General features: G+C 30.1%; 4 protein-coding genes across 5 annotated transcripts; 1 reads left to right on the forward strand and 3 right to left on the reverse strand.

Moving 5' to 3' along the window:
• Positions 1 to 23,553: 23,553 nt before the first annotated feature.
• LOC112638071 lies at positions 23,554 to 27,136 on the reverse strand. The gene is made up of 2 exons (XM_025409101.1): positions 24,081 to 27,136; positions 23,554 to 23,884 (listed from the first exon to the last, which is right to left on the reverse strand). Exons 1-2 carry the CDS (start codon positions 27,134 to 27,136, stop codon positions 23,554 to 23,556), a joined length of 3,387 nt encoding a protein of 1,128 aa, XP_025264886.1.
• Positions 27,137 to 34,806: 7,670 nt separating this feature from the next.
• On the reverse strand, positions 34,807 to 37,379 carry LOC112638072. Its single transcript, XM_025409102.1, has 2 exons — positions 37,235 to 37,379; positions 34,807 to 35,747 (listed from the first exon to the last, which is right to left on the reverse strand). The coding sequence occupies exons 1-2, from the start codon at positions 37,377 to 37,379 to the stop codon at positions 34,807 to 34,809; spliced, it is 1,086 nt and encodes a 361-aa protein (XP_025264887.1).
• Positions 37,380 to 39,961: 2,582 nt separating this feature from the next.
• On the reverse strand, positions 39,962 to 41,401 carry LOC112638073. Its single transcript, XM_025409103.1, has one exon. The coding sequence runs from the start codon at positions 41,399 to 41,401 to the stop codon at positions 39,962 to 39,964; it is 1,440 nt and encodes a 479-aa protein (XP_025264888.1).
• Positions 41,402 to 47,664: 6,263 nt separating this feature from the next.
• LOC105257949 (myrosinase 1) lies at positions 47,665 to 50,865 on the forward strand. Of its 2 annotated transcripts, XM_025409098.1 has the most exons (7): positions 47,665 to 47,837; positions 47,991 to 48,124; positions 48,219 to 48,552; positions 48,654 to 48,996; positions 49,496 to 49,646; positions 50,239 to 50,483; positions 50,616 to 50,865. In XM_025409098.1, exons 1-7 carry the CDS (start codon positions 47,687 to 47,689, stop codon positions 50,770 to 50,772), a joined length of 1,515 nt encoding a protein of 504 aa, XP_025264883.1. In that variant the 5' UTR covers positions 47,665 to 47,686; the 3' UTR covers positions 50,773 to 50,865. The 2 variants fall into 2 exon arrangements, with proteins under 2 accessions (XP_025264883.1, XP_025264884.1); XM_025409099.1 differs by lacking the exons at positions 50,239 to 50,483; positions 50,616 to 50,865 and adding an exon at positions 49,841 to 50,081.
• The last annotated feature ends 21,224 nt before the right edge of the window (positions 50,866 to 72,089 follow it).

Here is a 72,089-nt window from a genome sequence, read left to right on the forward strand (position 1 = left end):
ATTAATTTTTTTCTACATGAAAATAGTGTATTAAGTATTAAAACGTAATACAATAAATTTTATAATAACATATTTATAAATGAAACGATACTTCAGCAAGCTAGTAAATATGAGAGAGACTTCCTATTTCATGTAATCGTATAATTCGAGATTCCATAGTATATGCCATGGAAGAGAAAGTCGTAGATACCGTGGGATAGTTTTCTACACAGCGACACAAATTGCAACGCTTTACGCCTGATGAAATCGCATAAAGTCAGCGCAGATCGATATCGTCTTAAGAAATACAGCACCCCGAACCGCTTTCCTTCGAATCCAATTAAGCTTAAAGGGCTTTCAACGTGTCCATTCCGGAAATTATGCCACGGTAATTTCTTTCAGCACTTAAGTCGCGCGTTTATCGTTTAATTTGTATAGTTAAATAGCCGCGTGCTACATATATATATATTTGTCTTTTTCTTTTGTGAATATGTTTGTTTCGTTAAAAATTATTTTTTTCTGTCCGCGACAGCAATTCTGCGCGTAACTTAAATTTTATATTTAATTTCATTATATGATTTATTATAGATATTATATCGTTTTTCTAATACTAATTGAAAGATTTCTATATACAAAATCTAATACTCGCACAGCGAGTTCTGTTAGTTTTTACGGAAACATTTATGTTATGTTTAATTTCGTGTTACCACTTTACTGAATCGAAAAGGAATTTAGATAGTGCTTTGGTCGAATAGTAGCTCGTTTACAAGTTCGACCGCAATCTCCGTAGCAGAAGAATAGGCGTAGTTAGATGTTGGTCGATCAATTGTGTCCCCGCGCAATTGTATCCTGCGCGTTCTCCAGTGTGCCATACGCAGCGAAACAATTAAAATTGCTTTTGTACCCTGTAACAGCCTCGCAAATTAGCTGTGGGAAGTCAAAGGGCGTCTCTCAGACGTGATGAAAGTAACGGCGCGCCAATTCGCAACGTGCTGACCTCGAACAAAACTGTAACCTACTACTGCTTGTGGTTTCTGGAAGTGCCGAGTTCACCCACTCGCACATACCGCTTATATCGCAGCAGTACTCAGACGCCTCTCTGCAACTACTATTATCTCTTCTAAACGATTTGTTCGATACGGACTAACGCGCTGATAGTCGTACAAGCGAGATTAGTTGCGGTCCAGCAACTTTGGATCGCGTAGTCTGGTGAGATTTTATGCATCAGCGATGTATGTACGTGCAAAGCGAAACGGATAGAAATGTAATATCTCTAAACTAGTCGCCTCGTTATGGCATGTGTGTAAATCATGTCGCGCGAGCATTTCGTTATATGCGTATTAAAATGTGTATATCTATTTAATAGATTTGTCTTGGCACTTGAACGAAAAAAGAATGAAAAAAGAAGATTTTGAGTTATGACGAACGGTGTAGAAAATAAAGTTTGCGCTTGTAGTTTGTGTAAATTCTGCAAATTTTTGATTATATATATATATATATATATATATGTACAGATTGTTTGATGAATAATCTCTCGTAGACATGTAGCAAAATAAAAATAATATAAATTCCTATAACATTTTTTTTATAATGAGAATTTTTTCTTGATCGAGATATATCTCTAAAGTTAAGATTTGAGAAGAATTTCTTTTAATTTTTATATCTGTAGATTTTTCTAATAATTATTTTTATGTTAAATAGAAGTCTATTTTTATAGTAAGTAAAGGTTTTAAAATAAGAGCATAATAGAAGATTTCTTGATGTTACGTTAGACAGTCAGGGGTGAATCACCTATAAATCATTTAACTTACACAACTTTACAAGTAGTAATTCTTTTATTTTTTTATTTTAAATATGTTTTTAAATTCTTTGAATTTTTTTCTAAAAAAGGATTGTTTAATTTCGTTCATTTCAAAATTAATTGTTTTTTTTTAGAAAAATACTAAATATTTGATAGAAAATAAATAATGATAACAAAATGACGATGGTAAAAAATGCGTTGTAGAAAAGAATTTTGTAGGAAATTGTGGGGTTACTTTTACCTGCTCTACATGCTCACGAGAAATTGCCTACCGAAACACTCTCATATATATGTATAAAAAGAAAAGTAACTATAGAAAACGGAAGTATGCGTCGAAAACGGTATTGGTGAGAAAACGTCGCGGTTAGTTCGCTTCTCTCCATAGCATTTCGCAACGAAGAACGAGTCGCGGGTAGACGTTTATTTCCATTCAGCCCGGTTGCCGCCGCGAAGAACCGACACAGAGGAAGTGAGGGTCGCATTTGTACGTTAAGCCGCATTTGCACGTTGCCAAGCTCCCCCAAACTACTCCGGACATTGTTTGCCGTTCTGGCGGAGCCGGAATGGAGAGTAAACGGGGGATACCTAGAAGCTGAGAGACACGTACACAACGAGCGGCGAACGGAGATGGAGAAAAGCGAAGGAAAGGGGAGCTCGCAATTCCCGGATCCACGAATTCGATCCGCTCCACAGAACAGAAGCAGCTTGCAAAACTTGCGAAACTGCTACGCGACACGAGAGGCTGTTATTATGCGACACCAACGCAAACTCTGGTAGTCGGATAGGAGAAGTACGCATGACTCGCTGGACACGTCAAGCAGATCTTGGACACTAGATACCTATTTTGGGCAGATATGTTGGCATTGTAACAGCGAGAAAAGACGGTCAGAGGATAAAAATACAAATTTATAACCCTTTTGTATGTATACATACATGTTAATCGAAAGAATCAATGGTTTTTTGAGCTTGATCAATTTATATATGCAAATTATGAAGGTAATGCGATGAAATTTTGAGCGAAACCTACTTCTTATAAGAATATTTGCAGCCTTTACCGAGAAATGTTAATAATGTAAAATGCCTCCACGAAGCAGACCTCGATGAGTTATTATGCATCGTAATAAAGTGGCCTAAATAAACTAGAAAGTGATGGTAAAACTATAAGAAATAATGTATTCTTTCCTCATCGACTTGGGTGATTAGAGCGAGCAAATATATTATTGCGCTCTACTAAACTTTCCGGGAAATTTAGTTTTCTCTTATTTTGCTTTTAACTCGCCTTGTAAAAGTATATATTAATTAATTAACAGGTTCTTTACTAACTTCAAAGCTTTTTATATTCTACCATCAAGACCAATCAAAGGCTAATATGTAACTTCCATACTTTATAACAATTTACAATAATTTCTAGAATGAAAAGCAATTTTATTATGTCTTATCCTGCAATTCTTATATTAATTAGATATTTTATTAATTATATATAAGCATTCTTTATTATTTAATATATTTTTAAGCAGTATAATTTTTCTAACAACAAATAATTCTCAATATTTTAACGAAATTAAATGATTATTTATTTAATCACATTCTTAATATATCATTTAATTTATAGTTTTCATATATTTTCTTCAATAAATTTTTCTCTTAATATATAATAGGACTTAATAGTGTTAAATAAAGTAAAATAAAATATCATAAGTAACTATTAAAATAATAGCTTGCTATTTACATCGTTGTGTGTATTTAAGAAGAAAATGTCCGAATTGACTCGATATAACTCAAGGTAATAATACATAAATTGATTTAACTTTATAGCCCTGACGACATAATAATGATGTGCATGTATATAGAGAGTGTATTAGAAGTTCCATATATTTTTCTAAATATAAAAGAGAATCTAAATTAATTAAATAAGAAAAACGGCATGGTTATGTGTAATGCTTCAATATTTAAGAATTTTATTTCTATTTTCAGAAAGATAAATAGATAATATAATAGTTTGAAATAAATTTTTTACATATTTGGTTTTAAAAATAGATAATATAATAACATTTATAACATAATATTTTTACTGCAATCTATTTCAAATGTATTTTACTTTAATAAAATTTATTTTAATATTTATTTATTAATTTATTTGAAAAAATGTTAAAAAGAATAAAAAGTATCAAATTACAAATATTTGATATAATGAAAATGATTTCAAATTTGTTTAATAGTTAATTGTTGAAAGAGCCTCATAATACTGTAAATTTACGGTGACACACTGTATATATTGACAATGTATATGTCAATATTATAGGCGCCGAATACATTAGAATGTCTGCCTTGGAGATAGACAGTGGTCTATACACCGCATATGACGATTCTGAATGACATTTACATTGGTCACTTTAATTAGAAAATAGCAACACAAACACTTATTTATATCATACTATTGTCCAGATAAGGGCGATAAGTAAAATATAAAGGCGATAAAGTAAAATGTAATATAATATAATATAATATAATATAAGGCGATAAAGTAAAATATAAATATAATGAAAAAGCTATTTATAGATAAATGCGATAAATCGATTTAATCTGACATGATTTAAATCTTATCAAATACTGATTGATACACATTGATACCAACAAGTAATGCGCAACAATAAATATCTTTATATTGATAAAATTGTTACTCTTAATCTAATTATTTTTAATAATTTAAAAATATTTATTTTAAAGAACGATGATCACATTGAAAAAACTTGAAAATACTTTACAACTGATTAGAAATCTTTATTTTCATATATATATTTCTTCTTAATATTATATAAAAATTCACACTTTTAAAAAAATATAAATATAAATTATAGTTGATGTTGCAAGATAAAATATATGCGATTTATATAAATAAAACTATTCATACATTTCTTACATAAATTTTACTTAAACAATTATACTTGTATTACCTCTTATATTATTTGTAATTATTTAAATGCTAAAATTCACAATTTTAATCGTTTTTTTATCAAATTACATATATATATATTATGTAGTTTGATAAAAAAACGATATATATATATAGGAAATGAATTATTTTCTGTTATATGTTCGGCGATCAGACCGATATATGTATATGTATTGTTTTAATGCATTCGTGTTTGTTAAACTATAAGTTTATAAAGCAAAAGTAAACATCTCTCACGTCAAACTTTTACAGGGAAAGCATCTTCGGTGTTCTAAGTCCCCGATCGATACTTCCCTTGAGGTGCTTCTCTCGCTGTTGCTACGGCTATTATTACGGTAGCAACAAAAACGGGATACATGGATGAAAGTTGATCGCTATCGGGTATTACTTCCGCATCCATATATTCATCATGTTCTTTTGCACGATGCATTATATATAGAAGATAGCCTTCACAAAAAAGAAATTCGTTTTTATATTCATCAGTTTTGTAAATTCATGCTTTACATTTGTGCTCTCAAGATACATACATAATAGGATAGATTGTGAGTATGAATTAATTATTATTATTTCTATTTCGTATATCGAAAAGAGTATTTTAAAATATGAATACGCTAAATGTACGCATTAGTTGCAATTTATTAATGATATTACAAATCGCTATAAGCGATGTTAACATCCTTTATCTTGAATATATTATTATTATATAATTCATGATATATATACACACACATACACACTTTACGCGGTGGACATTATAAGTTTACCCAAACATTAAAAATCAAATTTATATAACCCATTTATATAACACCATATATAATTATCTAACAAATCTTGTTATATTAAACCGCACATATACAGTAAGATTAACACAATAATATATATTATAATTTTCATATATATTTTTATAGAAAAAAAGAAAGAGTGGATTATTATTATATTCTTTTCCTTTCAACACACAGATATTACAAATTAATATATATTTATATATTGAGTTATTTATGTATATTATATCAAATCGTAGTAGTGATATTATTCGTTTTTAATATCCACTGTCTTTAGTGAGGGAATAAGTTCGATATTGAACGGAAACTCGCAACGCAATACTTCTATTCGCCCGACAGAAATAAATATACTTCCAATATTCTACCCTTTGTATCCGGCACGATTAAGAGCACCCATTTAATAACTGCACGATGAAAACTTGGAAAGATTGCCCTTCGAATTGTAAAGATTAATAATGATCGATATCCATCCAGATTCTCGAAGGAACTGGGATATGAGCGCGAAAAAGAGAAAAGAATGAACGTGGGTAAGACGAGTTACGACTCGACGGAGCCACTCAGAAAGTAATTTGCTCGATGCTCGAATGAACAGGAGGAATCGTGCGTTCACAGAAGGTGAGAAGCGAAAGGAAGGAGGAGGCGAGAAAAAGAGGATGGGAAGAATGAAAAACTGCAGGAAGAGGTTGAATTCCACGCGTAAATAGGGAGAAAGTCGGTGACGACTGCTGCAAAGAGAGAAAATGCAAAATAGCTCTGTAGGATGTACCAATAAAAGCGCACTGCCGCATACTTCCACCCCCTCATCTTATTGTAACTCCTTCATTTCCAAATAAATGAAGAACGCGCCCTCAATTGAATGCATCGCTGCGAAAACATAAACAGTCGGCACTGCGATAGGAGTACGAGAAGGAAAGGCGCTTGAAAAGATTTTTCCTTTTCTTGTAACATCACCATATAAAATGAAAAATAGGCGAAAATGTTCTATTAGATACAGCCAAAGCTATTAGTAAGCTTATAAATATTTATCTCTCCTATTTCATGCTCATACACATGTTCCGCATTCATATTTAATATTTCCTTTCCATCATTAAGCTTTTCGCTCAGATAGAAAAAAAAAATTTTGAAGTTACATTTAATTATATGGTTAAAAGTTAAATTGCACTTTAAAATGTAAAATATTAATATATACATAATTAATCAAATAAAATTAATTTAAAATTCGTTCTTACAATTAGTCTATATGTGCGCGCGCGCGCGTGATGTATGATGTGTATATATATGTAAAAAACAAAGCTCAAACAATTTTTGTCAATGTAATTTTGTTGCGAGTATCATATATGCTTCTAAGTTTTGCGTTACATTCTGTTCCACGCCTGCATGATTTTCACAATGAATATTAATTATCAAAATTCTCACGGAACTTCAGTAGAATCCGCCTCACTGCACAGACACAACATGCGTTGACACGGCGGCGCGTGGAATAATCACGTAAATGTCATTATGCTAGAGAAACTTTGCGTCTAGAATAATAAGGGAGTATAAATGCAAATGAAAATTATGAAAATGAGTCATTAAGCATGCATCATTCTCATACGAAGTTGAATCATATTGAGAATTCTCATGATCCGCAGTATTGCGGATTCCTTTTTTAATAATATTTTAAATAATTACCACACACATTTGAAAAAGAGTAGACAGCACAATTGCTATCCGCGAAACGACTCTGAAAATCATCTCGTTAGAAACACCTGCATATTATCCATTTCAATTTTCGTTTTCGTATAGTCTCCCTCTTTTTTTTCACGCAATCAAGCTGCTGTTAACGCGCGAGCATTATGGGCGTATAATCGTAGAAAATCGTCGAGTTTGAGAGGTTCTGTCAAGTGTTCAGCAAATACGACCACGCGTTTGCAGCTATCTTAGGGGAAAATTTGATTACTCGTCTCTCGTGTCGGCTGGTGAACTAGATTGACGTAAATCTCTCTTTTATCCTTTTGCTCGTGTCTCTTATTCGCAGCACGACAACTTATGAAAAATTCACGAGATCTTATGACAGCTTTATCAGTTAGTGAAGCATACCTTAGCATTCACCGCTGAGAATTTCTGTAAGATTGTTATTTTGGACTTTGTTTCTCGATAATATAAATTATATATATATATTCCCGCAAGGAATTAAACATAATTTATTGGAAAGTTGTATAATTATTTTATGAGATAACACTCTCTCTCTCTCTCTCTCTCTCTCTCTCTCTCTCTCTCTGTTTCTGTAAAATTGTTATCAAAGCAATTAATTTACATTAAATATTAAATTAAAAGTGATTCAATGTGTTGCCGTTATAGTTATGTTATTATTATCTTTCAGAGTGCTGAATTGGTTTATTTGTTTCAAAGTAGCAGTTTGCATTACATTGTATTGTATAAAGTTGGTATCGCAGAAACAGCACATATTACTAATATTAAGCGTGTAGTTATAAGTTCGTCATAAAGCGTTAACTCTTGACGATATCGCGTCGAATAGTTTATACTGCAATGACATACTGGTAGCTATGAAAGTATATACTACGATGCAACATGTAGGCACGTATATATACTCGCCGATGGAGCAGTAAATATTCTTTCTCATGCATTATGTAAACGCAGAGTATCTTGTTTCCTGCGTTACTGCGCGCCCAAGAGACCTCGATTCTTTATGAGTGCTTTTTCTTTTGTTTATATAGCGGGCTCGGTACACCCCCGCTACAACGATACATCGACGCGGTGCATGTGTGCGAACTGTTGTTAGTGCATCTGTAAAGCCCTCATGATGGAATATAAGAAATTTCACTTCGAGAACGCAAACCTAGTGGCATCGATATTATCTTGTCTGGTCGTCAAAAGTGTATTCTAAACAGAAATTTTCGTAAAAACGTAGTAAAAATAAAACAATAAAATTATTTATTTACTTTCTTTTCAACAATTCTTATTCAATATCGATAAGAGATGGAAGAAAAAAAAGAAGATTTTTATAAAAAATATTATTGCACTGTCATTTATAATTAGTAAACTTAAATTAATTAATTAACTTGTTTTTAAATATTTAACAGAAATGACAATATGATATTGATGTTTTCAAATCTGTTTCCGATATGCAGACAGTAAATACAAATTCATTGAAACAACATGAAACATTGAATCGAGGCATAAAAGAATCGATAAAGCGAATATTCATATTCACTAGCAAGGTGCATTCTAACTCATTCTCAAAATGAAAATTACAAAAATAAAAATTTACGAATTTAATCGATTTTTTTCTTATGTAACAATGCAACGTTATTTATGAATAACGAACTAGATAAATATTTCTGAATGCAAAGGTTTACATTTTTAATTTCGAATATATTTTTTATAATCTTGTTTCCGCCTTCTTTTCCGCTGAGATCTTCGTCGTTTCTCTTATGCGTAACATCAAACGCAACTTCTTGCTATTTGGTATTCGAATTGCACCTCCGGCACCTTAGTCAAAATTTCTTGCACGTATATCGCCAGATATTCATCTCGCTGATATTCAGCATCAAATATCATCCATGCCTTTTATGCAAAACATCAAATTTCATTGAAAGGGAAACTAGGCTGACTGAACGCGGGAAGAAACATGTCCGATCACGTGCACTGCCTTCAAAAAATGTAAACAGAAAATATTATTCTCATACTTTCCGATATTATATGTGTCATGCTGCAAGTATTTTTATACATTTCTTCTAAACACGCATATTTCGAATGCAATCACATTTATTAATAACAATTTTTTATAATTAATGCAAAAGTATAATTTTCTTGCATTCCTCCTATTCAGTTTTCGAGTAATTTACGATCAATATCAACAGTGTATTATAAATCTTTCTATAATATATTTTTTATTTGCATAAATTGTAACATATACTATTGTAAACGTATTCAAATTTTTGAACAATGCAAATGCCAATGCAAACTTTAATATGCATATAATATATCGCGTGCGATGCTGAGCATGAAAAAAATCCTCGCATAAACATATATAACTTTCATTGTGATCTGTTACATTAACGTACAATGTTTCTGCATATCATCGTTACAAGGATAATGCGTGCATGCACAACATGTGTGTTGCGTGTGTGAGGCTTAATCAATATACAAAACGTACACATACAATATAAAATATTACAAAATAATCACTTTCCATTTCTTACTTGATTAGCTTGTTAATTTTCAATTCTTATTTAGAATGCATAACGAGATATCAGAATAAGTTTTAAATTATAGAAAGAATTATTTTTCAATTGTAACATTGATGAGATTTTACCAAAGTAAGCTTCAAGAAAATATTTAAATCTCATTTATCTCTTTATTTTCAAATATTTATTTTTATTTTCTATATTTAACTTTATATTATTAAAATTTTTTAAAAATTTATTATCAAAAAGTTTATTTTATTAAAATCTTTTAATCAATAATTATATAATTAATGTAAAAATATAAAAACTCGGAAAATAAATTGCACACGATTATATTTTTTTTTAATTCAAGTTGATTGAAAATATCTACATCATAAAAGAATATGATCAGAAAATTACAGAATTTTTAAATGATTATGTATAAAGTGCTTATGTGTATAAAAAGTTGCTTAGTAATTAAAAAGTGCAAATTTTATGTAAATTTAAATAAACAACATATTGTTCCATTGCACCAAAGTACATTTTTACTAATTTTTACTAATGTATTTTAAGTCTTGTACTTGCTATAAATAAAGGAAGCGTTTTTTTTCTTATTTAAGTGTATTCAGTTATAAATCATCTATGCAACTCCGGGTTTTCTCGTTGCATCAACGAGAAATATCTTTGTGAGATATACATAAGAGGATGTGAACATGGAAGCGCACTTAACGGATAGCGATTATATATTTTCTTTACATAGATATTGTAACATATTTAACATACATATATATTTTTATTTATTATGATATTAATATGATATTTTTATTTATTATGAATCAATATTTACGATAAAAAGTGAATAATATACAAATTTCATTACAATCAATTTACCACACCTTACATGAATCATAAACGCTCAATAGATTTTGGTTCAACTTATTTGCGCTTTTCGATATACATATATATATATATATATATATATATATATATATGTATATATACAATATACAGAGAGAATATATTATAAAACATTCTTTTTTCCATTAATCGTTCGTCACATACGAAATTTCATCAGACGTAATGGACGTAAAATTTACTTCTGCCACAGACGCAGTCATGGAAATACAATGCGTACCAAACGGATGTTCGTTGTGTCAGATTCCGGAAAGTGTGGAAGTGCGAGATCCGAAAAATCCATCAGCAAGCAAATGGACAAAAGCAGACAAGTATTGGTGACTTCAATGATATTATTCTGAAGGTGCACGATCGGTTACACAAAAAGCCGATAATGATATGTCATATAAATACTAGTCAATATTAATAAAAAAATATAACTTAAGTAAATTATATACTACTTTATTTTATTATCACAAGATATTTAATATTTATCTTATAAATGTCATGTAATATCTAAATGTCAATTTTATTCTATAATACAAGTCAGATTGCAATGTGATTTACAAATAACTCGTTTCGCTCTTGAAATATAATATTGATATAAAAATAAATACAAAAATCTTTGTTTAAATAATGTAAAAATGGTACCCGAAATGTTCAGAATATTTTCCAGCATATTTTCTAACAAGAGCTGTTTTTTAAATCGTAATTACGCATTTTTTTAATCGCAATTATATAATATAATTTTAATTTATGAAAAGAAATTATGTTTTACATTTATATTTTTAAACATTTATTACGACAATAAGTTGTAAACTATATTAATTTAATTTTAAATTTAATTTCTTTTTTTTATTTTATAATTAAAATTTTAAACACGTAATTTTTATTGAAGTTTTCGGTGTTAAAAAAAAGTATTGTTGTGCTAGTTGCTTCAACTGTCAAATATTATGCGATGATATTACTAAAGGAAAGAGAATAAAAGGGGAGAAAGATTTAGCAAGAGGGGATAGTTTTAATTTGTGGGCAAGAGTAACGGCAACTGCCGTCTTATTGGAAACTTATATTGGGTTTCTCTACTACTATGATCAAGGCTAGACTTCACAGTAGCCACAGTTCTGGGCAAGAACGATCGATCGTTCCCTTTGTCCCGTACGAAAGATCCGCTGAGATCCTTATTACGTTGGGACATGCTTCCTTGTTGCTCATGATAGCTCGCAATAACGTAGAAAAATAAAGCATTGGCATTTCTTCTGATACAATCTCTTATACTTTGAAAAGGCAAAAAAGTTTTCCACTCTTATTGCCATTAGACTTTTCTTACTTGTTCTTTGTTTTAGAAAAAAAACAGTATATCTTTGAAAAAGGTGCATTTTAATTATTTCCATGATATTTTAATTTAAAATCTTGATATACGGCTTCATTAATACAATTAAATAGCAGGATATCTGTTAGAATAACAAATATCCTGCTATTTAGGAACATATGAATCAATAGATGTAATAATAGAATACGAAAAAATTCACTCATGAAATTAATGATTCATGTAGAATAATTGCCGACTTAATTTTCGTCACGTGACGCGCTTCAAATGTTATATATTTCTGCTCCATCAGTCTTCTTCTCGCATAATAATTATCATTTAAAAGAAGGAGGATACGCTAGGACTACGTGCTCGTCGTATTACAGGAATAAGCAAACTGCATTTACATACATTTGGAGAAGTTTCTACCGTAATTCCATCATCTCCGCGAGCAATTTTACACAATTCAGCATCCTTGAAAGTGCGTCGAGAATTTATGTTTCATAATGAGCCGGCAAAGGATACCCTCGGTTAACAATGGTGAAATGCCCTCAATTTTTTTTTTTTTTTTTTTTTTTGGTAAAAATGTCTTTCTTGGGCCTCAAAATGAAGGGTCAACCAGGTCCTAGGTCTCAAAAATTTTTTTGGGCCTTATAGGGCCCAAAAACATCGTTTTTTGCGTTTTATTTTTTTTCTCGCGTTCTAATCATCGGAAAAATCTGAAAAAATTCATGAGTATATATCTTTTGATTACTTTTTTGTGAAATTTTTTTGGAAAAAATTGGAGTCCAACATAATCTCGAAAAAAATTATTTAATATTTTAAACGCGATTTTGACCAGCTTCCAGTTTTGGAACGGTCAGAATTCTTTTTTTCTCTTGTAGAACGGAAAAAAATACGTCGAAAATGTATTTTTTCAGATTTTTTCTAGTGGTGCGCCATGTCGAAAAATAATAAAAACCAATAAATCGTCGATTTTTCGACGTTAAGGCATCATTCCCCAAACAGTTATTTGTTTTTATCATTTTCTGATCATCGAAAAAAGTTTAAAAAATTCATGAGTACTCTAGAAGTTATACTATTTAAATAGAATTTTTTTGAAAACGATTTAGGGTCAACATAATCTCGAAAAAAAAAAATTTAATGTTTCTAACGCAATTTTGACTATGTTCCGGTATTGAAACACGGAAAAAACTCACGATACATGTATATATATTTGTTTCTATTCATAAATAGTTTTCTTAGTAAGTGATAACATATGCTGACATAAATAGGAACGAAATATTAGTTATGCTGACTTTGACAGACATGTGCAGACATCAGCACAATTCCAAGAGAATATTAGAATTGTACTAGGACTTACGTTGACCTAAGGGTCCTGTTATTAGTGTAATGTTGTTTGAATGTCAACCACAAACCGCGCTCCACTCACTATTGGTAATCGGTACTTAATAGTTTCATCGGTACTCAATCATTTCAATGCTTGCGCGCGTTTCACTATGCAAGTTGTTTGCGTTTTGGAAGTAGAAAGCTTTCTTATTCCCTTTTACTTCCTCCTATTCACTTGTAATTCAGAAATGTGAATACACCTTACAATAGTATAGCTACACGTATAACAGTAATGGAGATCATATCTATACAGGGTGTCCCTGAGCATGTGCTCACTCATTTGTAAAAAGATAGAGCGCAGTAAATTAAATAAAGAAATTCTGTTATATGTAACGATTTTTGTAATAACAATCGAAATATTAATTATTGAAATCGGACGAATGAGAGAAGCGCTCGAACGCTCGAACTATAGCACGGCCCACCGTGTCAGACATTGCCTGCCAGCACGCAGCGGGAGGAGGGACAGCGCGCCGTGGTTACCGCTATCGCCATTCTCACGTTTCATTGCATCGCGTCAAGACTCGCATCTCGCGTCTCATTTCTGGCATTGTTTGGCGCGCTGTCCCTCCTCCCGCCGCGTGCCGGCAGGCAATGTCTGACACGGTGGGCCGTGCTATAGCTCGAGCGCTCGAGCGCTTCTCTCATTCGTCCGATTTCAATAATTAATATTTCGATTGTTATTACAAAAATCGTTACATATAATAGGATTTCTTTATTTAATTTACTGCGCTCTACCTTTTTACAAATGAGTGAGCACATGCTCAGGGACACCCTGTATATTTACATCAAATGTAGATTCATAATAATCCCCATTACTGTTATACGTGTAGCTATACAAGTGAAAGGTGTATTGACATCCCCGTCTCGATCCCATATATTCCCTCTTATTTAACTTTGTTCCATTTATCGTAGAACGGGCTAAGTTTATGCCTATTTTACATAGACATATATAATGGACAGAGCATCACGATAGACAGGCAATCGCCCGCTGTAGAGAGAGAGGTACTACATGGGAGGCCTATGTCTGTCTCTTTTGCTAGTATCTCATTGATAACGTTGGTTCCCGCCCATCGAGGCGGGAAATTTACCAATAAGATACTAGCAAAAGAGACAGACATAGGCCTCCCATGTAGTACCTCTCTCTCCACAGCGGGCGATTGCCTGTCTATCGTGATGCTCTGTCCATTATATATGTCTATGTAAAATAGGCATAAACTTAGCCCGTTCTACGATAAATGGAACAAAGTTAAATAAGAGGGAATATATGGGATCGAGACGGGGATGTCAATACACCTTTCACTTGTATAGCTACACGTATAACAGTAATGGGGATTATTATGAATCTACATTTGATGTAAATATATAGATATGATCTCCATTACTGTTATACGTGTAGCTATACTATTGTAAGGTGTATTCACATTTATGAATTACAAGTGAATAGGAGGAAGTAAAAGGGAATAAGAAAGCTTTCTACTTCCAAAACGCAAACAACTTGCATAGTAAAACGCGCGCAAGCATTGAAATGATTGAGTACCGATGAAACTATTAAGTACCGATTACCAATAGTGAGTGGAACGCGGTTTGTGGTTGACATTCAAACAACATTACACTAATGACAGGACCCTTAGGTCAACGTAAGTCCTAGTACAATTCTAATATTCTCTTGGAATTGTGCTGATGTCTGCACATGTCTGTCAAAGTCAGCATAACTAATATTTCGTTCCTATTTATGTCAGCATATGTTATCACTTACTAAGAAAACTATTTATGAATAGAAACAAATATATATACATATATCGTGAGTTTTTTCCGTGTTTCAATACCGGAACATAGTCAAAATTGCGTTAGAAACATTAAATTTTTTTTTTTTCGAGATTATGTTGACCCTAAATCGTTTTCAAAAAAATTCTATTCAAATAGTATAACTTCTAGAGTACTCATGAATTTTTTAAACTTTTTTCGATGATCAGAAAATGATAAAAACAAATAACTGTTTGGGGAATGATGCCTTAACGTCGAAATATCGACGATTTATTGGTTTTTATTATTTTTCGACATGGCGCACCACTAGAAAAAATCTGAAAAAATACATTTTCGACGTATTTTTTTCCGTTCTACAAGAGAAAAAAAGAATTCTGACCGTTCCAAAACTGGAAGCTGGTCAAAATCGCGTTTAAAATATTAAATAATTTTTTTCGAGATTATGTTGGACTCCAATTTTTTCCAAAAAAATTTCACAAAAAAGTAATCAAAAGATATATACTCATGAATTTTTTCAGATTTTTCCGATGATTAGAACGCGAGAAAAAAAATAAAACGCAAAAAACGATGTTTTTGGGCCCTATAAGGCCCAAAAAAATTTTTGGGACCTAGGACCTTGACCTTTCATTTTGAGGCTCAAGAAAGACATTTTTACCAAAAAAAAAAAAAAAAAAAAATTGAGGTCATTTCACCATTGTTAACCGAGGGTACCCTTTGCGATTAACATTAGGGAAGTCACTGGCCCGATTTATTATTTAACGGGCTCTTTATCGAAAAGCCGCGATCTTTTGCTCTCGGCGTGTTTTTGACACTCGAAAATATTCGTTGGTTATCATAGCGATTCGTTTTCATGCAAACTTGTTTTTACTGAAACTCGATAATACCGCAACAAGCTTTTCAATTAGATTCTTCGCTTCAAAGAGTACATTCGATTCACTTTTTCACCGCCATCGATCGATATAACGCTCTAGCCATGGTTGCCTCCCGAGAGATCATTCCGTCGAGATTGTGGACGATTCGGGAGGTACCTTCGATCGTACCGGGAACAATGCTTAAGTGGCTGTTATCGCGTTTGAGCACAAGCCACAGGGCGTTCCTGACCCATTTTGGGGAAGATCTGCGGGATGCAATAATGTCGTCTCCTCCACGAGAGCACGTACCTCGGCGCAATGTAATGAGAATTGCATTGTGCATTATCGTAAACGTAGCTGCTTCCTGAGTGTCCCCTAGGTAATTATCCAGCAGTTGGAGAGAGCCGGACAAGCCGGTGTTCTTCGAGCACGAGCATTGAGAGTATCTTATATAGAGAGTATCTTATATCTAATTTTACCCATTATCGGATAGATCGAGGCGCACGTATCTTCTCGAACGTTTAGCAATGCATGTATTTATTCGCGTTATTTATTGTTATAATTGTACCAAGTGCAAACTATACGTAATGTAGCACAGTAAGCTCTGACTTACATAGCAAGTTTACTCACCTAGACATAACAGCATGTGATATATGTATATAGGAGAACTTAAATTAACTGCGCGGAGAGAGAGACTGACTGGTGCAGAGAGAGCATTGCCCAAAATTGAGGGTTATTTTTAACGCTGATTACCACACGATATTTGCCGAGGGCTGAAGCTGCCTACGTTGTAATACCCCCGTGGGAAATCTATTTCATTTCGTGCACGAATTATATCGCAAAACAAGCAAATACGTCTTATCGTTTCGTTAACTGCAAACAGCGCTTTTTTTCATTACAAACGCAGAACGCTCTCGGATTAAATCGAATTAAATTATGCAGAAACTGAAAAATGGTAGAGTAAATATTGCGCACAATTTGCTTGAAATAAATAAAAGATTTTATTTAACGTTAAATCAAAATAAAAAAAATGTGTGCATGATAAAATCAGAGTGTAAAGCGCAAATTAAATAAAATATAAATCAATTCACGCGCGAGAGAATCTCACGTTTGATACTCTATTCATCGTTTTCCCCCCGGACAAACTTTACCGCTTTTCTTTCGTCCGAACTTTCTCTCGCTTCTAAAGGGGAAGGTGGGAGATTCCGCGTTGGTGGTTACGGGACGGGACGAAGTACGAAACGAGTTCGAAGCTCGTTAACATGAGAAAGCACGCGGGATTGGCAAAAATGTCGTTTCTTCCGACCAAGAGAACAACGAGAAAATTACGTCCAGCCATTTAACTGCGACGTTTGCTTTCAACGGCTCGCCGCCGCGCCGCCGACAACAAAAGGCGAGCGGAATAAGCAGGCCTTTTATTCTTCTCGTAGATTTATGAATATTTGCGGAATAAAAGTATACCCGGGAGCGATATATATCGCTTTGTAAAATGGCCACCGACGTCGCGTCGCGTCGCATCGCCCGATGCAATGGTTGCAGCGTCGCTATTCGCGCCGCATGCCATGCATCGAAGCGTACGAGCAACGATAGCCCAAGTCTACTATGGCCCGCAGACTATACACCGTCGTAGAAATTGGATGCAGGGATATAAATCCAGTCCATCCCCGTGCCATTCTTCCCCTTTACATCGAAACATTTCTGAAATTGGGCCCATGCACATACATAGAGTGAGAAAACTAACGTTCTCTTTCACATCTGCCGAAAACCCAACTGCGTTATATAAATTCGAAAATATTCGACAATATTTTCTTATTTACTCGTGTTTGCCAGTATCAAAAATTCTGCCATCAACAAGTTAATAGACACTAGTAACGGCATATTTATAATATATCGAGCTTGTTTATTAAAGTGTGTTGATAAATGATTTCATATATATCTTGCATTTTTATTAAGCTCAGAAATATGCATCGAATTGTTCCCAGGAGACGAGTCATATTTTTTTACAGAGGATTGGAAATTATAATGTGTATAATGAACAATTCGAGTTGAAAATGTTTCCTTAATGATAGCACGTAACATATTTGCAAATTTCGGGGGAGTTCGCATGTCTCTCGTATCCACAATGTTCGCGGTATTTGAAATTTGCCCGCCATTACCGCCGGCTACCTTCCGCGAACTTTCAAATAACATTCCTAAACGTGAGTACATAATACTAGTGTAAATGCTCTCGCATACGGCGCGATATTACTGTAATAGCCAACTGAAATTCCAAGCGAGCGGGCGGTAGTCGGGCATAGGCGGCTTTAGGAACTTTATCGATACCTGTCGTCCAGAGACGGCAGTGAAATACGTGAAACATTAAATTTTAATGCTTTTGGATCCGTATCAACAGCTTCGGGACGAAAGTCACTTTAATCTAGTTCAGTGCACGTTGAATGGCGTTAGCGGACATTCCGCTATGTGAAATCAATGATTTGTGACAGGGAGACTTTTCGTTTCTCGCTTTATATGATTTATACGCGCGAGCATCTTTCGCACATAGAAAGATATTATTATTTGCACGCGAGTGAGATTTTATTTTTCAATATTTCTTCAAACAAATTCTGTCGCTCTCTTAACGCGTAATAAAATTCTATCGGAATCGAAATTCCATCGGATCCAAAATTTATAAGTAATTTCATAGTTCCTTATAATATTTTATGCACATATATATATAGGCATTCAGTGGAGTTATTTAAAATTTCCGCAAGTTAAGTTATCCTTGATGTTCCAAGAATAAGAACAAGTCAGAGTAAAAATTGCCGAAATAATATCGAAGGATCCGTATAAAACTAGGTCGTATAAATATACTCTTTCAAAGTGTTGTAATATCGAGGTCGGATGTTCTGTTCTCCGTCTGTCTTTTGAGGCAATCCTATTCAAGGGTACATGGAAAAGTTCTCTTTGTGCAGCATGAAATCTTCCTACTTCATCACACGAGAAGGATGGATTATAAGACCATCCACCACCATTTTCACGAATAAGTGAATGGTCACAAAATGTTTTTTTTTTCTTTTAAAAATTGTTTTAAGGATTTTTAAACATTCAAAATGAAAGCGACATTAAATGTAAATATGTATATCATTTTAGAAAAAAAAGACATTATTTTTTTATTACTAATTATTTTGATTAAATAATACCATGCTTTTGTAACTGAAAAATACGGGAGATGTTTTGTTTTGATGTGATATTTCCTCTTTTTCTGCAAAATATATTTTGTATACAATAATATGAAGCATGAATAATAAGATATATCTGATTTTGTGATACGTAAATTTCTACTTATAATAACGCAAAGTATCCGACGAGTTTTACTATCGCATTTTATTCCTCTTTGATTTTATCTTCCCTTTTGAATATAATAGAAATGTCAATTTTGCATTTAATTGCACGATTTAATTTAAAATCATATTATCGCTCTTTGCGGCACATTTTTAAAGTGATTCTCCCGAGAAGAGATAAATTTGAGAAAGACTAATTCTAGGATGAGAGACGAAAGTGCAGAGATGTATCGCGAGAATAAAATTATCTGCTCTGCAAAATACGAAATAATACTGTTCATTTCGGGTAAGACGAATCGTCATTTATTAACAGCGTCGCATTCTTAAGTGCCTCAAGTAACTCAATGCTGGTACGTAGAAGTTCACGAAATAAACTTACTCGTCTTATCCACTGCTGTCGTTTTAGTCGTTCTAAAACTAGAAATATGTCTTCCTCTGTGGCATCTTGTGATATTCCTTTGCGCGCGCCGCGTGAGAAACTGCGATATTGAACGCTTTTTATTTTATTTCATGTGTCACAATTGAACAATTTGAAGCAATAACATATTAAATCGTATAAAAAAAATTGCAACAAAATTTTACTTTAACAATATTTTTTATTATTATCACAGTTATTGTCATTATTATAATTGTTTATTATCATTGTAATAGCTAATTCCTTTTCTTTCAATACATATTAAATAATATATTAGTATTTATTTTTATAATAATATATAAATAAATTTGAAAGTTTTTGTATAGACTATAATATTTTATTTTATATATGTGATATAATTTTTTTATTACGTATTATTGATAGTTTATGTGAAATGTAAAGTTTATTAAGCCACTAATGATACGAAAGAAAGCTCGATTAAATCATATTTTGATATCAATTATCGATGATATGATGCAAAAAGCATGTATTTTTAAATCTTATCAAGTCCGTAGGAAACAATTAATATTTCCCTACATTGCATTGAACGAGCGTGCGTAATTTACATTCGTATTTTAGTTTATTTATACGATATCTAAGTTTAAGTCTATCTAAGGTTAAGTGATTGGGTAGATTAATCAATCGAGTGTGCGGTCGGAAGTGACCTCTCGTTGATAGAGTACAGATCGGTACCTAAATATGATCGTCGATGCACTATACGCGCTACTGGTTTACAAGAGATACCGCAACCCCCGGAACCAACGTTGTTAAATCGAGGAAGCAATTTTACGAAAATCACGATTTGGTTGATTCGTGCGTCACGCGGACCGCCGTGTAATCCGTGGTTATTCGGTACGCTCGGTCTTTTCGCGTAATCCGTGCAATTATACCAGATCTCTCGGCGAATACCGAAAATTCCTCGCGGCTGGAAATGAGAGAGCACACAATGGAAAAGTTTAAGTGGCAAACCAACGGCTCGTTAGCCGGCGCGGAATGCGCAAACAGAAAGTACCGTTTTTATTGAAAACGCTGGTTACGATAATTGGATGTAAGCATCATACGTCGTATAACTTTATCCATACCTGACTGAAAAGTATTTAAATGGGAATAGGAAATGTGTAAAACTCCTAACACACGTACGTAGTGAGTGCCCCTCTACGTACATAACGACGAAAATAAAATCTCGTTTGTCAGAATTAGACGGCAAACACTCGAGCAAATTCTCGGAATAAGTATAATATTTATAAGCGTTCTTTTTTAAATCAGATTATATTTTTTTCCGGAGACAGAAATCATATTTTAGATGTGTACGTACATCTCTCTCGCAAAGGCAAATTCTCTTCAAAGATAATATTACGAAGGGGGGGAAGTTAAAATTATATACAAGGAAAATAGTATTCTGCATATCTACTTTGGTACCGGCCGCAGCTGTGTTATTATTAATGTTTCGAAACAAGAGCAACTACGGAATGTCTCGTCGGGAAGATATTGATATTATCTGTATAATTGAAACTTGGTTCGGAAAGATATAATTATTTCATTCCCTTCGGCATGGATCGAGTTTCGTAACGCGGAGCTCCGTGTAATTCAGCTTTCTTGTGGTAGCCGTGTTCAAGAAGTTCCGGCAACAAGTTACAACCTTCAACTTCTAGTCCGGTAACTTTAAGGGTGAAGAACTCGAGACGCGCAATGTGTCAGACGCCATAGGCGTCTGCTTGATTCATGGTTGACTTCCTGCGGCGTGTAGGAATTGCCTGCTGCTAATCTAAGAAACTGATCATCGCGCATGCAAGCGTCGTGTAATTAACCGCGGCAGAGCTCTTCCGAGGCATACAATGTGCATGTATGCGAGGGGTAGAATGAATGGTAGGCTAGCCAAACTAGTGATTAAAAACGTCGCGATGCAAAATTAAGGATCCATTGAATATTCGTTAGACATCTCGAAATATTAATCGCTGATATTAATTGCTTAATCTGATTCTGGTGCCTACATCATTGATATAGTCTAAAAAAACGAATGAAAAGAAAAAGAAGGAGGAATAATGATTAAGAGTATTGGAGAGAAAAGGATGACAACGTGTCACCGCGATGTCTGTACAAGAACACACGGAAGAAGCGATGGACGGTAGACGCTCGTCAGAGGGTGCATGCCGCCTCCGCGTTATGGCGAAAGGGCGGAAAGACGGAGGGATATAGAGAGGGCTCGCCCGGGCACGACATGGTCGCCCCCTTTATCAAAGACCTTGGCACTTTGCCACGTCGCAACGCATAATGAAGCAGCACGTTGGGCTTCGGTTATACTGGCGCCAGAGCTCGTGTTTTGCCTCCCGGAGAATAGTTTATTGTACCGCGCAGCAGCGTCTCCTTTTGCGCCGGCGGTCCTGTTAGCCTTGTCATGTATGATATTCACATTGGTATTAAGACCCTTAATATGCTTAACGGTCGGATGGACCTTCTTTTGACGCGGACCGTGTAAACGAAGCAATCTCCGTATCGAACGGACTAGATACATGCTATTTAACTCTTTGACGTTATGCGCTAAATAATTATCACGCTAAAGATTTTCTTGTGAAATTCTCCTACTTTAATATCGCACTAGATGTTCCATAATTAGCACGCTTAGCGCGATAAATTATTCACTGAAATTGAATGCTCAATAAAGCTCTCGTAAATGGTGACCGTTTTTTATTAATATCTAAGATTATACGTATATTTAAGTTAAAAGTAAATTTCCATTAGAATTGATAAATAATAGATTTTGCGTGATATATAAATCTTACAAACGATTAAAGTTCCAATTTTTTATTATTTATAACAAAAACTACTAATGCTTTAATATTGAAATAATTATATTTATTTTAACTTGATCTACAATGTATGAGTTGCTCAGATATCAAATAATACAAGTCCGAAAAAGCTTGAGAAATGGACTTGTACGTTCGCTTTTGTCGTAAATACACATAAAAATGGTTTAATTATCTGATCGATCATGAAAATAGAATTCATGGACTTGCATTATTTAGCATCTGACTAACTTTTATATAATTTTTTATTTTGGCAATCTAGTATTTTATTTTTGCGTTACTCGGTAAAAAAACGATCGGTTTTATGATTTTTAAATAATAAGTACTTGATCAATATTTATCTGGATGTAATCATCCTTAAAAAATAACGACGCGATCAATATTTATATTGATATTGGAATATTTTGCATATTGGAAATATAACGTTCTGTGAAATTCAATATCGTGAAACATTTCCTATTGATTTAGATTGACGGAAGTGACATTTGCAATTATTGTAGGTGTTTTGTCGGGGCTTGAATGCCCTCCACGTATATGCCGACGGGAAGAGTGCTTCGTAGCCACGTGGTCGAGGAAAAAAGTTGCGTTCCTCTCGTTTAAAAATATGTATATTTCAGAACTCACAAATACGTACAGTAGCTTGCTCAGAATGCCTTTCTTATTACTAATTATTGCACAAGATATTGCGTGCCTATGTGTGATAAAGGTATAACGTGGTTCAAGGGCCGAGAGCAGAGAGAGGACAAGAAAGGCTCACACGCCAAGGCCAGCTAGAGGTGCCCTCTCGTGAAGTACAGAAGCGCCGCTAGGCGAAACGAGAGCGGAAAGCGAACGTTAGCGCGAATGCTCCCGCGGGACACTTAAGTGTACTAAACATCCTCCCCCCCTTGAAAGGACTTGCTTTCAATTGCATTGAACAAGACTAGATGCCTAACATTACGGGCTATAAAATCAAGACTGATTACCGCAAGCGTTCTGCTTGTTACAATGAGCGAACAAAAGAGTAAATTTATTGCACTATGCGCGAATAAATTGAAGATTTAATTAGACATTGAGAGTAATTTTACAGACTAAACTAAAACTTACGTTAAAGAAAGACTTAGCCTAAATATAAAAACAAAAAGGCTTAAGAGTCTATTGGTAGTATTGCTATTTTAGACAGTGGTCTAACTAATGAACCCTTTGAAGTTTTAATGACGGCGGACCTTGCATTGCCGCTAGAGTCCTTGTGTATTTGCACCACACGTCCGAGCATCCAGTACAAAGGTGCCAGACCTTGCTGCTTTAAAAGCACTAGTTGATCTTCCTTTAATTGTGGGCCCTTGTTGGCCTTCCACTTATGACGCTCCTGTAGGGAATGCAGATATTCAGAGCTCCATCTGCGCCAAAAATGCTGCCGGAGTTGCTCGACGCGTTGCCATCGCAGTAAGCGATTTTCGTTGACATCACATAAATCGCTAGAAGGGAAACCGTTCAAGAGAGTGCCAACCAAATAGTGCCCGGGGGTAAGGTAGGTTAGATCATTCGGATCCGAACTTAATTGCGTGAGGGGCCTCGAGTTTAGAATTGCTTCGATCTCGCATAAAACGGTTTGTACCTCCTCGAAGGTTAAATGCCCTCCCAATGATTCGATAAAGGTGATGTTTGGCTGACTTTACAGCCGCCTCCCATAGTCCGCCAATGTGCGGAGCATTAGGTGGAATGAAGTTCCAGGTGGTCTTTTGATCGCGTAAAAAATTATTGATGTCAGTTTGTGCGCTATCGCGACCGAGTGACTCATAGAATTCGTGTAACTGTTTTTGAGCGCCTACGAAATTCGTCCCATTGTCAGAATATATGACAGCGGGTTTGCCTCTGCGTGAAACGAAACGTTTGAGTGCCGCGATGAAGGCCTCTGAAGTGAGATCACTCACAAGCTCAATATGAATTACCTTCGTGGCAAAACAAACGAAAACTGCTACGTAAGCCTTGCTGATTCGAGCGTTACGTCGTTTACCTTCACGTATTAATAACGGTCCGGCATAGTCAATTCCGCAATGATGAAATGGCCTGGAAACCGTTATTCGCCCGGCCGGCAATGCGCCCATTATCGCTTCTGAGATAGTCGGTTTGTTTTTAAAACACGTGACGCAATTTTGCAAGATTTTGCGAGTGACCGATCGCAGGGATAGGGGCCAAAAGCGTTGCCTTACGGCAGTCATGGTTGCTTGTAGGCCAGCATGAGCATTGCGCTCGTGCTCTCGTAGTATAATGAGTCTCGTTAAAATGTGATTTCGCGATAGCAAAATTGGGTGACATGTGTCGAAAGATAGCTCGGCGTTTCTTAGCCTACCGCCCACGCGAATTAGACCGTTGGTATCGATAAAAGGGGACAACGATAGCAGATTGCTAGTTGTTCTGATAGCCTCACCCTTGCTTAAGGCTCGGTATTCCTCGGGGAAGTCCGTTTTCTGTGCCGTTTTGCACATCACATTTAAGGCAAAGGAAATTTCTTCGCAAGTTACGAAAGACGTGAATGGATCGGATCTTCTAGCCTTGGAAAATCTTAGGCAATATGCCAGGATACGACAAATTTTATTTAGGTTAGAATGCTTCCTTAATAAACCCTCTACAACGGAGTTTTCAATGGTAGCGACGGCTACCGTTGTTCGAATTGATTCGGGAATGTCGTTACTCAAAATAGTAAATTCACCGTTTGGCCAAAGGCTCTCGCGTGTCATCAAAAAGGCTGGGCCATTCCACCACATCGCAGAATCTTCAAGTTCGCGCGGATGTAGACCTCGAGACAAAATGTCTGCTGGATTGTCAGCCGATGAAACATGACGCCACGAATTAAGGTTTGTAAGACGCTGGATTTCGCCGACTCTATTAGCAACAAAAATTGCCCATTTCCGGGATGGCGAAGATATCCAGTTTAAGGCTATTGTAGAATCGGACCAGAGAAAGATTTTCATGTTAGTTATTGGAAATGAATCATTGATTTTATCAATTAGTTGCGCTAATAGAAGAGCAGCCGATAATTCCAATCGGGGCAACGAGAGTGCCTTAAGCGGAGCAACGCGAGACTTTGAGGCGAGCAACTTGCACCCAAATTCTTCCGGACCTATCTGTGTACGCACGTAGACGCATGCTCCGTATGCCCGTTGACTCGCGTCGCAAAAACCGTGTATCTGAGTTGCTTGCGACTCTGAATTAAATTTTATACAACGCGGAATTTTTAACCGATTGAAATCTTCGAACTGAGACTTGAGCTTGTTCCAGCGCGTGTTGATATCTGGGGGGACCGATTCGTCCCAGTGTATGCCCAATTGCCACAGATCTTGCAACAGAAGTTTTGACAAGACTACGGCCGGACCTAGTAAACCCAGGGGGTCAAATAAACGCGAAACTTCGGATAGGATAACGCGCTTCGATAAATTCTTATGCTCCGCGTCAGGAATGTAAGAAAAGTGAAGCTCGTCCAAGGATTGATTCCAATGCATGCCTAAAATTCGCGAACTCGCTTCGTGATTGATTATAACCGTGTTATCAGTTTGATCATGTATATTTTTTAGCAATTCTGGAGAATTTGATGCCCATTTACTAAGTTCGAAGCATCCTAATCGCAACAAGTTAATGGTCTCGTCTCGCGCCTTGACTGTCTCGCTTAGAGTATCGGCTCCCGAGAGCAAATCGTCAACATAAAGGTCGCGCTCTACGCATACGGAGCCCATTGGGTATTTATCGCGATTCGATTCAGCAAGATGCTTAAGACATCTTGTTGCTAGATATGACGCGGGGGTGGTCCCATATGTAACGGTGGCAAGCTCGAATGTTTGTACTTCTGAAGCCTGGTCCTCCCGCCACAAAATTCGTTGGTAGCACGCATGGGAAGGATCTATAAGAATTTGGCGATACATTTTAATAATATCGGCTACAAAAACATAACGAAAGGTTCGGAAACGCAGTAAAATCGAAATCAAGTCTTGCTGGACTACCGGGCCCGTCATGAGAATGTCATTTAAAGAAACGCCGGTACTGCTTTTACTGGACGCGTCAAAAACTACGCGGATACCGGAAGCTGGTGATGCGCTCTTGAATACGCAATGGTGAGGAAAATAGAAAGATTCGCTTAAGCCATCTACCGATTCGTGTATTTGTTTCATATGTCCAAGTGCGAGATATTCACGTAAAAAGTGTGCGTATTGAGCTTTAAGATCCGGATAACGCTTAAATCTTTTCTCGAGATTATAGAACCGTTTCAATGCAGAATCTTTTGAATTTCCGAGTTTGCCGTTCGCTTGATCCTTGAAAGGAAGTTTGACAATGTATCTACCCTGATCATTGCGTGTAAAATTGTTTAAGAAACTCTCTTCGCAACGAGATTCTTCGTCGGTGTAATGTCTTGGATTGCTAACAGTTTCTAGCTGCCAAAAACGAGTTAATTGCGCATGCAACTGCGAATTGCTTATTGTCGCGTGAAAGGCTCGAATGCATTGCGATTTGTGTGAAGAAGGAGTTAATCGTCCCGCCAGAATCCATCCAAATCTTGTTTTTTGCAAGATCGGATGGTTGGCTGAAGCCTTTATTTGACCGATACATAATATTGACCAGAAGATTTCCGCGCCTATAAGGATATCCACGTCAGCTGATACGTTGAATTTAGGGTCAGCTAATTTGATGTTTCTCGGAATTTCGAAATCCTTTTGCTTGAGTGTGTACGCGGGCATTTTGTCTGTTATTCTATCGGTAACTATACAATCTAATGTAGCGGTAAATGAATCTACTCGCGATTTGATTTGTACCTGCGCTATTTGTGATGCTTTAGTAGATGCGTCATTGATGCCGGTGATCGAAATATTTAACGACCGTGGCTGAATGCCGAGTTTATTTAAATAGCTCCGCGACACAGATTAATAGACAGATAGCCAATGACCCGGATAAAGACTAGACCGGCACTTTCTCACTGATTTCAGCGCCATATCGTAATAGTGGCCAATGCAGTAACTACTAACTACGTTCTCAGGATGAAACAGAGAGATGAGTTAGTCTGACAAAGACTAACAATCCATCGCTCTGACTTTGTCTCACCAACGATGAGTCTCGTGGACCCGTGCGGCGGCAAGCATGAGGTATCACCTTTCGCGTTTTTATACTCGGCAAGCGGCAAATCACAAACGATAATAAAAGTATGTGTACTTTTGTATACCAGTTTATTCGAGACTGTGAAACGGTTCGCATCAGCCAGCAAAAATTTTGTAGATTGATTAGTTAGAAGTTGAGTAAGTAGTAATTAATTAATATTATATATTTCTATTTACATATATACGCGTGCGTGCGTCCGTGTGTATGTGCGTGCGTACGTGCATGTGTGTGAAGAATCTCTATGTATATTATTATTCAAACTTAAAATAAGAACATTCATATATTATAACTACTCAATCAACAATTTAATTGTAATGTACGTGCAAATGCATCATGCCTTGTACGTAGAACATTATATAGATGTTACAAATATCTTAGCCAGATTACAAAATCCATTCAAATTAACAAAGAAGCGCAACGAGTTGATAAGTGGATAATTTGAATTCGTCGGTTATTTTGCGTAATTTTACTTCGACATTTCTGACTCTTTTATTATTATTTATTTTGCTTCGCGTCTTTCCGTTACTTATTTCTAATGACTGTTAATTTGATCTTATATTTATTTTATTTTTATGTTCATTACTTTATTCCGTGATTTGACATTGAAAAGGATCCGAATTGGATCGAAACGCAGTGTTTGTCACTTAAATTAAATAAACGTTTTATTAGGTTTATTATATTAATATAATCGTTTTTATTTTCGCATCTTTTCACCTTTGCGCTGGTCCTTTAAGCCTTTTATGAAATTTGATTGATTTTATTACGGACCTTTATTCTATTATAATAATTTTGATGTAAAAATCATTGCATTTGACAATTTAGCAATTAGTTTCTTGTAAACGTTTTATAAAATGATTAAAATTCTCTCTTAGCCAGATTGTAAAACATTTTATTTTTAACTTGAGAATGTGAATGCACTTTATAAAATGTCTAGATCTTTTATAAAACGACGGATTTTGTAATCTGGCTACGACATATTATTTTTATTTATTAGTGTTTGCTGCGATATATGTACATATAAAACATTAAATATTTATTTGATTTTTTTATAACAGAATGGACAAAGAACAAACAAAAAGAAAGTTAGAAGCGATAATGGAAAGAGAAGAAAAATTAAAAAAAAGAAGAAGAGAATTAGAAAAAATATTGGAAGAAAATAATACTGATGAGGAAACAGATAACGATGAAAAGTATTTATTGTTCTATGACACATGTAATATGTATATATATATATATATATACAGAGTAGACCATTTTAATCAATACACGCAAATATCTCGAAAAGGAGAAGTTTAAAAAAAAAATATTTCAGATAAAAGTATTTGACTCGAAGGAGGACATAAAATAGTGGCAAATATTTGACCATGAATAATTGTTTGAAGGTCACATTATGGTCATCTTTAATTTTTTAAACGGAACCCACTATTTTTTATTACTTATTATTATAGCTTATCTCGAGAGCTTTTCAAAACACTATAATAAAGTATTTCTTCTTGTATTGAGTTCTTTTCGAATTATGAGGCTTGAAATTATTTCTTAATTTTACATAAACCATAAAATATCTAATAAAATATTCATTTTTCGATTATCTAATCTTAATACTTTTATGTACAAAATAATGAAAGGAATCAATTGGTGTAAAGAAAACACATAGTTGTTTCGAAGAAAAAATATGTAATTTGCAATTAACAGTAAATATTATATTTTTTCTTAAAAACAACTATATTTTTTCTGAACACTAATTGATTCTTATCATTGATGAAAATGGTCTACCCTATATATTTAAAATATTATTTGTACATTAAAGTTACACATGCACACAAAAATATATTTATTATATTTATTTTTTCAGCTTTTTTTCTGCTGATGATATGAACGATGATGATGAAAAACAGCAGAACAAAGAAGGAGAAAAACAGCACGAGGATGATGCAGGGGAACAGCAGCAGGATTCATCATCCCACATGCAGCGTCGGGCTGGTGTAAGGCGCGCCGAACGTGATGAAAAGTATATTTATTAAATTTCGGATTTATATATGTATATATATCAATTTATGAGAATGTATTTGTTATTTTACGCGTGCGTGCGTGTGTATGTGTGTGTTTAAATATATAAAATAATTATATCTCTCTATTTATCAAGCTATAATATATTTCTCTCTTATGTTTTATAGATATAAATGGTCTGCTCGCAGAGAGAGAGGAAGAATGCAGAGCAGAGGAGGAGGAGGTTTTAGAAGAGGAAGCAGATTTTTTAGAAGAGGAGGAGGAGGAAGAGGAAGAGGAAGAGGCCGCGGAAATATAATTTTTAATTATAATTTTTAATTTTTTAAATAATAATATAATATTTATTTTTTTTAATTCTTTTTTTAAATTTTCTATAAATTTTTTTTATTTTTTTCTATTAAAGTAAAGATGTAAAAATAGTATTATAAAAATAGTATTATAATTTAATAAATTTATTAAAATTTAATAAAAGTCTAATTTTATTTTGTAGTCTAATTTGTAGTATAGTTAGAAAACACTGATTATTTTAGTTATTTTATTTCATTATTTTATTGCACTTTAAAATCTTCATACTATTATTTTATTTAAATATGTTTTATATATGAACATGTAAGACATATTGCTTACTTTCTAAAATCACATTTTCATATTTGTAAAAATAACATTGTATTATATTAAATATATTACAATACATATTAAAATATATTACAATACATATTAAAATAAAATAATAATATAAAGTTGTATAGAGTGATTCTGAACAAACGTTTATCTTTAAAATATTAAATTCTTGAATGAATTCTAAAATGATTTTTCCTCTTGAAAAATTTTGCCCACAGTTTAGTTTTTAAATGTTTTATGAAAAAAAATAGTTAATTAATTACGGAACGAGTACGAGAAGTAGGTAGGGACGTCGCGATATAAACGATTTCGTGGGGCGCTCGCCGCGATCAGCTGATTGCTACACTCATGAATTGATGTAGATTCGACCAACATTTCTCATTGGGATATAATCACTTATATCGCGCCGTCCCTGCCTACTTTTCGTACTCATTCCGTTATTAATTCGAACTATTTTCCTTTATAGTTTAAAAACTAAGCTCCGGACAAAATTTTGCAATAGGAAAAATCGTCTTAGAAATCATTCATGAATTTGATATTTTAAAGACAACAAACGTTTGTTTCGAATCATCCTGTATATATATATGTAATTTTATACACAATAATCTTGGTGTCAATTGTTAGCTACTCATAGAGCATTTCCAGGAGACGCCACGTGGAGGCCAATTGACACATAACTCGAAATTCTTAAAAATATAAACATAATATTTGCTAATAAAAAATATAAAAATGTTAATATCTTGCATTTAAAATTAATATATAAAAAAAGTAAAAAATTATGTTTTAATTCTAAAAAATTCCGAGTTAACTGTCTCCCAATTTATTCGATCTGCCATAAGGCCACGAATTTTTACATATTTTATACTCGTTCCGCATAAAATGCCGCGAGTAAATGTTTGGATCAGTGCAAAAGTTCGTGCCCGATTTGTAAATAAAAATCAAACAGTTGTTATTGTTATAAAACCGCCTTTATTAATCAATAATATATTCGCCACCGTTCTCGACAATCATTTTCCAACGTTTAACCAATGTATGAATACCACGTTTGAAAAAATCACGTGGTTTTGCGTCAAAGAACGCGGTGATGTGATTTTTGATAGCCTCCACAGAATCAAAATTCTTGCCATTTAAATCGTTTTGTAATGACCGAAACAAATGGTAATCGGAGGGTGCGATGTCCGGAGAATATGGTGGATGCAATAAGATTTCCCATTTTAATTGTTTCAATTTGTCCAGAGTCATTTTCGATGTGTGTCTGGCGTTGTCATGATGGAAAATAACGCCTTTACGATTAACCAAGCTCGGGCGTTTTTCTTTCATTGCTGCGTCTAATTTGGTTAGTTGTTGGCAGTACTTGATTGAATCAATCGTTTGACCAACAGGAAGCAGCTCAAAATATATAACACCTTGGCAATCCCACCAAACAGAGAGCAAGACCTTCTTTGGATGCAACTCAGCTTTAGCAATTGAATCTGCCGGTTTATTTGCTTCCTTCCAAGTACGCTTGCGTTTGACGTTGGTATACAACACCCATTTTTCATTACCAGTCACCAAACGATCCAAAAAAACCTCTTTTTCCAATCGTCCGAGCAAAGAAACGGCTGTGGAGATGCGGTCCAACTTGTTTTTTTCGGACAACGAATGCGGTATCCAAGTGTCGAGCTTTAAAGTGAGTCCCATCTTCTTTAAACGCCGAAACACGGTTGATCGATCAATGTTTAAGACCTCAGCAATCTCTTCCATCGAAATGCGTGTGTTGTTTGCTATTAATGCGCGCAGAACATCGTCATCGATGTCGGAAGGACGCCCAGAACGAGGTTCGTCTCCGAGTCTCAAAATCACCACGACGAAATTTAGCAAACCACTTCTTCACCGTTCGAAGTGCTGGTGCACGGTTCAAATAAACCTCCTGAATATTTTTTGTCGCAGCGCCAACAGTTATTCCTTTCCGAAACTCGTAAAGCATCACATGTCGAAAATGCAACTTTTCCTTGTCCATCTTCAATGATTTTTTCACGACTTAAATTTAACCAAACCAAGCAATTTCTAATGCTCAAATGACACCTATGACTGTTATTTTTCCAATAATATATATTATGCATATGTAAACAACAACAGAGCTGCTAGGAAACTTCAACAGTGCCATATGTACCAATCGGGCACGAACTTTTGCACTGATCCTAAAATAGTCAGATCGTACCGCTCGAAGAGCCGCGATCGTTTTACTCGTTCCGCATAAAATGCCGCGAGTAAATATAAAATAGTCAGATCGTACCGCTCGAAGAGCCGCGATCGTTTTACTCGTTCCGCATAAAATGCCGCGAGTAAATGTAAAATAGTCAGATCGTACCGCTCGAAGAGCCGCGATCGTTTTACTCGTTCCGCATTAAATGCCGCGAGTAAATGAAAAATAGTCAGATCGTACCGCTCGAAGAGCCGCGATCGTTTTACTCGTTCCGCATAAAATGCCGCGAGTAAATGTAAAATAGTCAGATCGTACCGCTCGAAGAGCCGCGATCGTTTTACTCGTTCCGCATAAAATGCCGCGAGTAAATGTAAAATAGTCAGATCGTACCGCTCGAAGAGCCGCGATCGTTTTACTCGTTCCGCATTAAATGCCGCGAGTAAATGAAAAATAGTCAGATCGTACCGCTCGAAGAGCCGCGATCGTTTTATATACGTAGTAATGGTGATTTATTTTTTACATATGTTTTATGTTCTTTAGTTTTTGACATTTTGTCTTTATTTCTTTTGATCTTCCAGATACTGTATTTATTTCTTCTCTTCCTCCATTGTTATTCTTTTTTGTAATTGCATATATCTTGACTCTTAACATAAAGTCTAACATTTGAATTCTATGTGAATAACACTCGTTGATCTGATTAAACCAATCTTCATCAGTATGCTGGACGTGTTTAACACAAATCTCAAGAAGCTTTTTCTTCACATCTTTGAAATACCAATACTTCTTGTAACATGAATTTATTGCTTCAAGTTGTAGAGTAATAATATTCAAAAATGAATCCGTTGGTCTTGATAGCCACTCTATTTCAGGATCATCTTCGTCTTCATGTTCATATTCACGTAGCTGAATATAGATTTCATTGTCGTTTAATTCTTCCATCGGTGTTTTCAAATTTTTTTCACGGCAGCTGTGGCACTTTGTATTCTTGTAACCGTAGCGAGCAATATATCCTGCGAAATATGAAATTGCATTTCTTTCATATGCCTCTGAATGTAAGTTCTCCTTGTTGGTCTTTGTTATTTCATCTAGATAGTCGGAATTGTGTTCCGAATATTTTGTAATTTCTTCAAAGGCTGTCGCGATGAGATTATCACAGTCGTCATCCATTTCAGTTAAACAAATTCTTCTTGTAATGGAATATTGTTATTTTCCAATTCACGAACTATCGATGTACCATCCGTTAATGAAGACGTTTCTTGACAAGTTACATTTCCTTTGTCGCTTCCATAAATATATCCACTTGATAAAATATGCCGCAACGTTAACCGTACCATTCTAGCAGTTGGATTACGGTTAAATCCTCCTCGTCCTTTAATTTTTCCAAATGTATGTTCTACAGAATCTTGGTTGCATAGTGCAGTAGCAAGCCTGAAATCCGGATAATGTTGTTTAATGGAACGATACATTGATAAAATTGATTTCACGGTCGTAATCATTCCATCAAAGCAGGGAGGTCTCGAAATCTTGTTGGGGGAAGTACTCCACTTTGAACACCATTCAACAAAAGACGTTAATAATTCTTCAACCATTAAATTATCATCTGATAATGGACCCTTTTCTCCTTTCCAATTATTTAAATGATAGACATTCATAGCATCTATTACTTTATTCATTTTGTAAACAAATTCTGCAGATGCTTTCCATGAAGAACTTTTTAATGTATTGCTTTGCCCTGCTGTTGATATTGCTGCAGCAAATCTTGCACTTAACATTTGAAATGCTCTTTTCACATTCATAACTTCAAAATTGTTTGGATAAAAATGCGCGTAGGTAATGTGATTCAATAAATTTGAAGTATTTAATTGTCTGTCAATTTGCCATGTTGCAAATAAATCATGAAAAGACATAATAATTTCGCCATTCACATAAATGTACTTATGAGATCTCAACTGACTAATCAATCGCTTGATAAGATGAGGCCAATCAAAAGAAGCAAAATAAGTTTCATTGTTCAATTGAAAAGACGTGGAGAAATTTTCATGTGGAGAAATTTTCCAAATATTAAAAGCTTTTCTATTTGGTCCACCTTGGTCACATGTAATTATCTGCACATTTGCTCCTACATCTTTCAATTTTTGTAAACACATCTCCGTGAGTTCAATAATCTCCTTATGTGTTGTACTTTTTCCAGTCAAAAAGTATGCTACTATTTGCCGCCAAGGATTCTCCGCATTAATGCTATCAAGGCAAAATAGTAGAATATGTCCCGCTTGTTCATCGCGTCGTCCCAGAGGTCCGAGATCTACTAATCCTTCGATGATATCATATTTTCGACTGTACTCTTCAAATTTTTTAATTGACATCTCATCGAATTTTAAACAGCCAACTCTTTGAGAAGGTGGTAATTTAGACAAATTTTCTCGAATTTTATAAAATATTTCTTCACAAAATCCTGGTCGAATTTCTGTTTCTAATATCCAATTCTTGACAGAAGATTCTGATGGGAGATTTAGTCCAGCCTTTCTCATCCGTGAATATCCACTTGCGGAATAATAAAACATTTGTTTTGCTAAATCTTTCTTCTTTTGTATATTCTTTTCGTCTCTTATGAAACTGAAGTTTTATCATAGTTCTCGCAAGTGGTTTTAAACATTTCTTTCCATTTAAAAATTCATTTAGACTGTGTTTGCAAACGTTCTTGTTTTTCTGAATTGCAATATTGCGCTGTTTCAACATATAAGTCATATTTTTTTGTTTTCTCTTCTTCTCCATAAGAAGTTTTTTCAGTCTCAAATTTTCTTTTTTTAACTTTTCAATTTCGGAGAATTCATCTTTCTTATACACTTTTTCAGAAGCAGACTTTTTTTGCGTTTTTACTCGCCTTTTTATCATGTTCGCTTTCACTTCTTTCTGCGAGTAATTATCCAAAAATAGTGGAAGTGGATTTTCATTATTAAACCACTCATCGTCTGCGAAGTCATTTCCGAAATTATAGAAAAGTTCTTTTCCGGAAGGGTAACATCTCTTACGTGTCGTTATTTTTTTTTTAGCTACTTCTTCATTTGTATTGTTATTGTTTATTTCTTCAACATTTACTTGAAAATCGCCATGCGTTTCGACTTCCATTGGAATGCAGTCTTGATTATCCGAATGGTTTACATTTTCTTGTATAATATTTTCATTAATTTTGCCTTCTTCTGTAATTTTTTCAGCATTATCTTTCACAAAATGTGTAATGTCAGTCTCCTTTGGGGTCCACGGTATGGGATTCTTTCTAATATGTAATTTTGTACAGCTTATAAAATCTTCTTTATTAAAGTGGTCTGCACATAATCCTGCTTTTTGTATTGATGCTGGGGACCACTTAAGTAACTTTTCATTACCTGTTTAAATATAAATCTATAGTTAAATTTATACACTGAAAAAACATTTTAACCTTTAACCATTTAACATAAAATGAAATAGCAAACAAATTCATAAAAATGTTTTTAAAAAGTTTAGAAAGCATTTTTTAAAACATTAAAATAGTTATGTAACTTTTTATTTACTAAAAAAATTTTAATTTTAACATTGAAATAATGTAACAATGAAATTTTTTACATGTTTTAAGAAACATTACTTTTTAAAAATTACTTAAATTTATTTTACATTTGAAACTCCCACGATTTTTATTATTAAATAAAAAGACATATTTATACTTCAACAATATATTTTTAATATTTAATGACTTAATAGATACGAGATTTCAGCACATACGTAAGCACGTGTTTTAAGTTAATTCGTATGCGAACTTTTCGTTGAATATCCCTTGTAAATAATATTTTTTATATATTTTATACTTGAAATTTCGAAATCTTTTTTTGTTATAAGACCTAAAGAAAGATACATGTTCGATCAGTATCAGTAAAAATAGTAATTTAGAGATCCTAGATTTCAAACTTGGGCTGTTAAGTTTTTCTTAGTTTTTTAATTAAAAAATTTTTTAAATTATTTTATACATGTAATATATGTATAATTTATTACATAAAAATAAATATATATTCGGCAAATATATATTGTTAGATACGCTTATATATTTCCTTATATATTTAAAATACATAAAATTAACGTAATATAAAAAAGTATTTTTATAGAGTAATATTTTTAATAATATTTTTACTTTTTAAAGATATAATAAATAATTTAAAAATAAAATAAATAAAGAAATAAGACAACGTTTTTTTTTTATTTTTTATATTTTTCGCACCGGTTGATAGAAATAATAAAAACATGAAAAATATTCCTTTGTAAAAATATTTTCTTTATATTACGATTATTTTATGCATTTTATATTTTATATTATATATATTAGAAGATATATTCGTATCTAACAATAAATATATGCCGAATATTTATTTCTACATAATAAATATTACATATATGACATATAAAATATTAAAAAAATAAAAATAATTATGATAGCTCGAGTTTTAAATCTAGGATCCCTGGATTAAAAAAATATTACAAGGCGCATTGGACGAAAAGCTCGAATACAGATCAACTTAATTTTAATACAGATTCACCACAAGAAAGGAGATCAAAATTGATGAAAATCAACCGCAATCCTTGATAGTGCACTTTAAAAAATTTTAATTAAATTTCATTAAACAAAATTACTTGAAATTTTTAAGACAGTTTCTTCATTTTTCACACAATCGTTTCTTCATTTTTCACACAATTAAGCTTTTTTATAATCATCAATTATTTTTGGTGTTTTCAAGAATTTTGTTCACTGATCAATGGCCAGCAAGATAAGATCTTTAATTTGAGGTGAGCAAAAGCCAATAAACATAAAATAAGAAGAAAAAAAGAATTTTGTATTTTTACTTACCACAATTTCTTATCCAAATGTCAAATCTTTCATCAGTCTTCTGTGGAAAACGAAACAATTTACAATTTTCTGATTTGATATTATTACAGTTTTTGTATGCACATCTGTCGAATATCGTGATTTTCTTCACATTATTTTTATCCATTTTGATCTACGAAAAGTACCTGAAACAATGGAAAACAAACCACAAACCGCAAACAAAAAACGCCGAAAAAGCACGCAGTTTCCGCGAATCTTCGGTTTTATCGAAATTACAATTTCGTTAAAACTGTAGATTCGTAAAATCGGATCACTATACACACACACACACACACACGTCACACTATACACAATAATTATTTCAATAACAACGATAAAAAATCGTAAGATATTGAAATCGCAAACAAAAGCACAATGAGAATTCGTTTTATGAGACACAGTAGATGTGATCACTCAAGAACGCCAGAAGCTTGTGAGCTCGCCGCGATAAGACAAAACAATTGCGTGTCGATTTCATTGTTAAATCTGTTGAAACGCGGCGCTTTAATTCTTCCGACGTTTGCGACGTTTCTTTAAAGATTTTATTTTTTCCCGTTTCAAAGATCTTTTCCGCGAGCAAAGTTCGGAAATGGATAATTAAATTTTTATACTTTATAATTTGTAATCCTCGATAATTTCAATAATTTTCTGTTTAAAAGTTATTAATTTTCTATTGCCAATTTGTTTATTTTTTCGCTTATTTTCTCACATACTTTTTTCCATTGCACTTTTGCTTACAGTTTTCAGTAAACAATTTTTTTTTGTAGTTACTGAAAATTATTATTAGTAATTATATACTTATGCAGTGATCTGAATAATCTATAATTTAGTCGAAATTGTAGAGATTTTTTTTTAAATCACGAAATTCACGGAAATTGCGTGCTTTCTCGGTATTTACCGTTCGCGGTACGCAGTTTATTTTCGATTGTTGCAAGCGTTTTTTTTTGGATTAAAATAGATTACGATAATGTGTGAAAAAAATCACAAAATATTCGACAGATGTGCACATAGAAATTGTAATAATGTCATATCATAAAATTGTAAATTATTTCGTTTTCCACTGAAGATTAATAAAAGATTTAACATTTGTATAAGAAACTGCGGTAAATAAAAATATAAAATTTTTGAAAATATGTACCAAAAATATTTGATGATAATGAAAAAGGTAAACGTTGTGAAAAATAAAGAACTTAAAAATTGCGCTAAGAAATAAATGGGCTATGTGAGCCATACGGATATGAGGTGCGTTATATCAAACTTTAATTAAAGAATTGAAAATTAATTTCAACTTTAAAAGTCTTGGAAATGTTCAAACAAATTTTTTGTGCCTCATGCACATTTAAAAGTTATATCGAAAAATTAAATTTTTATATAACGTGCCTTACATCCGCGCACAGCTCACATAGCCCTTTTATTTCTTATAGTTTATTTTAATATAAGAAGCTTTTAAATTCTTTATGTTAAAAATGTCAAGTGATTTTCTTTAATAAAATGTAATTAAAAATTTTGGAACACCGTGTTGAATAATAAAATAACAAATGTATAATGTGCAAAATATTTAAAAAGATTTATTTCACATTTAAAATAATGATTTTTTAAATAAAAAAGCATTTCATATATAAAAAAATTTATTTGTAATATTTAATAAATTTTATATATATGTAAACTTCTCTCTCTCTCTCTCTCTCTCTCTCTCTCTTTCTCACTCCCTCTCTCTCATACACATACACGCACGCATAAATAAATAAATTTAATGTATAAGAAAGATTTTGTCCAACTTGCCAAAATATATGTTTATAAAACAAAACAATATAGATGCAAATATACAATTAATTACATGTGATTCAGACGGAGCAAACAGAACAACTTTTAGTAATTTAACAATTTCTTTGCAATGCACGGTATGTGAGTGGCAGGGATCGGCAAAATATTATTAAAAAGTTAATATTATTTAATTACTCAAATAATCAATTTAGAAAATTTTTTTTATTATTTGGATAATTAAAGTAGAAAATTATTTAATTACTTAGATAATCAGTAATCAAAATAAAAAATTATTTGATTATTTAAATAATCAATAATCAAAATAAAAATTATTTGATTATTTGAATAATCAGTAATTAAAGTAAAAATTTCAGTAATCAAACCTTAAAATTTTTTAATTATTCAGTTATTAAAGTCAGATTAATTAGGTTCTTTCATTATTTAGTTTATAGTTAATCAAAGAACATCTGACCCTAATTTGATTATTTATATAGTTAATCAATGAACATCTGATCCTATATAATTACTGAATAATTAAAAATTTTTGAAGTTTGATTACTAAAATTTTTACTTTTATTACTGATTATTCAAATAATCAAATAATTTTTTATTTTGATTACTGATTATCTAAGTAATCAAATAATTTTTTAAATTGATTACTAATTATTCGAGCTATCAAGTAATATTAATTTTTTAACAATTTTTTGTCCATCTCTGGTGAGTGGGTGCGAGCGGGAGCCAAATCTCTCACCTCTCATTCGTCTCATAATCGATTAGCCTGGATTCGCACCAGGGGCAAAGTCTGTTGATAAAATCAAAGGAATTTAGCCTGGACTCGCACCAGGGACAAAGTCTTTTGGTAAAGTCAACGAAATTTAGCACGGACTCGAACCAGGGGCAAAGTGTGTCGGTAAGGGGCAAAGTCTGTAGCACAGAAATGGCGGTCTAGTCTTTACCCGGGTCATTGGCTATCTGTCTATTAATCTGTGTCCGCGAAATGAAACTTGCTTGCGATCCGCAGTCTAGGAGTACGCGACAGGGTACGAGTGAGCCTGTTCTGTCGTATGCATGTATGAGTGCAGTAGAAAGAATTACCCCTTGATTGCTGCGTGCGTTTAAGCCATGCGTTGCTATGATATTAGATGATTTGGCCGCGTCAGGTGGTTCGCGATTTTCTTTATCACTGTTTGTGTGTTCGGTTGAGGAAGCTGCTGTGAGATGCAGCAAGGAATTGTGTTTTGATTTGCATATCTTGCAACCGCCGGAAGGGCATTTGTTCGAAGCATGACTTGTAGAACGCAAACAATTGACACAAATTTTCTTTTTACGAATTTCCGAAACGCGTTGCGGAATTGTAAGCGCCAAGAAGTCCTTGCAGTAATATATCGAGTGTTCACCGTTACAATGACCGCACTTTGAAGTAGTCGCGGCGGCGCAGGCGATTTGACGACTCGTTTGAGAACGCGGGTTATTTTTTGTATTTGGCGTGACCTTACTGGTAGCTTCTAGCATTTGACATTGACGCGTAAGGAATTTTATAAATTGTTGTAGCGTAGGCAGATCGGGCGTGTCTAGAGATGATTGCCATTCTCGAGATGTACGTGCATCTAATTTATCGGTCAAAATGAGTATGAGAAGGTCATCCCACTGAGACGTTGGACGCCCTAACGCATTGAGAGCGTGAACGTGTCTCATTGCACCGTCCGCGATTTGACGCAGTTCAACGGAATTTTCTTTGCTCATGCACGGCAATTGCATGATCGCTCGAACGTGTGTTTGCACGATAACGCGCTTGTTATCGTAGCGTTCTTTTAATAAATTCCAGGCCACTTCATAATTCAAAGCGGAAATCTCCAAGGAACTAATGACTTTACTCGCGTCTTCCTTCAAACAGCCTTTCAAATATTGAAGTTTTTGTACGGCAGTTATCGACTCGTTGGAATGTATAATTGATTGAAACGCGTCAAAAAATGGAGACCATTCATCGTATTTGCCCGAAAAAGTCGGAAGATCTAATTTCGGAAGTCTGATATGCGCTGACCATCTCGGCAGATCAAGTTCACTCGAGGGAGATCTTGTTGTTGCACGCGACGGAATTGATCGCGGCGTTACGAGTTCTCGCATTCTCGCCGCTAAAGTGAAAAAGGCTTCCTCGAAATTGATGCGATGATTTTCCTCGCTCTCGTCTAGCAACTCGATTTCTGTCTGTACCGATTCATATTCGGACATGTTACTGTTTAATTTTGCTCGTCGCTCCTCGAGCTGCGCGGCGATGGTAGGCGTGACGGAAACAACCGAATCTAAAAACGTTTTTATACGCGTACACGAGCGTTGTATTACTGCGCGCCGCTTCTTGAGAGAAGCGAGATTTTGCTCGTTCGCCATGACGCGAAACTAGATAAAATATTCGTTCACGACAAGGGTGATTGGTTGGCAGCACTCTCGAACGATTGCCCTTACCTTGTTAACAATAAATAGCGCTCTGATGAAACGCTCGCTGGTCAATGGGCGCGAGTTTCCTGGACTGCAGTCGGGACGTCCGCCGGCGCCAATGGAGTCCTGATGGTTCCGCGGTGGTTATAGCTGGACTGGATCCTGGCTGTAGCTTCCTCGAGGAAATGGCTCGCTCGTTCGTCCAAGATGGCCGTGTGTGTGACTGAGATGCCGGCAATGATATAATGCACGACAATTTTGAGGTTATGGCAGCGGTTACTAGCCTCCTCGTACTCGTTTCTGAGGCTCGTCCGTAGTCGCTGAGTTCCTTGTTCCGTAGAAATCGCCAAGTATCCGGCTCGAAGGACCAAAATGTTTTGTCGGGGCTGGAATGCCCTCCACGTATATGCCGATGGAAAGAGTGCTTCGTAGCCACGTGGTCGAGGAAAAAAGTTGCGTTCCTCTCGTTTAAAAATATGTATATTTCAGAACTCACAAATACGTACAGTAGCTTGCTCAGAATGCCTTTCTTATTACTAATTATTGCACAAGATATTGCGTGCCTATGTGTGACAAAGGTATAACGTGGCTCAAGGGCCGAGAGCAGAGAGAGGACAAGAAAGGCTCACACGCCAAGGCCAGCTAGAGGTGCTCTCTCGTGAAGTACAGAAGCGCCGCTAGGCGAAACGAGAGCGGAAAGCGAACGCTAGCGCGAATGCTCCCGCGGGACACTTAAGTGTACTAAACAGTAGGAATGTCAAAACTTTATCAAACAAAGACGAACATTAATGTCCGTTTATCTGTTAATCGTCAGGACAGTAGCGGAACACTATGGTTTGTTAAACCACAGTTATATCCTCTTTGTATTCGAGAGTGCGGTTATCGGAGGAACTGTAGACAGCATAACGAGAAGGTTATTATCCGTGCTGCTTAATTTATACAAGTAATAAACTCATAGCGCCATTATTGGCTCTGTGGCTATACGAGCGCGGTGAATACACGTGGGTATTCATAAGCAACAAGTCTCGAAATTTCGATGGCTGTCATCCCGGATAAGCTTCATGTCACGAAGAATTAATGCAGATAACAATTTACAATTTGATGGAATGCTTTGAAATAATAAAAATAAACAAATACATATATTCTATCTAATTTTTAACTTTATTAAACAATTTAAAATAAAATATTAAAATTTGTTTGCCGATATAACTAAAATTATCAAGTATTTTGCAAAATATAGATTAAAAATATAGAAAAAAATAAAGAGAGAAAAGCGTTATGAAATCAATAACAATCTCATTTATATAATAAAAAGAGTTCCCTACTTCTAAGAATATAAAATATGTCTTGCACATTCAGAAGGATTGTTTGAAAAAAGTGATGCATAAAATATGCATGCATTTTAGAAGAACAGAAATAAGATCGTTAATAATTTCCGAAACTTCCGTTCGAAGCAGACACAAGCGATTCGATTTGTGCAACTTTTTTTATAACATTCCATTATATAACATTCCATATTTTGATAACGTAGATTGCTGGCAGATTCACGAAGACGCTGTAGGATCGTAATCATTTGCTTTGGCGACCTAAATTATAGAGTTTAGTCTCGACTATCACGAAAATGTTCGTTGCGAGAATTTAACCGAAACTTTGCAGACTATCTAATTAAAAAGTAAAGAACCAAAAGTACGGTCGGCGCCTGTTTTCAGTATTTAGATGGAAATTTATGGCGCGAATAGATAACGTCCGATTTATTCATACCTCCAACTTTTGATACATTCGAAACTGATTGCTGCGATAAGGAAATATATTGTCAGAATTTCTTAGATATTTCTTGAATATAGAGCAGAAATAATCATAAATAAAAGATCAGCATTATATAGCTGGACGCTGATTAATTTATGCATGATCAAGAGATTGTATACTCTGGGAAATTGCATAGCACGTATGCGAGTTAAAAGCGATACATGTATCGGGATGTTTATGAGACGAGTTCCAACGATAAGGGGTCTCCAACTTCGCTCCGAATGTCGAATAATCGGCACATAAAGCTCCGATTTAATGCTATCTTTAAGGTTCGATCGGTTATCCACGCAGGACGGTAATACCATGCTCCATTTCCGAAAGTTTGACCCTGTTATCAAAGCTTAGAATATGTATCCACTAGAATATATTTGCTCTTCCCGACAGGATACCTATAAATTTAATAGAAAATTCTAAATAGATGGGACAGTAAAAGATAGCATAAATAATATGAGAATAAACAATGGATCTTCTCTATAACTCTAAATTGATATCATATAATGGGAGTAGATAAATGAAATTTTGCGTTGGAACTTCTATGACAGATGTTCTCGCAATTTCTCAGAGAAAATATCTTTTAAAAGTGAATATTAGACTCTCTGGTCTCTTCGTTTTGTTACTGTCTTGCGAAAGAAATTGCATTCATCGTATGGAAGAATAAGAATCCACAAAGTCTCTTCTACGCTCGTAAAGATATAAATTAAAATGCTATTAGTCACGAAACATAAAATGATTTATAGCTGAAGAAAAATTCTATATATTGTGAACTCTTTCGTTCAAGACGAAAAGAAACTCATGAGAAATTCGCCTCGGTGGAAATCACAAAACTCGGCAACTTTTATATTCGGTCTGAACGAAAATTAGAATTTATAAACGTGGACTACTTGGCACGCGCGCGACTCAGTTCGATTTTCCCCATCACGGAAGAGGCAGAGTATAAGAAAAAAAGAAGCAAACGAGTATAATGTTATATCTATTTTTTCATATTACTGTCACGCTTTACGAGCGAACTATACAACGCGCCGAAATGCATACGCATGCAAAATCCTCTGATACACTTTCTTCGCGAAGTATCGTAAAGACGCGTATCCTAGTACGCTATGTCGGATACGCGCCTTGTTCTGTATCGGAACATCGAAACACTTGAAAGGAGAAAGAAGAAGCGTTATTTGCTTCTTTTCTAGCAACAAAGTTTTCGTACTCCCAATGTATTTTTCTGTTTGGTTATATAACCCAACCCCTTACTTCAGAGCCGAATGTTTCGCGGAGATTACCTGTCAGAATACGTATTTCCCGCCGGCGAGTAAATTTCTCTTCAGGATGGGTCGCGAAGATGTTTCAATGTGGCAGGACGCTCTTCTTAGAAAGCGAGCGTATTACTCTTTGTCCTTTACACATTTTTAATTTGTGGTTAGCAAGACAAAATCTTATCATCACATTATAAAATAAAATAAGAATATTAATGGCATAGTGAAATAAGAGAGGCAAATAAATTTTTTTTTTCGAAATTATTATGTTTAGTATAGTTTCTATTGTCTGTACCATTATTAATTTCACAAATTTTACTAATTATATAATATTAATTGCATAATTAGTAATTATATATTAGCAAATATTGTTTTGAAAGGAATTTTTACATATATAAGCAAATAATATAAATTAATTTTCAATAAATGAAATTTATATAAATATATATATATATATATATATATATTATATTATATTATTCATAAGAGGAGTATGCATATATAATTTCTAATAATGCACTTTGTTCAATTTATATATACTGAAACAGCAGAAATTCCATTTGCAAAACTATTATATAAATTTTTTTTACTTTAGCGATATCGCGTATGCGATATGCGTTTCATATACCGTTTCATAAACGAGATATATCTGCTATTAATCATATTTGCAAACATTTCCAATAAATATAATAAATACTTTAATTACACTATAATTAACATTTTATTTTATTAAATGTTATAATAACTATATATGAAAATAATGTTACTATTTGCTTCAGATTTATAATAGTTCCATTTGATTTTCTGTTTTTTATCTTTTATTTATACGTATATCTCATCTTTTATACATTTTTCATAAATAATGTAGAATTAAATAAAATATAAATCTTTTTTTAACTATATCTGAATGTCCTATACATTGCAGTGAAATATATATATGATTTGCTACGTTTGTGTTGTACATATATATATATATATATATATATATATATATATATATATATAATTTGATAAAATATCCATTTTAATTATCTAACATAAACGTTTGATAAGCTTGATTTACTCATATACGTAACTACTATTTACATCATCATGATCAATGTATCCGCTTGATGATAGTGGAAATCAAATAGGATTATTTTTTACTCTCTTATTTACAGATACAGCAAGAGTATTTACAAATATTGTGCTTACAAATATTTTTGTATCTACGATTTCTAAATTTTATTATGCAAATAATAAAACATATAGAAAGAAATGCAGTTATTAAATCTACGAAATTTAATATGTCAATTATGACAAACATTTATAAAAACTTTTTTGCAATATTCTCGGCAATGAGTAATGAAAAGAAAATATTTAAAATTATCTCATATATTTTTCCATGAATAAAAACATATTTTATATGATAAGATTGCTTTATTTATATAATGTTATTTTATTTTTTAATTTTTTTATCCATGTATATAATTGATAATATAAATGTTATTAGCTAATAAAATTATCGATTATTTTAATGATAAAGTATAAAGTATAAAAATAGCGATATAAATATTAATATAAAGCACATAGTATATGAGTATATGATAATTGAATATGTATAAAACGTTTTTTCTTAAATTTTATTCAATGATATTATACTTTATTATTATGGTTGCAAATTATCGAAGCATTTAGGCGTGCTGTAACTGCATTAGAGTTTTCCTGGAGAGTTTTAAAAATAAAATGGCTTATCACATCAAATAAAACTGTTATTCATTTCATTTAAGATTATGACAAGGAGCATACATGAAAGAAATTTTACCGATTAAATGATAAGCATGCAAAATTATTAATGGATATGTGACTGAAAGGAAAAGCGTTAGAGTGGCTATATTCGAAGCCCGAGTTTCTTGAAATATCAGTGAAGGCGTTACTTTGTGAGCTTAAGAGCATGTTTGATCATGCAGGATGAGGCTACCCAAGGACTTCGAAAAGCGCGAATGGAAGAAAGACGAAATATATATATATATATTAAATATATATATTAAATATATATATTAAATATATATATTAAATATATATATTAAATATATATATTAAATATATATATTAAATATATATATATAAAAATTATTTGAATAAATTTGTTATTTAAAAAACTGTATTAGGATGATAGATATTAATGTATTAATATTATTTATATGTAAAAATATTATATGCATATAAAATATTCTATTCTTCGAATTGTGTCGATATGATAACTTTATCGTATTTCGATAATTATATTTATGTAAGACTTCGAGTCATTATATTTCAAGTGCATTAATTATGCATCCAGACAGTACACATGTTCAAAAGACATCTAAAAAACGACTTAAAGACGTCTTAAAGTCCTCTCGACATCTTTAAGACATCTTTTGGCCTTTTTGTACTGTCTGGGAAGAAACTATTTTTTAACACAGTTAACAAAAATAGTTTCTTCCCAGACAGTACAAAAAGGCCAAAAGATGTCTTAAAGATGTCGAGAGGACTTTAAGACGTCTTTAAGTCGTTTTTTAGATGTCTTTTGGACATGTGTACTGTCTGGATGGATAATTAATGCACTTGAAATATAATGACTCGAAGTCTTACATAAATATAATTATCGAAATACGATAAAGTTATCATATCGACACAATTCGAAGAATAGAATATTTTATATGCATATAATATTTTTACATATAAATAATATTAATACATTAATATCTATCATCCTAATACAGTTTTTTAAATAACAACTTTATTCAAATAATTTTTAAATAACTTGAATTATCTTATACAAGTTATTTATGTATCTATAGTGTGTGTATATGTGTATGAAGTACTACATTATAATCGTTGCAATGCAATTTTATATTTAATATTTTTTTCTTAAATTGATAATAAAAATAATTCAAAAAATTAACTTTTAAATAAATAAGAATTAAATCAAATTGCATTAAATCGCATAGTGCATAAGTACATATTACTTCAAAAACATTGTTGTATCAATTACTTGTGTACTATACTTGTGTAATACATATATAAATGAATATGATATGTTAAGCGTGGAGGAAAAAGATCGTGATAGCATTGAGTAAATGGTTGTTATCTTATAGGTCAATGTATATAAGTGATAATATATTCAATTGCCATGCTCACTGCCCATCAGTCAGTCGTCTTCACAATGGCGCACTATTTGTTTCTAGTAGTTGCTGTCAATTTTATTTTTAGTATTACATATGTCTTTGCTAATAATACGTTATCTTTTCCCAAGGACTTTTTATTAGGCGCTTCTACGGCCGCTTATCAAATAGAAGGAGGATGGAACGAAAGTGGTAAGTAGATTATATGTTTGACATTTAATTAATTTTAATTTCAACGTTAAAATGCTAATTAAGGTCTTAAATATATGGATACATAAAATATGTGACATCTGTTCTCCCATCAGATTTCTAATTAATTTATCATAATGCATTTAAATTGAAAAGGTAAGAGTGAAAATATTTGGGATCGATGGTTACACGAAAACCCAAGTGTTGTACCTGATGGTAGTAATGGCGACGTAGCTTGTGATTCTCTTCACAAATATAAAGAGGATGTAAAGATATTACATGATTTAGGAGTACGTCTTGCATAAATACAAAACATATATATCTTACTATAGAGGCTTTAATTACAACATAAAATAATCGAACATTAAAATACAAATATTTTAGGTTGATTTTTATAGGTTTTCTGTCAGTTGGACACGTATTTTACCGAATGGCTACGCTAACGTAATTAATCAAGAAGGACTTAATTATTACAAAAATCTCATTAACGAATTGTTAGCAAAAGGTATCGAACCATTTGTCACTTTATATCATTGGGATCATCCAGAAATATTGGAACAGATGGGTGGATGGACCAACGAAATGATAGTTGAATGGATATCCGATTATGCAAGAGTTATTTTCAAAGAACTTGGCCCAAAAGTTAAATATTTTGCAACTATTAATGAACCATTGGTCCTTTGCAGTGAAGGTTACGGAGGAAACACGATAGCACCAGGTATATGTTGCATGTATCTATTCATCCTTTAGCAAAAAACTTATGTTATCTTTAGCAAAATCATATATTTCAGATATATTAAAACAAAATATACTTTTTAGGAAAGAATTTAGGTAGTCCTGCCACATTCCTATGTATGCATAACATTCTGAAAGCACATGCCAAGATTTATCATATTTACGACGAAGAATTTCGAAAAGATCAAAACGGCAAAATTGGATTAGTTATACCTTGTTCAGGTTCATTACCCAAAAATCTTAATGATACATCAGCAGTAGATATGCAATTTCAATTTAACTGTGCATGGACAGCTCATGCAATTTTTTCGAAGACTGGCGATTATCCAGAAATCATGAAAAATCATGTAGCTGAAAACAGTAAATTAGCTGGTTTTCCGAGATCGCTTTTACCGACATTTTCACCAGAATGGGTGCAATATATTAAGTAAGAAATCTATAAGATATCGAACATGTACAATCTATCAGTAGGTTTTTAAATAATTATCTATTAATGTGAGCAAATAAAATAGATACCTATAATTATGACATATAATTATGATGATTTTTGAATATGCACATATTTATGCAATTCTTTTTTCATTTTTCTTTATCTCATGAAGTATTGAAAATTAAACATTTATTCTTTTCTAATTTTTTTTCTTATAGAATACATATATATATATATATATATATATATATATATATATATATGTATTATTGTGTGTGTGTGTGTGTGTGTGTGTGTATGTGTGTTAAGAAATTATATTCATTTACTTTAAGAAATAATATTTGATAAATTTTATATTATTTAAATATTTAGGAATGAAAAAATTAATTATGTTACTACGATAAAATTAACTTAGTAACTTACTAGTAACTAGTTAATAATAATGTAATATCCTATTGTTTCCTTTAATTCATATTATTTTGTTTGTCTTTTTAAGGGGCGCGTCAGATTTTTTCGGATTGAATCATTATACTTCAAGGCTTGTGGAAACAGTGCCACGAGTGGAAGGGCAAGAATGGTATGCTTATTCTGGTGTGAAAAAAAGTATAGATCCATCATGGCCCAAAAGCGCTTCAAATTGGCTCAGGGTTAGCGTAAAAAATGCATATTAATTACATATATCAAATTAGCAGATATTAATTTTCATGAGTTCAAAATTTTTATTTATATATTAGAACTCATTCAGAATTTATTAATTTGATCCGAATAATACATCAAACACAATTAAGATATATAAATGATTTATTATGAATATATAATTCGTTTTATGAATAATTCATAGATTCTATTCATACGCACGATGCCACAAATTGGAAATCAAAATCGAGTGCCTTTTAGAAAATATGTATATTTCGATAATTCGGCTGAATCGAATATAAGGGGCGATTAAGATTGATTAGAAAAGGACGAATAATCGACTTTTTGAATACATTATTGCATTACGAGACAACAAATGCTTTTAATTTAATTGATTATACCGGCATATATATCATTTTTTTGTGTATAACAAGATTACATCAATTAGCAAGACAGTTTTCTCGATTATATCTATAAATAATATATAAACATACTGTATTATATCTATAATGTATTGTATCTATTAATGTATATATCTATAAATAATATATAAACATACTGTATTTATATATAAGTATGTCTACATATAAAAATATATTTTAGGTCGTTCCTGATGGATTTCGACAAATTCTTAATAAAATTAGAAAAGAATATGATAACCCACCTCTCTACGTTATGGAGAACGGCGTCTCTGATAAATGTTGCAATATTTTTGATAATTCAAGAATATCCTATTTGCATTCCTATATGCAAGCTATGTTGTTAGCTATTTATGAAGATGGATGTAATGTGAAAGGCTACGCTGTTTGGAGTATCTTAGACAACTTTGAATGGTTGAGTGGTTACACGTAAGTTATTATTATTTATCACAGATTCATGAATTTCTTTAAAATTAGACGACAGAAAAGTTTACATATTAATTATAATTTACATATCTATTTTAATTAAAATATAATCATATACAAATTTTGTTCTGATAGAGAACGGCTTGGATTAGTAAGTGTCAACTTCACGGATAGTAATCGAAAGAGAACTCCAAAATGGTCGTTTTACTGGTATAAGGATATCATTGCATCACGGAAACTTAATTCAACTACTAATTCTACAGAGTTACCAACTGTAATAGCTGTTTTATAAATAATGCATGCGCACGTATGCGTGTAAAAAAGTCATTACATTATTTATTATATAAGAAATAGTCATTATAAATACAGTTGAATAAATATTACACACACACACACACACACACACACACACACACACACACACACACACACACACACGTAATTTCTTTAAAATTAGACGATAGAAAATTTTACATACTAATTGTAATTTACATATCTATTTTAATTAAACTAGAACAATACAGGCGCGCGCTACGCGCGCGCTATTTATTTATTACAATTGATACTGCATATATATATAATATATATACATATATATATATATATATATATATATATATATAATTTAAATTGGAAAATGGCAAGTTCTCATCAATACAAATTATATCGTTATCTCCTACCATATCGCATGGTAGGCGGAACAGAATACCATAGATGTAGCTAGACTTACGTTTTGGGGTAAGTTAAAAATATTATTATAGCTTTGATCCTAAAAACGAGAAAACCTCTATACAATATAAATCATTGTAATTACATTGTAGCAATATCTCTGTAATGTTTCATTGCAATATTGCAAATTACAATAAAACATTACAAAGACATTGCTACAATGTAATTGCACAGAAAAATCCACAAAATGTCAACACAGTTGCAAGATAACATAAACATTTCAAAAAAATTTTTAAATCAAAATTCTGCAATTATATTTTTTTTAAATAAAATATACAAACTATAGGTAATAAAGTAAATTATTCAATTTTTACTTATTTTATCCTTATAATTGTTTAAATATTACAAAATCAAATTATATAAAAAAGTAAGATTCACTTTAAGAGTTTGATTTAAAAAAAAATGAAATTTTTAATCTTCAAATCTATAAAATATAAAACTTTTACTTGTAAAAGTTATAAATTTTCATTTATAAAAAATAAATATAATACATAATTAGCATTTGCTTAAAATCATTCAATTTTTTTATATATGATAACTTTTCATATAGCATATAATTTTTTACAAATTGATAACTCAAGTATATAAATTAATAAATATCTCATGCTATATAGTACATTACAATAAATGAAAATAGAAATCTAGACATTTCTTCTTAATAAATTAAATTGTAAAAAAAAGTATTATAATACTTTTACATTTGGTATGATGCAACAAAAATGTTGATTACGCTGTATATATAACTGTGTATATAATAATAATAATAATAAAATTATTATAAGTATGATTAAGTAAGCACAATAGACATAAAAATAAATAAATTATAAATATACTATCGCATAAAATTATAATATATAACATAGATGTATAAAACAAAACATGATATTGTAAATTTATTATAATAAAAAAGTTGTAGAACATCAAACGAAAAATAAATTCAATATTAAAATATAAAAATAACATCAAAAACTTAGCTACTTTGTTTTTAATTTGAACTATTGAAAAGAATGTGAAATAAATCGAAATGTATAGAGCTCTATTACTTCTATTTGAATAGTTGAAATATATTTGTATCAGAACCTGTGAAAGATTTCAATTATACTTTTCATTATTTAATATAGTATTTATATACTTATTTTGTATAATATAATTTACATATTATATAATTGCATATTTACTTCACACACGTTATACATATTTAAATGAAACATTTGTTATTATATCAAATCAAAATTAAATTGATTCTATAGAATTTAATATTGAATTTTATTGCAATATTTTAGTTTATGACTCCTTTCTCAATAATAATAATTAATATAAATTAAGTAATACAATATATAAGTTTTATAATATTATTAAGCTTTAAAATAAGAATTATTTTAATTTTCTTTAAATAAATATTATTACATATTTAAAAATTTTAATAAATTATTTATAAAAATAGTATACATAATATGAAATAAACAATGCTTTATTTATCATGAAAACATATAAAAAAATAATATAATCTAATAAATTTAAAGAATCCTGATAAAATCAATTAGCATATATTGTAAAAGAATTTATTCACTTGAAACTAAATTGTTTCCAAATTAAAATCAATAAATATACAAATATATAAATATTAATTTATGTATTACATATTTATATCTTTTAAAATTACAAAACTGAAAAAAAATATATATAAATTTTTTTATATAAAATTTGTATATATATCAAATAAAAGATAATAAAATGTAATATTATAAAGATCTTCATTTGAATAAAAAGAAACATCAACAAATATTTTCCCGTATATAAAAATTAATATATTTTAGTAAAAATTTTTTATAAATTATAAACTTATTAATTAATTTATTATCAAATATGATTACAATTTAAATAGCTGATTGTTAATTTTTATATTTGATTTATTATATCATTAAAAGATTAAGTGCAAATTTCAATTTACATAATTTAATCGATGTTTAATAATAAATAATTAATAAATTATTAATTTTAAAAAAATTTTTGATAAAAACTATTAATTTTTATATAAGGTAAAATATTTGTTAATATTTCTTATTCAAAGGTCTTTGTAATATTACAATTTGTTATAATTTATTTAATATATGTACAAATTTTATATAATAAAATTTATATATATATATATATTCTTTTTTTCAGTTTTATAATTTTAGAAGATATACATTTGTAGTACAAAAATTTATATTTATATATTTGTATACTTATTATATCTTAATTTCGAAATAATTAAAGTATTAATAATAAATCAATAAAATTCAATATTAAATTTTATAGAATAAACAAATTTAATTTTGATTTTATATATCAACAAATGCTTCATTTAAATATGTATAACGTGTGTAAAACAAATATACATTTATATAATATATAAATTATATTATATAAAATAAGTACATAAATACTATATTAAATAAAGAAAAGTATAATTGAAATCATTCACATGTTCTGATACAAATATATTTCAATTATTCAAATTGAAGTAATAGAGCGCTATATACATTTTGATTTACTTCACATTCTTCTCAATGGTTCAAATTAAAAACAAACCAGCTGAGTTTTTGACGTTATTTTTCTGTCTTAATATTGAACTTATTTTTCGTTTGGTGTTCTGCAACTTTTTCATTATAATAAATTTCTAACACAATATCATGTTTTGTACATCTGTTTTACATATTATAATTTTATACGACAGTGTATTTATAGTTTTTTTTATTTTTGTGTCTATTGTGCTTACTCAATCATACTAATAGATTTTTCATTATTATTATTATTATTATATTACACAATTATATATACAGCGTATATAATCAATATTTTTGTTGCATCATACCAAATCTAAAAGTAATTATAATACTTTTTTCAATTTTATTTATTAAGAAGATATAGAATGAAATCTAGATTTTCATCTCCTATTTATTCTAATGTCTTCTATTTATTGGAATGTACTATATAGTATGAGGAATTTATTAATTTATATAGTTTCTCAATGTTTATTATATACTTGAGTTATTAATTTGTAAAAAATTATATAATATGTTATATGAATAGTTATTACATATAAAAAAATTGAATGATTTTGAACAGATGCTAATTATATATTATATTTATTTCTTATAAGTAAAAATTATAACTTTTATAACTTTTAAGTAAAAATTTTTTATTTTAGAGATTTAAAGATTAAAAATTTCATTTTTTTTTAAATAAAGCTCTTTAAGTGAACTTACTTTTTTATATAAAATGATTTTGTAATATTTAAACAATTATAAGGATATAAAATAAGTAAAAATTGAATAGTTTAGTTTATTATCTATAGTTTGTATATATCCTATATATAACTATAGATTTTATTTTAAAAATACATAATTGTAAAATTTTAATTTAAAAATTTTTCTCAAATTTTTACGTTATCTTGCAACTGTGTTGGCAATTTGTAGATTTGTTCTTTGCAATGTCTTTGTAATGTTTCATTGCAACTTGCAAAATTGCAATGAAACATTACAGAGACATTCCTACAATATAATTGTAATAATTTGTATTGTATGCAGGTTCTCTCGTTTTATCAAACATAGAAGTATTTTTAACTCACTCCAAAACGTAAATAGCATCTATGGTAAGGATTCAAACGTCTAGTCCGTGGGCCATACCTTTGACATTCCTGATCTATGGTATGTCTATTATGCCTATGTATATACTACACGATGTGGTAAAAGATAACGATTTCGTTGTATTAATGAGAGCTTGCTATTTCCAGTTTGACTGCGTCGAAAGAATAAGTAAGATTAAGTGTATTAATTATTAAATACACATTTAAGTGTTGATACGCGTTAAGTGCACAAGTATTAATACGCGATTAAGAACACGTTTAAGTGTTACGCAATTGAATATAAGAACACGATTAAAATTCACTTTCAACAGAACTTTGTTGAGGTAAGTTTACCATAATACCACAATATAATAAATTATAAGTTTATAATGTAATAAATTGTTATATTAAATTAATAGACACACACCACATATACATATACTTATTCACATTACTATTATTATGCAGATTATTATGAATGCTTTCTAACAATATATACAATGCTCCGATTTTATAACTTTTATTAACGACGATAACATTATTATTAATATTATTGTATACATATTTTGATGTTAAAATATGTATATAATACATGATAATGATAATGATATTATCGTTAAAAATTATAAAATCGTAGTATAAGTAATATCATAAAATATAGTATATATATATATATATATATATATATATATTTCAGTTTTGTAATTTTAAAAGATATAAATATGTAATATACAAATTTATATTTATATATTTGTATATTTATTAATCTTAATTTGAAAACGATTCATTTTCAAGTGAATAAATACTTTACAATATATTTAATACTTTTACAATATATTTGCCAATTGATTTTAATTTTATCAGAAGTTTTTAATTTTATCAGATATTATTTTTTCTATAAGTTTTGATGAATAAAACATTGTTTACATTATAATATGTATAACATTTTTATGAATAATTTATTAAAATTTGTAAAAAATGTAATAATATTTAAAGAAAATTAAAATAATTCTTATTTGAAAGCTTAATAATATCATAAAACTTATATATAACTTATATATTACTTAATTTATATTAATTGTATTATTGTGTAAATGTAAAAGTAATTATCATAACACTTTTTTTACAATTCAATTTATTAAGAAGAAATAGATCGAAATGTCTAGATTTCTAGTCTTGAATTGAGAAGAAAAATAAATCAAAATGTTTGCATTTTTAATAAATTAAAAATTGTCTACATTTCTATTTCTATATAAACAATTGAAATTATGTTTGTATATTGAATATTATGAAAGGCTACAATGGTTCTTTGTATTAATTTTTCTAACTGTACGTCTTAAATACTTTTATATGTCATTCAGATGATTTGCAATATTATTTTAAAAAAATAATGAAAAAATAATATATACATATATATAAATTTTTTTATATAAAATTTGTACAAATATCAAATAAAATATAATAAAATGTAATATTATAAAGATCTTTATTTGAATAAAAAGAAACATCAAAAAATATTTTCCCGTATATAAAAATTGAGATTATTTAACAAAAATTTTTTATAAATTACAAACTTATTAAATAATAACTTATTAATTAATTTATTATCAAATAACGATTACATTTTAAATAACTGTTTGTTAATTTTTACATTTGATTTATTATATTATTAAAAGATTCTATGTAAATTTCAATTTACATAATTTAATCGATGTTTAATAATAAATAATTAATAAGTAATTAACTTTTAAAAAATTTTTGATAAAAAATATTAATTTTTATATAAGGTAAAATATTTGTTAATATTTCTTATTCAAAGGTCTTTGTAATATTACAATTTGTTATAATTTATTTAATATATGTACAAATTTTATATAAAAAAATTTATATATATATTTTTTTTCAGTTTTATAATTTTAGAAGATATACATTTGTAGTACAAAAATTTATATTTATATATTTGTATACTTATTATATTTTAATTTCGAAATGATTAAAGTATTGCAATAAAATTCAATATTAAATTTTATAGAATAAACAAATTTAATTTTGATTTTATATATCAACAAATGTTTCATTTAAATATGTATAACGTGTGTAAAGCAAATATACATTTATATAATATGTAAATTATATTATATAAAATAAGTACATAAATACTATATTAAATAAAGAAAAGTATAATTGAAATCATTCACATGCTCTGATACAAATATATTTCAATTATTCAAATTGAAGTAATAGAGCGCTCTGTACATTTTGATTTACTTCACATTCTTCTCAATGGTTCAAATTAAAAACAAACCAGCTGAGTTTTTGACGTTATTTTTATGTCTTAATATTGAACTTATTTTTCGTTTGGTGTTCTGCAACTTTTTCATTATAATAAATTTCTAACACAATCTCATGTTTTGTACATCTCTATTATATATTATAATTTTATACGACAGTGTATTTATAGTTTTTTTTATTTTTGTGTCTATTGTGCTTACTCAATCATGCTAATAGATTTTTCATTATTATTATTATTATTATATTACACAATTATATATACAGCGTATATAATCAATATTTTTGTTGCATCATACCAAATCTAAAAGTAATTATAATACTTTTTTCAATTTTATTTATTAAGAAGATATAGAATAAAATCTAGATTTTTATCTCCTATTTATTCTAATGTCTTCTATTTATTGGAATGTACTATATAGTATGAGGAATTTATTAATTTATATAGTTTCTCAATGTTTATTATATACTTGAGTTATTAATTTGTAAAAAATTATATAATATGTTATATGAATAGTTATTACATATAAAAAAATTGAATGATTTTGAGCAGATGCTAATTATATATTATATTTATTTCTTATAAGTAAAAATTATAACTTTTATAACTTTTAAGTAAAAATTTTTTATTTTAGAGATTTAAAGATTAAAAATTTCATTTTTTTTAAAATAAAGCTCTTTAAGTGAACTTACTTTTTTATATAAAATGATTTTGTAATATTTAAACAATTATAAGGATATAAAATAAGTAAAAATTGAATAGTTTAGTTTATTATCTATAGTTTGTATATATCCTATATATAACTATAGATTTTATTTTAAAAATATATAATTGTAAAATTTTAATTTAAAAATTTTTCTCAAATTTTTACGTTATCTTGCAACTGTGTTGGCAATTTGTAGATTTGTTCTTTGCAATGTCTTTGTAATGTTTCATTGCAACTTGCAAAATTGCAATGAAACATTACAGAGACATTCCTACAATGTAATTGTAATAATTTGTATTGTATGCAGGTTCTCTCGTTTTATCAAACATAGAAGTATTTTTAACTCACTCCAAAACGTAAATAGCATCTATAGTAAGGATTCAAACGTCTAGTCCGTGGGCCGTACCTTTGATACCCCTGATCTATGGTATGTCTATTATGCCTATGTATATACTACACGATGTGGTAAAAGATAACGATTTCGTTGTATTAATGAGAGCTTGCTATTTCCAGTTTGACTGCATCGAAAGAATAAGTAAGATTAAGTGTATTAATTATTAAATACACATTTAAGTGTTGATACGCGTTAAGTGCACAAGTATTAATACGCGATTAAGAACACGTTTAAGTGTTACGCAACTGAATATAAGAACACGATTAAAATTTATTTTCAACAGAACTTTGTTGAGGTAAGTTTACCATAATACCACAATATAATAAATTATAAGTTTATAATGTAATAAATTGTTATATTAAATTAATAGACACACACCACATATACATATACTTATTCACATTACTATTATTATGCAGATTATTATGAATGCTTTCTAACAATATATACAATGCTCCGATTTTATAACTTTTATTAACGACGATAACATTATTATTAATATTATTGTATACATATTTTGATGTTAAAATATGTATATAATACATGATAATGATAATGATATTATCGTTAAAAATTATAAAATCGTAGTATAAATAAAACCATAAAATATAGTATATATATATATATATATATATATATATATATATATATATTTCAGTTTTGTAATTTTAAAAGATATAAATATGTAATATACAAATTTATATTTATATATTTGTATATTTATTAATCTTAATTTGAAAACGATTCATTTTCATGTGAATAAATACTTTACAATATATTTAATACTTTTACAATATATTTGCTAATTGATTTTAATTTTATCAGAAGTTTTTAATTTTATCAGATATTATTTTTTTCTATAAGTTTCGAAGAATAAAACATTGTTTACATTATAATATGTATAACATTTTTATGAATAATTTATTAAAATTTGTAAAAAATGTAATAATATTTAAAGAAAATTAAAATAATTCTTATTTGAAAGCTTAATAATATCATAAAACTTATATATAACTTATATATTACTTAATTTATATTAATTGTATTATTGTGTAAATGTAAAAGTATTATCATAACACTTTTTTTACAATTCAATTTATTAAGAAGAAATAGATCGAAATATTTAGATTTCTAATCTTGAATTGAGAAGAAAAATAAATCAAAATGTTTGCATTTTTAATCTTAAGTTAAAAAAAATAAATCAAAAATTGTCTACATTTCTATTTCTATATAAACAATTAAAATTATGTTTGTATATTGAATATTATGAAAGGCTACAATGGTTCTTTGTATTAATTTTTCTAATTGTACGTTTTAAATACTTTTGTGTCATTCAAATAATTTGCAATTTTATTTTAAGAAGAGAATCTATAATAATTTTGCATATAATTTACATTATGATTTACAAAATAAAACATTGACATTTAAAACATGACAAATTATTGATATAGAAGAATGAATAGAATATGTAAATTGTATTTTTTATATTTTCATCCCGTAATCAGGAAATAATATTTTTTAAAACATTTTTAAAAATTTTTATAAAATATTTTTGAAACACTATTTTAAAGCATTAAAATTATAAATCTTTTTTAATTCATTAAAAAAAAATAATTATTTTAATATTTTCTTTAAATTATTATTTCAAACAACAGATTCATGTAAAATAATTAATGAAATATATATATATATATATCTCATCTTTGTATATTTTGTAGGATAATTATTAATTTTGCATCTTTACAATATTAAATCTAAAAATGTCACAATATAATTTGGATGATTCGGAAGATCATAACTCAAATCATATATTTCAAAACTCTGAAAATCATATTGATAAACTTATTGAAATTGACAATTTAAATGCAATGGAACTATTAACACCAAGTGATGTACTTGAAAGTATACAAATGTATGATTCAACAGTGTAAGTAAAAAGTTTATGAAAATTGAAGAAAAAAAAAAGGAATAACAATTATAAATAAAATAGAATAAACAATTATTTTAATTAATTTTCATTATTCTTTTATATTTTTTGTATTATTTGCATTTTTTGCATTATTTTTTGTATTATTTATTGTTTTTAAAATTTTAATAATTAATCTTAATATTAATTAAAAAAAAAAAAATATATATATATATATATATATATATATATATATACATCCACACACACACACATATCCAATGTAACATAAATAATGCAAAAAATACAAAAGAATAATGAAAATTAATTAAAATAATTGTTTATTCTGTTCGGTTTATACATATATATACACACACACACATACACATAACACATGTACTCACAAAGTAAATTATAAATTACGAAGAAACCTGTTGATTTTATTAAAATTTGATTTTATAAAAACTTTTATTAGTATAAAGAATATGCAATAAAAGTAAGGAATTTAATTTAAAAAATTCAAAGTAAGTTTCCCTCGATTTTGAAGACTTAAAATTAAACTAATAAAATCAATAAATAGATCTCTTTTTTAAACTCTAATTTTTATCTGAAATATTTTTTATAAATTTATAAAACAATTTTACATTATTTTGATCTGTAGAATATATAAAAGATGTTTGACAATAAGTAAGACAAAATTTAAGGAATGATTCTACATGATAAAATAAAACAAAAATCAAAAGTAACAAAATTTTTGTAGAGACTTCATTTTTTAATTATAAATATTTAAAAGTTTGTTTAAAAAGTTTCCAGAATTTAGCAATTCACTGTACACTTTTGCGTTACATAATATTTTAAGAGCAATATAGCTTATGCTCGCTAAAAATTTTGTAGATTACCATGTTTCAGACACCTTTCACACAAATTTTCAAATACTTATAATTAAAAAAAACGAAGCTTTCATTGAATTTTTGTTATTCTTGATTTTCGTCTTATTTTATCAAGTAGAATCATTTCTTAAACTTTATCCCGCCTGTTGTCGAACATCTTGTATACAGGGTGAGTCATTTTAAGTGACGGACTAAAATTTCTCGAAAACTATAGGAGATACAGAAAAATGTTTCAAACAAAAATTGTAGGGTGTAAAGGGGGACATAAGATGGTAGCATTGGTTTGACCTTGGAAAGTCATTTAAAGGTCACATAAAAGTCACCTTCAATTTCTTAAATTGAACCCACTATTTTTCATTACATATTCTTGTAGCTTATCTCGAGAACTTTCCAAAACACTACAGACAAATGTTTTTTCATTAAATACTTTTTGAGTTATAAGGCTTCAAAGTTTGCAGTACTTCGATATAAAATGCAAAATATCTCGTAAAATATTTAGTTTTCGATAGTCTTACCTTAATACTTTTATGCACAGGATAATGAGACAAAACTATTGGTGCAAAGAAAACGTATGATTGTTTATGATAAAAAATGTGTAATTTGCAATGCACTTTTTGTTATAAACAATCATGCGTTTTCTTTGCACCAATAGTTTTGTCTCATTATCCTGTGCATAAAAGTATTAGGGTAAGACTACCGAAAACTAAATATTTTACGAGATATTTTGCATTTTATATCAAAGTACTGCAAACTTTGAAGCCTTATAACTCAAAAAGTATTTAATGAAAAAACATTTGTCTGTAGTGTTTTGGAAAGCTCTCGAGATAAGCTACAAGAATATGTAATGAAAAATAGTGGGTTCAATTTAAGAAATTGAAGATGACTTTTATGTGACCTTCAAATGACTTTCCAAGGTCAAACCAATGCTATCATCTTATGTCCCCCTTCACACCCTACAATTTTTGTTTGAAACATTTTTCTGTATCTCCTATAGTTTTCGAGAAATTTTAGTCCGTCACTTAAAATGACTCACCCTGTATATATATATATATATATATATATGAATATGTGTAAAGTGTGCGCGCCTTCTAATTTATTATTAATTATATTAATTATATTAATTAAATTATATTATTAATTATATTAATTAAATTATATTAGTGAAATTGTTGGCTATGTTGATAACATCGAATCTCCACGTTGCGTGGGCTCGCAACAACAATATAAGTTCTTCAAATTTTATTTAAATAACGGAAAAGGAAAAAGGGTTCAAATTGTTGCCTGGAATGATGACATTGATTTTGTGGAACATCATATAAAAGTAAACACTGTAAGTATTATTATTATTTTTAATTTTTAATTTTTATTTATTTATTAATGTTTCCGTGAAATATTTTTTGTTTTTCATGTTCTATAAATATATTCTTTATAAATATAAATAAATAAATAATTAATATATATATATATATATATATATATATATATATATACAGGGTCTACCAAAAGTGTGGAAACCCCTAAATATCTCGGAAAATATACGTTTTACAGAAAAGTGTTTCCAACAAAAGTTGTAGGGTTTAAGAAGATCTATATACTGATTCTATCAGTTTGACCTTGGATGGCGTCGTCAAGGTCAGGTCAAGGTCACATTGACTTTTTTAAATGACACCCCCTACATTTGATTGCATATTCTTATAGCTTAATTCAAGAGCTTTCCAAAACACTATAATAATGTTCATTTTTATTAAGTACTTTGCGAGTTATGAGGGTTGAATGATAGAGTAGTGCCGGTATTAACATTATCCAAGGTGTACTACATGGAGGTTACTCGCTCGGATTTGCATCTGTTGTGTGTGTGATCCAGCTAACTAAGGCAAGATCGATTCCTCAACATATCCTCATATTTCGCTGAAGTCAAATTGCCAAAAAATTGCTCCATAAAACGTGTATGAAACGTCTCGTTAGTTCCTTCATTTACCGCTATGTGACGCACTACATGCAGTCTAACTCGCATTTAAAATTCAACTAAGAATGTATAAAGCTATCAAAGAACGAGCACCTTCTAACTTCAGCTTTGAGCAAGCAGAAATTAATTGTTATCGTCCAAATACAACGTACGATTAATTAAAATTAAACGTTTTAAAAATGGCTGGCGACTTGTCGGAACGTGAAAGAATCACTATCCTCATGATGCGTGGATGGGGTGATAACGAAAGATCGTTCTCTGATGTCGTTCGATTATTTAATGACACGTATCCGAACCGTCGAATTAATAAGTCCACTGTGTTAAAAACAATAGAACGTTTTAGACAAACTGGTAGCGTAAGAAATCGCTCTAAGTCAGGAAGACCATTGTCTGCAACCAACGAAGAAAAACAACTTGATGTTCTGCAGACATTTATTGAAGATCCCAATTCTAGTGTTCAGAGAGTCGCTCAAACTCACGATATTGCTCCCATGTCGGTTTGGAGAATTTTAAAGAAGAACAAGTTCCATCCATATAAATTGCAATACGTTCAAGAATTGCAAAACGGAGATGAGGAGCGTCGTATACATTTCTGTGAAAGAATGATGGCACTAATAGATGTCCGGCCCATCTTCCCTTATCAAATTGTTTTCACAGACGAGGCAACTTTTACCTTAACGGGAGAAGTTAATAATCAAAATTTTCGTTTCTGGTCAGATGAGAATCCGAATTGGGTGCGGGAAACTCACACACAACATCCACAAAAAATAAATGTATGGTGCGGAATAATAGATGGCTATTTAATAGGGCCGTTTTTTTTTGAAGAATATTTGAACGCTCAAAGGTATGAGAGATTACTTGTTGATCAAATAATTCCAGCCATACAGAATACTTTTCCAAATAATTTCCAAGAAATATGGTTTCAGCATGATGGAGCTCCTGCTCATTTTGGTGCAGGACCACGTCGTATTTTAAATGAGACTTTTCCGCTACGGTGGATAGGAAGAAGGAACGGAAATGAGGGAGGAGAGAATTGGCCACCTCGGTCACCAGATCTAACTCCTCTTGATTATTATCTATGGGGATATCTGAAGAGTAAGGTTTACAGAACAAAACCTAAAACCATTCACGAATTGATACAGCGAATAAGGGATGAAATGGCTTTGATACCTTTTGAAACGAATCGTAAAGTCATTTCTACATTCTACCAAAGATTAGCATATTGTCAGGAAGTAAATGGCAGCCACTTTCAGCATTTACTTTAACACATTGAAACACATTTGCAATCGTTTGGTGCAACCTAACCTGATCTCTGTATACACGCACCGCACGCACGCACACGCACACATTTCGAACAATTATTATGATAAATGTGCATCCACAAATTTATTTACTGTTTACTATGTCGATTGCTTTCCAGGTCTTTAAATGCTCGATTGTAATTTGGTTGGGTCTTTGCTTTTGCTGACTGGATCCACGACCGATCTTGCCTTAGTTAGCTGGATCACACACACAACAGATGCAAATCCGAGCGAGTAACCTCCATGTAGTACACCTTGGATAATGTTAATACCGGCGCTACTCTATCATTCAACCCTCATAACTCGCAAAGTACTTAATAAAAATGAACATTATTATAGTGTTTTGGAAAGCTCTTGAATTAAGCTATAAGAATATGCAATCAAATGTAGGGGGTGTCATTTAAAAAAGTCAATGTGATCTTGACCTGACCTTGACGACGCCATCCAAGGTCAAACTGATAGAATCAGTATATAGATCTTCTTAAACCCTACAACTTTTGTTGGAAACACTTTTCTGTAAAACGTATATTTTCCGAGATATTTAGGGGTTTCCACACTTTTGGTAGACCCTGTATATAATTTATTATTTTTATAACTATTTAATTAATACATTTTATTCAATTTATACATATTATTTTGAATATCAATTTTAATAAATCTTTATTTATTAATATTATTTTTATAACTATTTAATTTAATATGAAAATAACTGAAGAAGCTAAATTAAATAAGTCAAATTCTCTTCAATACGTATATAGAATCAATATTACTTACATTTCAAGATATAAATATCGAGCTATCACGCATGTTTGGGATGATACCTTATGTTTTTATGTTTTGAAACGTGACATTGGGTATTTTCCGATTCACACATGATGCGCATGAAGTGACGAGAAATGTATATAGTTCACATATTATACATATTATACATTTTCTATACACCATGTGTGAATCGGAAAATATCTATTTATTGTGTATATATACATATATAGTTATTATATATATTGAAAAGAATTGTGAACTAAGGATTGAAGTATATATAAATTATATTGATTCATCATTTGTATTAATATAAATATTGATTTATTATTCGTATTAATATAAATATGTAGAAATATTATGATTTCACTTTTCATTTAGATCCTTTTTATTAATTTCTACATTTGATTTATTATATTATTAAAAGATTGTGTGTAAATTTTAATTTATGTAATTTAATCAATGTTTGATAGTAAGTTAATTAATAAGTTAGTATTTTATAAAAAATTTTTGTTAAAAAATATTAATTTTTATATAAAGAAAAATATTTTTTGATATTTCTTTGTATAATGAAGATCTTTGTAATATTACATTTTATTATATTTTATTTGATATATGTATAAATTTTATATAAAAAAATTTATGAATATATATATATATATATATATATATATATATATTTTTTTTTTAGTTTTGTAATTTTAAAAGATACAAATATGTAATATACAAATTTATATATTTGTATATTTATTAATCTTAATTTGAAAACGATTCATTTTCAAGTGAATAAATACTTTACAATGTATTTAATACTTTTACAATATATTTGCCAATTGGTTTTAATTTTATCAGAAGTCTTCAATTTTATCAGATATTATTTTTTCTATAAGTTTTCATGATAAATAAAACATTGTTTACATTATAATATGTATACATTCTTATGAATAAAACTAAATCGAAATTCTTATGAATAATTTATTAAAATTTGTAAAAAATATAATAATATTTATTTAAAGAAAATTAAAATAATTCTTATTTGAAAGCTTAATAATATTATAAAACTTATATATTACTTAACTAAAGTAAGTTGCAATAACATTTAATATTAAACTCTTTAAAATAAATAAATTTAATTTTGATTTCATATATTAACAAATGTTTTATTTAAATATGTATAACGTGTGTAAAGTGAATATGCATTTATATAATGTATAAATTATATTATATAAAATAAGTATATGAATACTATATTAAATAATGAAAAATATAATTAAAATCTTTCACATGTTCTGATACAAATATATTTCAATTATTCGAATAGAAATAATAAAGTTCTATACATTTCGATTTACTTCACATTCTTCTCAATGATACAAATTAAAAACAAACCAGTTGAATTTTGACATTATTTTTATGTATTAATATTAAACTTATTTTTCGTCTGGTGTTCTACAACTTTTTCATTATAAATAAGTTTTTAATATAATATCACGTTTTATTTTGTACATCTATGTTATATATTATAATTTTATACGATAGTATATTTATAGTTTTTTTATTTTTATGTCTATTGTGCTCACTTAATCATACTAATTATTTTTTCATTATTATTATTATGTTACATAGTTATATATACAGCGTAATCAATATTTTTGTTGCATCATACCAAATGTAAAAGTATTATTATATAATACTATATAATACTTTTTTTACAATTTAATTTATTAAGAAGAAATAGATCGAAATGTCTAGATTTGAGAAGAAATCTTGAATTCAGAAGAAAAATAAATCAAAATGTTTGCATTTTTAATCTTAAGTTAAAAAAAATAAATCAAAAATTGTTTACATTGACATTTCTATTTCTATATAAATAATTGAAATTATGTTTGTATATTGAATATTATGAAAGGCTGCAATGGTCCTTTGTATTAATTTTTCTAATTGTACGTTTTAAATACTTTTATGTATCATTCAGATAATTTCCAATATTATTTTAAGAAAATAATCTACAATAATTTTGCATATAATTTACATTATAATTTGCAAAAGAAAAACATTGACATTTAAAACGTAACAAATTATTGATATGGAAGAATGAATAGAATATGTAAAGTATACATATGTAAGTATATGTAAATATTTTTTATATTTTCATCCCATAATCAGGAAATTTATACACACATATTTTTAAAAACATTTTTAAAAATTTTTATAAAATATTTTTGAAAAATTATTTTAAAGCATTAAAATTATAAATTTTTTTTAATTCATTAAAAAAAATAATTATTTTAATATTTTCTTTAAATTATTATTTCAAACAACAGATATAAAATAATTAATAAATATTAAATATATATTATTTTTCTCTTTATAATGTATATAATATATGTATATAATCTTTGTATATTTTGTAGGGTAATTATTAATTTTGCATCTTTAAAATATTAAATTAATCTAAAAATGTCAGAATATAATTCGGATGATTCGGAAAGTCATAACTCAGGTCATATAATTCAAAACTCTGAAAATCATATTGATAAACTTATTGAAATTGACAATTTAAATGCAATTGAACTATTGACACCAAGTGACGTACTTGAAAGCATACAAATGTATGATTCAACAGTGTAAGTAAAAAATTTTTTAGATTGAAGAAAAGAAAATTGAAGAAAAGAATTACAATTATAAACAGAATAGAATAAACAATTATTTTAATCAATTTTCATTATTTTTTAATATTTTTTGCATTATTTATTGTTTTTAAAATTTTAATAATTAATCTTAATATTAATTTAAGATATGTATATATATACACACACACACACACACACACACACACACACACACACACACACACACACACACACACACACACACACACGATGTGCAAAACCCGACCGGCACCCTCCACGTGGTGCACATTGGGTAACGTTAATGCCGGTGGTAAACGTCATTTTTTAATAAAATTTAAGGTTGTTTTTAAAGACATGTAACTCGACCGAAAAAAATTGTAAATAAGTTTTTAAAAAAAGAATTTTGTAGAAAAAAAGTTGTTTTTACGGAGATTGATTTAAATTTTTTAAGAAAAAATTTTTTATAGCAACTGCAGAATGTCGAAAATGTGTAATTTTAAGGAAAAAACAGTGTTTCCTTCTTAGGGCATAGGACTAAAAAGATGAAGAAATTTTTTAAAACTATCGATAGCGCGTTAAAGCTGAAGCTTGAAAATGCTATTTTTAAAAATGTCGTATGATGATTTTTCGCAGAGTAACGACAATTGCTTTGAAAAATACAGGTTTAGCTTCAAAGTCATGTAACTCAGCCAAAATAAATCATAGGAAAGTTTTAAAAAAAACATTCTGTAGAGAAAATGTCATGCTTTTCGGAAATTGAGTTGGATTTATCAAGAGAATTTTTCTTATCTAGCTACAGAGCGTCAAAAATACGTAATTTTGAGGAAAAAAACGGTGTGTCCTTTTTTAGGGCATAGTAGTGAAAACATAAAAAGATCTTTAAAAACTATCGATTGTACGTCAAAGTTGAAAAACTTTGAGCTTCAAAACGCTTTTTCTAAAATTTTTATACGATCATTTTTCGCTGAGTTACAATCGTTTGATAATAGCCCATTTTTCGGTATACAAAAAGTGTTCCCTATTTTCTTTTGAATAGTGTATAAGCTTCATAATAATAATAATTTAACCGGAAAATATGTGCATTGTATAATCTGAATAATTTTACAATTAAAATGAAATTTACACATGCATAATGTCGCAAAGTTCAACGGATGCGCAAAGTAAAAATACACGATTTAAAATACGCTATTGTTTTTAAACGCAGTTTAAAAAACGCAGTTTAAAAAACATACTAGTTCGATTATTGCGATGTATTAATTTGCGGTTTTTAATAATATATTCAAATGTCAGATGAATTTTTTGTTCAAATTCATTTTGTAAAATGTAAAGTTTCAAAAAATATGTAAATTTATCTACAAATAGTAATAGAATTTTAAAAGTGGAAACACCCTTTTGAAATTCACGGCAGTCAAAATTAATTTTTTACATTAAATATTGAATTATTAATTAAATAATATTTTTGATAAAAATTTTATTGCATATTTAGTTTCTAACAGCTGTACAACTTTAAGAGGATATTTTTTAAATTTTATTTTTTTATTATTGTTGTGCCGGACGCGGCACGGGGTGTGGGGTAGCCGGGTATCGTAACCAAAACTTTCAGCCGTTTTAGTCTACAACGTTTTTATTGTAAAATAGTATACTCTCCATAATTGTATAATCTCTTACACAAATAGATTCTCGTGTTTTACTTTTAGTCGGTCTCTTTATAAGTCTTCTTTCCTTATTATCGTCCCTTCCTGTATCGCTTCGTTCTTAGATTTAGAGCGTTTGACTTCCTTGAGTGATTCGTCGCACAGTATATCGGTTAGTTCACGATGTCGCACTATTTATTGATTGATTTGTTATTAACGACTGTCCGCCGCGGACTCGCGGTGGACGGCTTTTATTTCCTCGTTTTTGCGGATGTTTTGGAGGGGATCGCCTAGCGACATGTCCTCTTAAATCATATACTCTTAAATCATTACTATGCATAGTATATAAGATAATATAGAACATATAATGCATATTTAACAATAACTTCCATATAATGTCTTGCATATGTATTAATGTTTTATTAAGAACACATACAATAATGCAGACAGGATTTAATATTAATTGAAATTAGATTAGTAATAATGAATGCTATTCGCATTAGTACATATACTCTTAAATCATTACGACGCATAGCATATAAGATTTCCTAGATAACAAGCATGTTGTACAAGCTTTTTTATAAGCAAACTCTTCCAGCAATATTGAAATTAGATTAGTAATAATGAATGCTATTCGCATTAGTACATATATTCTTAAATCATTACTACGCATAGTATATAAGATTTTCTACATAACAAGCTTGTTGTACAAGCTTCTTTATAAGCAAACTCTTCCAGCAATATTGAAATTATAATTTCTTTTAAAGTTCTAATATGATATTGAAATAATTTCTTATAAAGTTTGCGTAGTAATGATTTAAAAGTATATGTACCAATGCGAATAGCATTCATTATTACTAATCTAATTTCAATATTGCTGGAAGAGTTTGCTTATAAAGAAGCTTGTACAACAAGCTTGTTATCTAGGAAATCTTATATATTATACGTAGTAATGATTTAAGAGTATATGTACTAATGCGAATAGCATTCATTATTACTAATCTAATTTCAATTAATTTTAAATCCTCTCTGCATTATTGTATGTGCTCTTAATAAAACATTAATACATATGCAAGATAATATATGGAAGTTATTTGTAAATATGCATTATTCTATATTGTTCTACGTTACTTTATATATTATTGCTGGAAGAGTTTGCTTATAAAGAAGCTTGTACAACAAGCTTGTTATCTAGGAAATATATAGCTATTCATTTATATAAACTTTTCTATAAGGAAACTCTTCCTGTAGTATTTAAATTTGATTAATACGTAATGTTGAATTCTATTTAAGTTAGTACGTATAGTCTTAAATCATTACAATATGTTATTTATAAAAATACATGTATTAAACTTTATCTTACATATACCATAATAATGTACTAATGTGGATAGATTTAAATTTATTAATTTAATTTAAATATTGTAAGAAGAGTTTGTTTATAAAGAAGCTTGTATAAAGAAGTGCCTATACATTTTTTAGAATATTAAGAATATTAATACAAGAATTTTAGAATATTAATACAACTTATATATTTAATATATATATATATTTTTAAATAGTTTAGTTTATTGATAAACACTAATGAGAATTGTATATAGGTTATATTCAAAAAATATTTTTAAAAAAATATTCAAAATATATTAAATATATTCAGTGAATTTTTATCAATAAAACAAACAATGTATGTTTTATAAATATTTCCTATATATAATTCTTTAGTTTTCAAAGGATCAAGTTATTTTTAAAGTTTTACATATGTAGGATATTTTCGAGTGCATATGCCGACCAACCCGTTCACATATTATCCGCTCACGGCTGCACCGTTTGTAAAACCCGAAGCGTCTCGCGCTGCGTTATGATTTCCGCGTGTGCACCTTTTCGGATGCCCCGCGCGGTTCTTGAAACATCTTGTAACAATTCGCGACGATACACGACAGAAGGACGAGTGTGAACTGCAGCAATGCAGTTCAGACAAAGGGTAGTTCCTAACGATCGTTCGAAGAGTCGAGACGTGCTCTCACTGTACTCCAGTTTTGTAATTATACTCTGTATCATATACCGATTCCAATAAATTTTACTTGTAGATAACATCCTACACATATTATACTAATTATCTTGCACAAACAATAATAATCCAGAAAATGTAGAATCACTTCTTTATACAAACTTTTTTTATTAACAATTTTTCTTGCAATATTTAAATTAAATTAAGAATGTCGAACTCTATTTGCATTAGAGTAAATATGTTCTTAAATAATTATTATTGTATATATATATAAGATAAAGTATAACTAAAGATAATACATATATATTTATAAATAACTTAGCTAAAAATAGCAAGAATTATAGTAGAAAATATTTGATGAAATATTTTATGAAGTATTTATTATTTATTATGTTAATAAAAATTTAATGAACATAGTTATATATATGTAATTGTATAAAGATACGTATAATTTTTGTTATTATTTAATAAATCAATGTATTATACGATGTATTATCTTGCATACACATAAACTGATTAAGAAGTATATATATAACAATGCGGGGAGAGAAAGTTTAAAATTATTAATGTAATTTAACTATAAATAAAAATAATATAATCTATATTACAATATAATATATATATTTAATTATATATATGCATAATTAAATACACTACAATATAGTTTATATTCTATATACATTGTAAGTATAATTGTAAATATAAACATGATACAAGTAGTATGAGCTTTTTCCTACTTGGAGTTCAATCATAAATTTTTTTCTCTAGCATGAACTCGTGAAT

The sequence above is a fragment of the Camponotus floridanus genome, unplaced genomic scaffold, assembly GCF_003227725.1.
Source record: "Camponotus floridanus strain SB8 unplaced genomic scaffold, Cflo_v7.5 scaffold240, whole genome shotgun sequence".
NCBI classification, from domain to species: Eukaryota; Metazoa; Arthropoda; class Insecta; order Hymenoptera; family Formicidae; genus Camponotus; species Camponotus floridanus.

Excerpts from the sequence above, each read along its gene's own strand:
- LOC112638071 (XM_025409101.1), bottom strand. The coding sequence starts at position 27,136 with ATGCCCGCGTACACACTCAAGCAAAAGGATTTCGAAATTCCGAGAAAC. Across the intron at positions 23,885-24,080 it reads CTATGGGAGGCGGCTGTAAA|CGATTTATGTGATGTCAACG; the intron begins GTCAGCCAAACA and ends TTTCCCTTCTAG.
- LOC112638072 (XM_025409102.1), bottom strand. The coding sequence starts at position 37,379 with ATGGATAAAAATAATGTGAAGAAAATCACGATATTCGACAGATGTGCA. Across the intron at positions 35,748-37,234 it reads CATTTGGATAAGAAATTGTG|GTAATGAAAAGTTACTTAAG; the intron begins GTAAGTAAAAAT and ends ATATTTAAACAG.
- LOC112638073 (XM_025409103.1), bottom strand. The coding sequence starts at position 41,401 with ATGGCGAACGAGCAAAATCTCGCTTCTCTCAAGAAGCGGCGCGCAGTA.
- LOC105257949 (XM_025409098.1), top strand. The coding sequence starts at position 47,687 with ATGGCGCACTATTTGTTTCTAGTAGTTGCTGTCAATTTTATTTTTAGT. Across the intron at positions 47,838-47,990 it reads AGGAGGATGGAACGAAAGTG|GTAAGAGTGAAAATATTTGG; the intron begins GTAAGTAGATTA and ends TAAATTGAAAAG. Across the intron at positions 48,997-49,495 it reads GAATGGGTGCAATATATTAA|GGGCGCGTCAGATTTTTTCG; the intron begins GTAAGAAATCTA and ends TGTCTTTTTAAG.